This window comes from Bidens hawaiensis, unplaced genomic scaffold (genome assembly GCF_021521415.1).
Source record: "Bidens hawaiensis isolate Kalapana, Puna unplaced genomic scaffold, B.hawaiensis_p1.1 tig00040751_1, whole genome shotgun sequence".
NCBI lineage: Eukaryota > Viridiplantae > Streptophyta > Magnoliopsida > Asterales > Asteraceae > Bidens > Bidens hawaiensis.
This window is the reverse complement of record NW_027497214.1, coordinates 119,335-191,423: the sequence shown is the minus strand read 5'-3', so window position 1 is coordinate 191,423 and position 72,089 is coordinate 119,335.

Here is a 72,089-nt window from a genome sequence, read left to right as displayed (position 1 = left end):
GATTAAGGCCCCGAAACGACACCCGTAAGTGGGCTGACCTGGTTGCTGAAATTCCTTATTTCGTTAATAAACAATTTCGAAAACCACATCATAGGTTTTCAGAAAAATCTATATCAGTTACAAAATATCAATTATGATGTTAGCTAGCTTCTGCCAAACAAACATGTCAAAATAAAATGTTATAAGGCCCCGAAAATACGTCCGTAAACAGGATGCCCTGGTTGGGACAGCAGAAATAATTCACTTTTAAAGGACTATTTTGACCTCTTAGTTAATCCCATTAGATGTGAATACTTTTGTAGGACATATACAATTGTTTAAGGAATGTTGAAACTAAATTTCGTAATAAACGGATACTGTCAAATACCCGAAATAAACCCCGGCCTGTAACCATTCACCGTGGACATCAACAATACCTTTAATGAAATTAATTACAAACTTTACCAAATTTGTCACAACCACACTTGTTTCATTGTAATTACGTGTCATATAATTAGTTAATAGCAAACACTAAGGGTTGTACTACTCACCTTCGCCCGTAGGATAGAACATACGTAGATTCTCTTCCCCGTTCCATCCTTAACTAGTTTTTATCTTCTGGACTGAACGTGTTTAACTAGTTTTTAGAAAGCTGAATCATGCGCAGAACTTTCTGCGCAGCTGTATTCATCGGTCGATTTGACCTACTAAACGGCCATATTTTATATTTTTCTATAATTCTGGAGAAACTAGATACACAGAGCTTTCCAACCATTGAAAATACACCTTTATATGAGCTATGGTTGATTTTATACAAATTTCTGAAAAACAGGAAAGCAACTTATTTTCGGTCAATCGATCAGCATGCTGAATGATTTAGTGCAGCCATGAAATTCGGTTGTTTTGACCCGTTTACAATCTGAATATTCTTCCAGTGTTAATAAATGAAGCGAAGTATAACCAAAGGCCTTTACGATCATATATAATACACCCTAAACAAGGGTGTTATTGATTTTATACAATTTTTCGAAAACAGGTCTGCAACTATGTTTTCATCTTTCTATCAGCTTAATAACTTTTAAGTTCTCAAATTCAAGACTTCGTGTCACGTTCAATGACCACCATTGTGACTTGACCAACTTCTTCTCATCCTATCAGGCACATTAGAACCAAATTATAGACAACTAAAATACTTGTAGCCAATTAACTAAACTAATAACACATGGAGTTTTCATGACATTAATTCATGCAAATCCCTATTTGATTGAGGCATTTTGACAAACACCTTATCTGCATTAATAAAGTTGAACATTCAAATTTACTTTGATGTCTTGTTAATTCGTCACCATCATACAAAGCACGATATATTTGTTTTAATTCATCAACATTTGCATGTTAAAGATGAACTATAACCATTTTAATAGAATCCTCTAATCCAATCATGAACCCTAGATATTTACCATTTACCTAGATCAAAACAAAGCACCAAAATAAAGGATTCTAATCATATATAACATTGCATGCATTGTTTTATAACAACACCAAAACCCAATTTCATGGGTGAGGGTCAACCCACACGCCCTTGCTAAATTTTAAGAATATGGAGATAATTAAGGAAGTGTATACAATTACCAAATGATATGAGGATGCTCTTAATCAGTTTATAAACTTGGATGATGAAGATTTGCATCTCCCTTTGGTTTAGATCTTTTTCACTCTTGCCGAACACACACACACCCATATACGACCATCTGGTTCTTTTTCTTGTTTGACTAAAATTAGTCCAAACATATAACCACCTTTACCCAAAGCCCCTTTAACTTTGGTTTTTTACACCTCACTCTTTATAACCAAGTTTTCGTTTTATAAAACAAAATAAATATCAAATTATTTAAAATTTATCAAAAAGGGTTAGATATGTCATTAGGATACTTATGAATAGAACGGGGCGTTATAATAACTCCTGAAATAATTTTAATATGGATATCCACAATTTGGGATGTTACATTAAACGTCATGAAAAGGTATAAATTATAAGACCCAAGTGTCAAGTGTCATATTAAGTTATGTTATATCAAAACTCTAGCGAATAAGTGTCCTATTACGGTCTATTATAATAACACCACAATGATTAAGCGTCCTATAAAGGTTAAAGTTATAAGATTCAAGTGTCAAGTTTCCTGTTAGGTTATGTTATAACAAAACACTAGCGAATAAGCGTCCTATAAAACAAATGTTTTATGACTCAAATATCAAATGTCCAATTACGGTGTATTATAATAACACCACAATTATTAAGCGTTTTATAAAGGTTAAAGTTATAAGACCATAGTGTAAAATGTCATATTAAGTTATGTTCTTATATGACTTCTACTAGAAAGTTTTCTATAACACCGAACATTTATGACTTAACTACAAAGTGTCCTATTAACTTATGCTATAATAAGACTTCTAGCGATCAAGTGTCCTATTACATTACTATAATGGGACACCAAAAACTTCATTTCTTATAGATAATTTATTAGGATTTACATTTTAAGTGTCTTATTAAGTTATATGATAATACAACACCAAAGAATCATCCATCCTATAAAATAACTTTTTAGGACAACGGTTCTGTAGCGTATATTGTAAAAGGACCCCAAATGTTCATTTGTCCTATTAAATAGATTTTAGGACCCTATTTTACAAGGGTCCCACACAAAAGGTCCTAAAAAGCCCTTTTTGTTGTAGTGAAATGTTAGCGACTATGAATGTGAAATCCAGTATCGTGAAGGCAAATCTAATGTAGTAGCTCGTGCATTAAAAAGAAAATAGCATGAGAAGCCTAAAAGAGTACGAGCTCTAAGGTTAGAACTTCAGATCAATATAGTTGATGAAGTAATGAATGCTCAAAAACAAGCAATGGAACAAAATAGCATTGCTGGTGAGAAAATAAATGGTACCATTGATCTACTTGTCAAAGGAATTGAAAAAAATCCTTCGAATGGGAAACAAAATCTGGGTACCAATCATAGGAGGATTATAAGAAAGGATTCTCAAAAAATCCAATAAAATGCATCCTAAAAGAGATAAAATGTATCAATATTTGAAGAAAATCTATTGGTGGATAGAATGAAAAAGGACATAACTAATTATGTTTCAAAATGCGTAACTTATTTGCTTGTTAAAGCTGAATATCAAAAGCCATCAGGATTACTTCAACAATTAGAAATGCCGGAATAGAAATGGGTATTAATACCAATGGATTTTGTTACTAAATTACCTTCAACAATAAGAGGTAATGACACAATCTGGGTGATTGTGTATAAATTAACAAAGTCAATTCATTTTATACCAATGAAAGAAAATTTTAAAATGGAACAATTAGCTAAAATGTATGTAGACAAAGTCGTCTCACTACATGGAGTTCCAATATCCATCGTGTCTGATCAGGATAACCATTATACTTCACATTTTAGGAAAAGTTTCCAAGTAGTCATGGGAACAAGGTTAAACTTGAGCACATCATACCATCCACAGACTGACGATCAAAGTGAAAGGACTGTTTTTTTTCAAATGAGGATCAATGAACTCGATATTGATCTACAAAACTGAAAACGCATTGTGTTTGTTTCGGTGCGTTTCGGTACTAACCGATGAACTAAAATGACCGAGCACATAGACGATATGTAAATATTAACTTGTTGAAACTCGTATATAAATTTCAGCAGAGTAACAGTACAAGATGGTATCTCGTAAAAAATCAACTATTGTAACTTACTAAAACAATCCTATTTATACTATTATGCTCATTCGTTACATTTGGCATTATCATTTGTTAATTAACACACTATTCCGCTAGTATTGACATGCTCGGAGACTCCTATTTCCACACATTCGTTACATTAGATATGCTCTCATTCTTAAACTCATGCATGCATCATTTGTTTCACTAGCTGGATCATTCATTTTCCATGCATCCCAATCTTTATCCCATGCATGCTCCACTAACGAATGAACCTTGTAACTAGGATATGGACTTGTTGAGATTAGCGAATGACATGATTACTTCCACACACACAATATACTAACAATAAACGACACGTTGGTTTAACTCCTTGTACTTGTCACATTTCATGTACTAACATACTCCCCTTTGACAATTGATGGAGTTAACTAAGCTTTGGTCTTTGTCGCTTTCGGTTGATCTTCATGTGTGTCTTTATACAAGTAATGCCATGTAGAAAATGCACTAACAAACTCCCCCTTTTCATTAACCGCATGTCTCCAATCTTTATACACGATCAACATCTTCACTCCCCTTTAACTCGAATACTCTACCATAACTTAAATTCACCATCTTGAGAAATTCAAGGATTGAATAATCTTCGTTTAATCAAAACTGCAATCGACCAACACATTCGATTAATAAGTAGTAAATTTTATCTTGATTTAGCATTTGAACACAAAATAGTATGAACAGAAATGTGTAATGGTGAAAGCATTTCTGTAACTCGGCAAGACAATTTAAAAATTTGTATCGCTTGTCGGAAGATCAAAAATAAATTGGAAAGAACAAAATCTTTATAGCTTATACAAACTTTATATTAAAACACACCTAAAATATTTTTTATTTTTCAAACTTTATATAAAAACACACCTAAATTCTTTTTTGTATTTTTCTTAAAATAATGAAACGAAAACGAAAGCAGTAAATGTATGGTGTAAGAAGAACTTATATTTTTGTGAGAAAGATCGTGACATGGGATCATATTGACTAATAACGTCCTAGACTCCACTTCAATTTCGACATTATTATGCACATAACCCAACGATGATTACAGATATAATTTACCACTTTAAACTTTCTTCTGATCCTTCAGTAACTTTACGATACGTATTAAGATTCAATTAAGCACAAATATTATATGGACCCCATCTATCAGACACAATTTGTATATCTTATACAATGAATTTCACATGTATACATTTTTCATTTCTTAACATGATTAGTTGTGAACCATGCAAAAATAACAAAAAGAAAGTAAGGCAAAAGGTTTAAATATTCTACACGTGGATAAGGCTCCATTTTAACAAAACAAAAGGATAAAATAAGTGGAAGTTGTACAGAGCTTTAACCTTCAGTTCAAACATGACTTTCACACATTTGTGCTTATAGTATACGCGGAGAAGTTCCAAGGCTTCTACGAAACACCAATAAAATAATGCATAATACTTAGGCCTTAACTCTCAGGTCGGTATTACTACACGCAGAGAGGATCCAAGACTTAAGAAAAAATAAAGTTGAATTTCTTTGCAAAATAAAAGAAAAATAAGCTGAATTTCTTTGCAAAATGAATGCATGTACACACATCAATCTTCAAACTTTTTGATACTTAAAATAGATATTAACTGAGCATCAAAAGGGAATACCACTAGATTTGGCTAGTAATTTTGGTTTATATCTTTTAAACACTTATACGATCTGTTAAGTCAATCATACACATCATGCAATTGATCTTACGACACTTTTTAGTCTAATTTATTCATGTGTTAGGTCTGCTAAGTCAATGTACCATCATTTCCCATATTAGTCGGATCAATTTCTCAAATTTTAATTTTTCATATTTTAATATTTTTCATACAGAAAAACACACTATTTTTGGATATTTTTTTTCTAATTTTCTCCCCATAAAAATATAAACAGTAGAAATAAAATGGACGAAAAATAGCGAAAACCAAAAATCAATCTTCCAACATGGATAAAATCTTTTGAAAATCTTGTTCACCAAAAATAAATCTTGCATTTAAAAATGTGAACGGCGAACAAGTTTGCAGGTTACAAATTTAATGAATTTTAAATCTTTGCAAGTAACAATCAAAACAAACTAAACCAATATGCCGAGATAATCCACTATCAAAAATATGAATTAGCAAGAATCCATATAACGTTGATAGATCTTCTTGGATATCCATGTGCAAAAACTAAATACATTAATGAGAAACTAGAACCCAGACCATAGTCTTAGGTCGAATTAGCAAGAATCCACATAACATGATCAGCAACAGCTGATGGAATCTTTGGTTTTCAAGCTGGTAACGGTTTATCAGCCTGTTGTCTCAAAAATTTAACATATTAAGAACTGTGAGACTTTTCAGTAGATTTTAACAATGTGTTAGGATCGATTTATCACAATCAACCTCGTAACCAACAACCTAATGTTTACAAGATTGTTAAGAATATGCTAATGTGAAAACCCAAAGAATACTAAAGTCGGAAACAATAGTGTTCAGGATGTTTCTCAAAGAACATAAAGATGACAAACATGTAACATCCCGAAATTTCAAAGTGATATTAATTATAATACTTACTAATAGAGGGAAAGTTTACTCGGGTTATCAGGAAATAAATAATAGAGTAGGAGTTGGTATGGGTCGGGCTAGTGTTGGGTAATGGATGTGGGTTATGGACTTGGATTAATGGAGATGGGTTAAATGAGAATAGGCCTTAGGTCCATGGGATTTCATGGATATAAATACCCTAGCACCCCAAAATATCTTCATTTCTATCATTATCCAAACACACTCCAAAAACACACACAACACCACAACTTCGCCGGCGGCCGGAACCGGGCGGATCCGAGGAGAGGAACGGGCAGGTCCGAGAGAGAGATAGAGCGATTAGTTGTGTTAACAAGTTAAACAAGATCCAAACAAGCTCAAAAAGGTATGATTCTTGATCTTTGAAGTTTAAAGATCCAAGCCTTTAGTGTATAAACGACCGAAGATGGTCGGGAAGAGTAGTGGGTGATGTTAAACCATAACAAGGGTGTTAAAATCGCTCAAAATGCTGGACAGAAACCGAACAGCGGCTGACCTGGACAACTTCGCCTGCAACTGGGCAACTTCGCCTTCAAAGCGATGAACTTCGCCTGCAAGCTAAGTTCGCCTGATGAACTTCGCCTGCAAGCTAAGTTCGCCTGATGGCAACTTCGCTGTAAAGTTAAGTTCGCCTAACTGGTAACTTCGCCTGAGGCCAAGTTCGCCTGATGACAACTTCGCCTGAAGCCAAGTTCGCCTGATGGCAACTTCGCTGTAAAGCTAAGTTCGCCTAGCTGGTAACTTCGCCTAAGCCAGCTCGACCCCAGCCAGGGGCTCTGCCCCTTGGACCCTGCTAGAGGCTGCCGCCCCTAGACCCCACTGCCAGGGGCGCTGCCCCCGGACCCCCGTTCGTTGTGGGTAGTAGTTAAGAATGGAAAGATGATATGAGTAGTGACAGTTGTTTTATACGTGTACTTGTTATACAGTCAACCGTGCACAGCTGAAGAAAGGGATTACGATTAACGGTGAACGTAACCGTGTTCAGGTGAGTTTCTAGCCCCATTCCTTGTTATGTTTTCGGGGCTGTGTGCATACTCGATGTGTTGTTAATACATTTATCCTAAGTGATAAGTGTTTGTCATATGTGATATATGTGATAGGTATGAATGATTGCTTGTCGGTACGCGAACGATCTTCGGATATTGCGCGTACTGTCAGGTTATAAATGAAGGTACGAATATTATATATGGAAGATGTACGAATGTTTCAAATGAATACTTGTCGGGGCGTGAACGATCTTCGGATATTGCACGTGTCGACAAGGGGTATGGTTGTTAAATGAATGAGGTAAAGAATGCCAAGAGTGTTCTTATGTTATAATGTAAGTATGTGTATATAGGTACACGAATGGCATGTGAGTTCTACGTTCGACATAGTAAGTTAGGATGGCAAATCCCTCTAGCTTCTGTCTGACATAGACTCGGCTGGTAATGGCGTAGTTAAGGACTGCGAGCCTTATACGTGAAGTAGATGATATATGTAAACGTAGATAAGGACTGCGAACCTTATACGTAATGTAGATAGGCGTCAGCATTGGAAAGGACTGTGAACCTTATACGTGCTGTATTTGTAGCATAGGGGAGGACTGCGAACCTCGTACGTGCTATGAATTAGGTTGCAACATAGGGAAGGACTGCGAACCTTGTACGTGTTGTGGATGTATTACAGCATAGGAAAGGACTGTGAACCTTATACGTGTTGTATTTGTAGCATAGGGGAGGACTGCGAACCTCGTACGTGCTATGAATTAGGTTGCAACATAGGGAAGGACTGCGAACCTTGTACGTGTTGTGGATGTATTACAGCATAGGAAAGGACTGTGAACCTTATACGTGCTGATTTTGTAGCATAGGGGAGGACTGCGAACCTCGTACGTGCTATGAATTAGGTTGCAACATAGGAAAGGACTGCGAACCTTGTACGTGTTGTGGATGTGCTATGGTATAGGGAAGGACCGCGATCCTTGTACGTGTTGTGGATGTGCTATGGTATAGCATGAGGATGGCACATGGCATGGATTGAACGGCTGGCATCTGATGAAAGAAGAAAAGATTTAATGTTTTGTAACAAATGATTGATGTTTTATATTCCGCGAAAAGTTTTAATGAACTCTGATTTGTAAGAACTGTGTTTATGAGTAAATCCGACGCTAAAGTAAGGCTACCGGGTTCGGGGCCTTACAAAACACAGAAGTCACTCAAAAGATTTCCATTGATATTAAATCATAATGCAAAAGAAAAGCTTTAGGGTTTCTAGGTGGAATGTCAGGTGAGGCTACTTTCCATACAAGGATATTCTGTTTGCTAAGAAAGTCTAATCAGCCGTCAATCGCCATATTCTTCACTCTTCATAAATGTGACCTAAACTTTCCTTAAATAGGCAACCCTGACACCTTCTAGAAACCTTACTGATTGTTACATAACATATTCAAATGTATTCAAAATATTACAAGTGTAAACAGGTCTTCGAGTAAGATTTTGTCTTTGTCGAGCAAACCTTGTAATCCATAAGTGTGTTGGAGTAGTTCTCCTTGTAAGCTTTACTTAGAATATTCAAGAAGACTTCAATCTTCATGATAATATCAAATTTTGCTCGATAATATCCCTACAAGCAAACTTGTTCTTCTTGATCTCTTCAACATTTTGTTGATAACTTATTCTAGAAAACTAAGTTTGTTGGTGTCAGTGTGGCTTGCTCGAGGTTTATCCTTGCTCGTTGAAGTCCTTAGTATAATTCCATGAACATCCTACAAGTGTGCTTGAGATCACTATTATTGAAACCTTGCTCTACCCACCGAGTTACTTGGTTTAAGCTTGGTTATGTCAAGTGTTTGCTCTGAGCAAACCTTGCTCGCTGAAGAACAACCTTGCTTGATGAAGTGTAGTTCAAGAAGAATTTTAGAAGTTAACCTTGCTCGATGTAAGATATCATGCTTGAATAAGTATTAGGCTTGCTCGAAGTGCCTAGTTTGCTCGTACACCATACTTTGCCATTTTACGGAGGAGGTTGAGAAGATTCCAATATTCCTTGATCAATTTCTTGATCCCAACATCCCCCCACACCTAGATTGGAACAAACTCATATGCATCAAAACACCTGTAGGTTACATACACTTATCTAAGAATACACATCAAATTCTCAAAAGCAATAAATTACGTTACTTAAAAGAAAAAATATTAAAATTTAGAAATCAGATACAAGGAAATTACAAATCAAAACATACTCAAAAGATAACTAGCTCCTTGAGCTTTTTCTTTCTTCTGTCCTTCTATCAAGTCTGATAGCAGCTGCTTTCTGTTGAAAGATAGATATCTCCCTTTAGAATGGATGCTCAACTGGAATGTTCCATGTCATTATGTCATGTAGGTCATCCATGTGGAGATATTCCAAATCAGAGTCTTGTTCAATTATGCCCAAAGCAACACCCTCAGAGTTTCTCAAGATAAAAGAATTTGTCTTCTTATCAAAATGTATTTGAGATATTCTTCCATTTCTTTATACTTCTGAATTGGGCATGCTCATCTGTCTTCTCATGCTTATACACTCTTTCATGGTGGCATAGGGATTAGCGACCTTCCTGGATTTACCATAAGATAGTTCTATCAGTCTTATGTCACTCATTCTCCTTTGCCTTTTGATCCTTTCTACTTCAGTGTATTAAAGTTTTCTTTTCTTATTCAATAATGGAAATCCTTTTTTGGCTTGTTCTTTCAAGTATTTTAATAAGCCATTTCTTTCTTTCCCAGCAAATCTCTATCTTTGTTGATAGTCAAATAAATGTAGACTTGCTAGTTCTTCCAGCTGCTCTTTGTCGAAGTCCCTGATATCATCTTTGAAGTTGATTATTTTAAGCTCACCACTTTTCATTATTACTTTTAAGGTCTTGGTCCTTGATACAAAGTAAAAATTCTTTGGCAGATCCACATTTGATGGTGTTCTTTGTTCTCTTTGAAGGTTGGACCTAGTAGTTGGAATGGGAGCTTTGTATGCTGAAGCCCTTGATGAGTAATGTCTTTGAGGTTGGGGTCTTCTCACATGTCCCTAGGACTCAAATATTTTGACAATTTCAACTTTATTCATTATAATGCGTGACAGGTAGTTGACACCTTCCATGGACAAAATATTTATCATTTCCATAGTCTCCCTGTCCATTTCTTCTTGAGGTGGAGATATTTGACTTTCAGTAGCCTTTCTCTCCGGACTTGATTGCAGTGACATGATCCTCTTATATTCATCTTCCACTTTATCAAATTATACTTTCTCTTCATCAAACAACTCCTTTAACTATGACTGACCCAAGTAGTCAAATACCCCAGTTGGCATACCCTTCTTTAACATGACTTGCCTTATAATATTAATCTTTTCTTTGTCTTCCCATGGCTTCAGCACAGTCTTCAGTTCAAATTCCACAGGCTCTTTCTTTATTTCAGCAATCAAGAAAGGAGTTGGAGTCGGTTCTTCATTTTTTTATTGGTTTTTCAACTCCTCCTTGTACTTGGTTAGCTATGACTCATACAAATCTTTCTTCTAAGTAGAACTTAGCTTATTCAAATCACCTAGTACACCTCTTGCCTCCATCAATGTTTCAAGCAATTTCTCTTTATCCTTGGATAGGGTGGCATTCTTCTCTTCAGCTATTCTAGCTCTGGCTCTATCAGCCTTTATCTTTCTTTCCCTTTCTTCCTCTTCCTTTTCCTTTTTTCTTATAGTCTTCTCTGCTTCATATCTTTAGCAACAACTTTCTCTTCTTTACGATATTTTGTTGAAATAGCCTTGAAAATGTCCTCCAAATCTTTCTTAGACATTATTTCAGGATGTCAAACTTAATCCCATGTTCTACTAAAAATCCCCCTTTCCCTCCATACTTTCATAAAAAACGATCCTTTCTTTTTAATTCTTCAATAGCTCTATGTTCAAGCCTTTTCTATACTTCTTCATCTTCTTTTGCTCTCAGGGCTTTGCACAGATTTTCTAAGTCTTCAAAACTCATTTTGCTTACTTGTTCATCAGAGTAGTTATATTGTTTCAGATGAGATAAATATTGCTACAGCATTTTTCTTTTGTGTTCTCTCTTCTTCCTGATCTCATCTCTCTTCTTCTCAAATAGATAGTCAAGATCTTTTTCATACAATTCATTTATTTCTTCATACTTAAATCCATGACCCATCAAGCTGATAACTCTTGGATGTTGTCTTTTTAATTCTTCAATTCTTGCCTGAATATTCTCAACATGCACATCAGACAAATGTATGTGAGGATTCATACTGAATTATTCTTGATGATTTCTTTGCCATTTCATACTGAATTATTCTGGCATCGTAGTCAATAACAAGCTGTTGGACACTGTTTTTTCAGTAGAGGATTCAGCAGTTGTTATTGTTTCTTGAGGATCTTCTTGTTGGAATTTGTAATCTACAATGGCTAGTGCTTTCTCACCATCCTCAGCATGTTTCAATTTCAAGAGTCCTTCAATGACCTCTTGCTCCACTTCTCCTTTTTCTTCACTTGGTTTCTTTTTCTGCTCAATTTGTTCCATAATGAACATTTGTTCTTCTATCTCCTTTTCAATGAGCATGTAATGCAGAATGTCCCTTTGAAACCATTTTTTTCAAAATTTGATCATGTAATTTCTTTCCTCTCTCAGGAGATTCATCAATAAATAGAAGATGATCATTTGATTCATCTATTTTCTTTTTAAGTGGTTAAAGCTGACTTTCATCTTCTGCTACATCCTTACCTTTCTCTCTTCTCCTTTTGTCATCTGCATCTAGAAGCCTATATGGTCCAACCTATCTTATTACCAGTAGGTGGCACCTCATCTTCAAGTTCTTCATCAACATCTATCTCTTTCAAAACTTTGGAACTTACTTCATCATCTTCATTATTTGAAGTGTTTAGTTCCTTAGTTTTACTAGATAAGACCACAGTTTTCCCAGAAATGTTTTTAGTCTCATCTTCTATTGTATCTTTAGCTAAAACAATTGTTTCATCTTCATCAACATTAGTCATGGTTTAATCATCATTAACAACATTAGCAGCAACCTCATCATCAACAACCACATCATCAGCAACCTCATCATAACAACCACATTAGCAGCAACCTTCCTTTTTCCTACAACATCATTTATCTCCTTATCATTGTCCACATATATTAGTCCAATCATTTTTAGGGAGTCTTCATCAATATCTATAGGGACATTCTCCCCCTGTTTTGGTGCATATGAGGTATTCTCAACCTCACTTTTCTTTTATCTCAGGGGAAATACGATCGGGAGGGGCTAATTAAAAATCCTCTGGTTAAATAAGAACAACCCCTAAATTCAAAGCCCCTTTTTTACCATTAGCAAGAACTTGTTTTAGTTGCGTATCATAAGGAATTCGAACAGCTGCTTCAAATACAGTATCGGGAAGTACCGCTTGCAGAACCTCAATATCCACCGGAAGGCAGGCTCTTATTGCTAAAACCGGAGTTGTTGTAGAGTTGATAAATCTCATTTGAGGGGATGCCTCTAGCAACAAGCCCCTCAGGGGTGGTAGTCTCCCTCCAAAGGTCGTTGGTTTAACCGACGAACTACGTGGGAAAATGGACCTTCTTTCTTTTCAGAAAGCATTTTTGAAAGTAACAATTGAATTCAGTTCAGTTTCGGAAAACTTTCCGCCCGGGCCTAACATCAAAGGCGCAGGTTGATCTCTCTGGTTGAGGCTGCACGCACAATTTCTTTTCCGTCGATATGTCCTGCAATTTGCACTTGAATTCCTTTTGTATCTGCTTGTTCAGTTAATTCTATAGCCTTTTTCATCGCTTTGCGAAAAGAAACTCGATTTTAATTCGTTTCAAAGAATTTTTGTAGTTGAGTCTCCAATTCATTATTTTTCTCTTTCAGCTCAGTGTTTTCTGTCTTTAAGCCACAATTTTCAATCAAGATATCAAAGTTTCTTTGTAACAATAGCATTCTTGCATTGGGGATGGTGAGTTAATTGGAGAAATTTGAGTAAGTTCTGTTGATTGGGTTGGTTGATTTTGGTGTACTGGGCTTTGAAGGATTTGGGAACTTGTGTGTGGTAAAGGGGTTCTGGTTTAAATCAAAGGTATATGGCTTTGGGTGGGGGGTGATAAGGAATATAAGTTTAGGCAATGTGTATTGAGTATTTTAGGGACTGGTATGGTGTGTCTGGTTGGTTTATTAGGTGGGGTGGAATGAGTTTTGGTATGTAAGGATCTGGTTAAGTTTGGTAGGTTTGGGTTTATGTTTGGGTTTGGGTTGAAGGTGGTGGTGATGGGATGTATGGATCAAATGTTTGTGGTGAGTGAGGTGGTGAAGGGATATATGGCTCATGGATTTGGGAATAAGGAGGTCATTGTGGTGGTGGTGGTGGTGAAACAGGTGGTGTAAGGGTTGAAACATGTTGTATGATGTATATAAAATTATACATATTTTTAGCATCAAATAATCTCTAAAACCTGCAACTTTTATTAAATAACATAGCTCAAAAGGTTACTGATCATATTAAAATATAATTTCAGGTAAACCCAAGCCATAAACGAAGAAACCAGCGAAAAACCAAAGAAACACGAAAGAAAACCCAAAAAAACAATTGAACATGCCCCCGTGAACCCCCCCCCCCCCCCCCCCCCCGTGGACAAGCCCCCATGCGTTTAGATGCAAGAAAAGACAAAATCTGCAAAAAAAGACAAAATACTAGATACAAAAGCACGGGGTCGTGCCTCAGAAGGCATGGGGCCGTGGTCACCTTTCATGAAAAACAAAAAAGAAATATAACAGATCACCAAAAGAGAACACGGGGTCGTGCCTCGAGAAGCACGCCCCCTTGGTGAGTCAGCATGTACGATCTGACAGAACATTAAATGCGAGAGGAAAATTGGACACGGGGGTGCCTCATGAAGCACGGGTCGTGCCTGTCTTTCCAGACTGCTTATCAATAGAGGGGCTTGTTGCATTGATCAAGTTTGCTTGAAGAAAAGTTCTATATGGTTTTCTTTTATAAAACACTCACATTACACTCATATAGAAGATCTTGTGAAGAGATTGAAGGCTTGGAGGTTACCATCATCCATCATCATCATCATCATCATCATCATCATCATAATCATCATCCATCACCATTGAAGAGGGAAGATTCATCCAACATTTGGTTTGATTATTCTAGTTTAATCATGTGTTTGTTATCTTCATCTCTTTTGATGTTCTTAACCATGCTCATTATGAGCTAAACTCGATTTACCATCTAAAATCTATGAAAAAGCTTTGTTTTACTAGATGATTATGTTTAACATATGATTTAGTTTGGTAAAGTACACGGTTATTTTGCAATTATCCTTTGATGAAGAAATGATTTATCACTTTAACTCAATATATCAAGGTTGATGACTAAAAATCATTCATGTTCACTCATGTTCTTGGAAACTAGAAATGGTAAAAAGAATACTTTGATAACTTATTCAAGATAAAACATGGATACTTATATTGTACTTAGAAATGATGAGATATAAGTTATGATCTATTTCTCTAGTTTTGATAATTCTAAAATAACATTGTTAACACGATTGCTTAGGTTATCATGCTAGTTAAAAAAAATCATATGTTAATGGAATGTGTAACTATAACCTAATAAAATCAACCAAGGGGAGGTTGTGTGAGTTAACTACAATCACCCGAAGTTGTTTGGATTGGTATTTGAGAAATCGAAGTCTATCCTAACCGTTCTACTGTACCAAACTACTTGTCTACATAAATTGACATTCTCGTGGTGGCATGATATTAAGCATAGGATGGACTTGAAAATACGCATGCTACTTTATTTTATGTCATAGAATATGTTCACTTGGAAATGAGAGACTATTCTATCATATATTATTAGAACAAGTTTATCACATGTTTATTTAATAATCATCAAGGAAGAATGGAGTGAATTCTTGATCTTAGATGATAACCTTCATATAATTTATTTACTCAATTAGAATTTCTCTTCTGGTCACCTATATTTTATATATATAAGTATTTCTATTTTATAAAAAAGTTTAAAAGTTAGCCCAAAATGATTAAAACTCTACGATTAAACTAAAACGAAGATTCATTATTGGAAACATTTGATTTCATGGATCGATACTTGGTTCTTACCAATACTATTCTACATATATGATAGGTACATTTGCCTATTTTGTGTGTGTTTAGTCTTAGTATAAATCACTTTTATAAATTTAAAACATGATCTTGTGCGAAAGCTAAAACCCCATCCATTATAATTTTACTAGCATGCGCAGTACACATCAGGTTTTTGGCGCTGCTGCCGAGGACACGGTACGTTTCTAAGAACGATCCAAGTTTTAATTTTAATCATTGTTTATAATTTTATAAATTTTTAACTTTTATTTTATTTTCTTTTTACTAACTATTAGATTAAATTTTTTTTAGAAAAGGCTAGCCTAACCTTTACTTTAATTTAATTAAGTTATACTCTAGTTTAATTTTTAAAATAACTTAGCCTAACTTTTAGCTTAACTTTCACTAACATTTAGTTTTAAATAGTTTAAATTTTATTTAATCCCATGTATGTCCTCTACATTCGGACCTGAGCTTGTTTCTCCAACTTCTGAACCGGAATGACTCTTTCGTCGACGAGCACATAAACGGACTGCAGAAACCACCGAAACAATTAAAGACGAGTTAGTAGACGCCACCGCATCAGGAGAAAATCAAACCGAATAAATGATGGAAGCACAAAACAATGAACCAAACATGAGCCAGTATGCCAAGCCAACTCTTGAAGGCTATGGCAATGGAGTGGCTCCACCCGATATCACCGAACATTTCAAAATCAAATCAAGCACTATTCATATGGTGGAAAATTCAGTTCAATTTCATGGTCTCCTCGACGAAGACCCTCTTTCTCATATGTCTCGATTCTTATGAATCTACAGAACTTTTAAAATTTAAAATTGTTCAGAGATCAGATCAAACTCAAAACTCTTTCCTTTCTCTCTAAGGAATCAAGCCTTAGAATGAATAGAATCTCTTCTTTCTGGTTCCATCACCAACATGGACTAGATGGTTGGACAGTTTCTTCTCAACTACTTTCCGCTGGATAAAACTGCCAAATATCGAGCCAGCATTACCGGATTCCGGATCGATGATGATGAGTCATTACACGCAGCATGGGAGAGATACAAATATCTTCTACGACGATGCTATAACATTCATAAATTTACAAAACCGAAAACCCGACCCGTTTTAAATTTTCTGTATTGTTTCTATTTAAATTTATATATTTTTATAATATTATTAATTAATCTCAATTTTCGTTAATGTATTTATGTGATCATTTTTATGCAATTATACTTTTCACTACCCTTGTAGTATTATATACACATATAAAACATTCATAATCAAGATCAAATATTTATGTACATGTCCCATTCAAATAACTAGAATTATTATTTAAATACTACTACTACTACTGCTGCTGCTGCTGCTGCTACTACTACTGCTGCTACTACTACTACTATTATTATTATTATTAACATCATCATCATCTTTTCATATGCTACTTAACTAATAAGTACTAATAACTGTTTTAATTAAATAAAATTTATTATAATAGTTAAACCATTTGAATGCCCCGTTAAGCTATTATTAATTTATGTTATAATTATATTAAACATGATTTAATTTCTTAAATTCTATAAAACATAATCACTCTAAAAATTCTCTATAAAAGGAGGACTAATCCTCCATCTTTTTCACACCTCAATACATTATTTTCTTAAGGTTAAGAGCACTAACAAGTAAGTTTTTACCATTTCATGTTTTTTATAACTTTTGTTTTGATATTTATCTTGAATGTTCATACTTGCACAAGTTTTTCTTCATGATCATGTTACTGTTATCATAAAAATCTTATATTTTGGTTTTAGGAATCATTGATCATGGATATCAAAGATAAATACTTTGATTTTTCTAAATCTTGGATCAAAACTAGTTATTTTTCAAGAACAAGCAGGAATATATATTTATCTAAATATTATGATTTGTTGATCATCATAAACTTATAAACTTTCTTTTAAATAAGAATGGTTTATAAAAATTTCTTTTATTTAAAATATTTTACCATAGATATAACATACTTCATATCTTTAAATTAAGTAAATTAATTATTGTTTATTTTATTTTAACATAAACTAATATTTATAATTTCTTTAAAAGAATTCATGCAAAAAATTTGAGTTAATTAATTAGTAAATTAATTAATTATCTTACTTGGAAAAAAACGTTTAATCATAAATTATTATTAATATTGTTATTTAATCTTATATAATAAGTTATAATTTTTATCTACAAATTGTTTGGATGAAGAAAAGACCAAAGGAAGATTGGAAACTTCTCAACCTCTCTGAAAAACTGCTAAGTATGGAAACCGAGCAAGCTCAAGCTTCCCAGCAAGCTTTTACTTGTCCTAGCAAGGTATTTTACTTTCCGAGCAAGGTTATCTTCTAGAATTCCTCTTAAGTGTTAAACCGAGCAAGGTTCACTTTGTCTAGCAAGGATGTTCTTCTAGTCAAGTAAGGTTTGTTTCCTAGCAAACACTTGGCTAAAACAAAGCTAAAACCAAATCTAGCAAGGTTTATTCTTAATAAAACGGTGTTACTAGCAAGATTGAAGTAGATTGAAGTAAGTTTATCAAGAAACTACTTAAAGACTTTTGTCGAGCAAGGTTCAACTCCTAGCAAAGCTACAGTGTTACCAACACAATTCGATTTGCTTAACAAGTTAATATTAACAAAGGGTTGAAGGGATTACTGAAGAACAAGTTTGTTAGTGGGACTATATCGAGCAAAGTTTGATATGGTCAAAAGCATTGAAGTCTGCTAGGTGAATATTTTCTATGGAAAATATTCTAAGTAAAAATATGCCCGGAGAACTGTTTCCTAGCACACTTCATGGTTACCAAGTCTGCTCAACAAAGATACATGCGGCAAAGCTTGCCCGAATGACTGTTTAACACTTAGCATTTATTGTAACAGGTTTAATTATATTCCAATGATTAGTGTTTCCAAAAGTGGAATGTCAGATGTCAGGGCTAGGCCTATAAAAGGAATATTTTAGAGCACACCTTTGACACACCTTAATACCTGAAATTTTAGCGAATATTGAGATTGACGGCAGAAGAATATGTTGTACGGAAATCTACTGAACATCCTGACATTCCACCTTTTCGTATTATTAAATGGAAATCTTTTGAGTTATTGGTTGTGTTTGTTACTTTTGTGTTCAGTGTGCAACAATTAGTGTGTTAGTGTTTCTTCCATTAACATATCTATTGTTCTTCACAAAATAGTAGTCGTCGTTAACCTTCTTATCAACACCTAGGTGTTTGGTTTCGATATTGATTTATTGAGTAATCCTAGTAATTGAGTGGGTCCGACACAAATCATTCTTCAACTAATAAACATCAAATGATTTATATAAACTTTAATCATTTTTGTTAAACTCATTAAGAATCCCTAAGTCCCCATTTTCCATACGTTAATGAAATAGATATTAAAATAATGAATAATTCTTAAAACTAATATTATTTAACTTTTATAATCCCAATAGTTAGTCTTTTAATTTTCAAATTCCTTTTTAAATATAGTTTGTGAGGTTCGATCGTTTTACACCCCCTTTTTACCCTTTAAATACAGAATTTTGTCTTCAATCTCAAAGGTGAGTTTCTCACACCCCTTTTTTTTTACCATTTTTAACTATTTTGGGGGTAGCATATATATCATATAAACATTACAATTTCGTTTATTCATTATTTACAAACTACAATTTGTAACATGGACTTGTGTGTTTACTTGTTACTTGCTCAAAGATTGTGTGCATGGTTTCCTTAATAAGTATGATCATATGCCCTCCTATGCACCCAGGACCTCGATGTTATGAGTGGAATAGGGACCCTTATTATCTGAGTATGTTGGTGCACAATCCCAACTGGAAAGGACCTTACTTTCTTATTTACACTTGTTCATAGAATTGTATGGTTTTTATGTACTTATTTTATAAATTTGTCTGAACTCACCAACTATTCATTTAGTTGACTTTATTTTTTATATACGCTACAATTACCTTATTTAGAGGATGATGTCGTGACGAAGACATTATTACTTAGGAATTCAACATAAATGGACAAATAGCCTAAATGTGTATTTCTTTGTATTTCTTTTCTAAACTTATGTACTTGTTGCTTGAATCAATTAATGGTAATATTGTCACTTAATAGTGTCACATGTGTTTTGAGCAATCTGTACGTCACACTCGGGCGTATTCCGCTTTAGCCGGGGTGTTACAAATGCCCACATCTTGGAGTGAGCGTATGGTTACAAGTACAAACTTTATTTGACGCACAATCCAGTCAAAACAAAGGGGCCATCAACCAAGTCGCCGGTGGACACCTAGGATCCAAATCACATTACGAAGCATTTCAAATCATGGAGAAGGCAGCAAAGAAGAGTTTTGCTTATAACCCACCAAGGTCTATACCAACACACAAAGGAATTCACCACGCCGATTACAACACTCTTGTCACTGCACAGCTTGAAGCACTTTCTAAAAAATTCGAACACCTTCAAGCCGAACTATCAAAAACCAAAATCACTTGTGACACCAGTGGAGGAACTCATAAGACGAGTGACTGCAAACAAGTCATTATGGCTATGGAATAAGTTGACTTCTTCGCCCATCAAAACAACGCTTTCAGTAACAACTACAATCCAGGTTGGAGAAACCACCCAAATTTCAGTTGGAAAGAGGGAAGTAATACTCAAACCCTACACGGATTCGAAAAAAGGACGATGAATCAATCTTTCCAGCCTAAACCTCGATTTCAAGAACAAAGTTCCAGTAGCCATCAGAATCCAAGCTACTCAAAAATTGAAGAAATGTTGATCCAAATCATCACCAAAACAAACGAAGCAGAAAAGAAGGCCGACTCAAGAGCCGTTGAAATAAGCGGAGTATTGTTAAAACATATAGCTGAGATGAAAAGTCAACAAGCATCGTTGCAGATTCTAGAAACTCCATTTTGAAAGATCGCCCGACAATTGTCTGAAAGACCACCTAACACTTTTCCAAGCAACACAATCACATATCCAAATGCGACTGCTAACGCTATTACATTAAGAAGTGGTACGACCACTGTTGCCTCACCAACTTCAGAACCAGTTATGGAAAAGGAAACCCCTGACAAGACGTAGGAGAGACTGATACATACAACCTAAGGAACTAGTCCGAACTTATGTTCCACCTATTCCATACCCTGGGCGGTTGAAAAAGGAAAGACTGGAAGCTCAGTATGGGAAGTTTTAGAACTTTTCAATCAAATCCACATCAACATCCCTTTCTTCGAAGCCATTGCTCAGATGCCAAAATATGAAAAGTTTCTCAAAGAATTGTTGTCAAACAAAAGGAAGCTGGAGCAGCTCTCTCATGTTACCTTGAGTGAAAAATGTTCAGCATTCCTCCAAAACAAGTTGCCACCAAATATGACCGATCTAGGGAGCTTTACTATGCCTTTTCTCATAGGAAATTTGTATGTTAGCAAGTCCTGGCTGACCTAGGAGCTAGTATTAACTTAATGCATTATGCGGTTTTTGCAAAACTAGGGATAGGAGAACCAATGCACACCCGCTTGAGCATTCAGTTAGCTGGCCGATCCGTTAAATATCCTCGATTGTTGAAACCATGCTTGTCAAAATTAACAAAAAAATTTTCCTAAAAGATTTTGTAATTCTAGACATTGAAGAAGACAAAGTGTACCTCTGATTCTAGGAAGACCCTTTTTAGCCACTGAAAAGGCTATTATTGATGTTTGCACCGGCAAACTCACTCTCAGGGTTAATGACGAGGCTATCACTTTTGACATAGAAAAATCTATGCAACGTCCGCAACATCACGATGACACATTATACTGTGTTGACTTCATCGATTCTATCGTGAGTTTCTATGTGCGAAAATCTTCCATAAATTACACAATAGAAACACAAATCTTAACTGATAATATCACCAAACCCATTCTAGAAAACGGAAATCTCAATGCTAACTATCAGGAAGCATCAAAAGTAGTATGTGAGATCACCGAGTGTAATGAAAAATCACAAACATCAATCGAAGAACAAGCAGCTTTAGAGTTAAAATAACTACCAAACCACCTCGAATATGCCTTTCTGAAAAAAGACTCTCAACTCCCAATAATTATTTCATCTCACCTTTCTAAAGAAGAGAAAGACGAACTACTTAAGGTTCTCAAAAATCATAAGAAGGCTATCGCATGGAAGATAATGGATATCAAGGGCATCAGTCCTTCCTTTTGTACTCACAAGATCCACATGGAGAAATAATACAAACCCGTGGTCCAACATCAAAGACGTCTCAATCCCAACATGCAAGATGTGGTGAAGAATGAAGTAATCAAACTCCTTGATGCCGGATTAATCTACCCAATCTGAGATTCACCTTGGGTTAGTCCAGTTCAAGTAGTACCCAAGAATGGAGGGATGACAGTTGTAATGAACGAGATGGACGAGCTAATACCAATGAGGACCATCACAGGCTGGCAAGTTTGCATTGACTACCGGAAGCTTAATGACGCCACAAGAAAAGATCATTTTCCACTTCCTTTTATCGATCAAATGCTCAAACTTTTATTAGGAAAAATGTTCTACTATTTTCTTGATGGATTTTCCGGATACTTTAAAATTCCCATTGCTCCTGAAGATCAGGAGAAAACCACCTTTAGATGTCCGTACGGCAACTTTGCCTACTGAATAATGCCATTTGGACTATGTAATGCTACGGCCACCTTCAAACGTTGCATGGTGACCATCTTTCATGAAATGATCGAACACTCTATGGAAGTTTTCATGGATGACTTCTCAGTCTTTTGAGACTCCTTCTATCATTGTCTGAAAAAACTAGACAAAATGTTGGCTACATGCGAATAAGTAAATTTAGTACTCAACTGGAAAAATGCTACTATATGGTCAAAGAAAGCATTGTTCTCAGTCATAAAATATCCCAAGCAGGACTAGAAGTTGATAGGGTAAAAATTGAGACCATATCCAAACTTCCGCCACCAACTTCAGTCAAAGCCATTAGAATTTTTTTAGGTCACACGGGATTCTATTGTCGTTTCATAAAAGACTTCTCTAAAATTGCTAGACCTATGACCAAACTACTGGAGAAAGACACACCATTCGTCTTCTCTGCAGAATGTGTAGAATCATTAAACATATTAAAAGGCAAACTTGTCAACACACTAATCATGACTACACCCGATTAGACCCTTCCATTCGAGATCATGTGCGATGCAAGTGACATTGCAGTTGGAGCCGTGCTTGGACAACCCAAAGAAAAGCATTTTCACCCAATTTACTATGCTAGTAAAACTCTTAATGATGCACAAGAAAATTACACCACAACAGAAAAAGAGTTATTAGCAGTAGTTTTTGCATTCGAAAATTTAGATCCTACCTAGTTCTTTCCAAAACCATAGTTTGCACCGACCATGCCGCCATATGATACCTCTTCAACAAGCAAGATGTAAAACCCAGACTTATCCGATGGACTCTACTACTCCAAGAAACTGATATAGAAGTCAAGGACAAGAAAGGAGCAGAGAATGTAGCCGCAAACCATCTTTAACGCTTAAAATGCCTAGCTTCAGAAGAACATCACGAGGAAATTATTGATGATAATTTTCCACATGATGTTCTCATGCGTATCTAAGCAGTCATGCAGGATGAGGATGAAATTCCTTGGTTTGCCGATTTCGCGAACTATTTAGCCTGCAGAATCCAAAGAAAAGGGCTAACTAATCAACAACGGAAGAAAATCTTCTCCGACCTTAAGTTCTATTTTTGGGAAGATCCGTACTTGTTTAGGATAGGTGCCGATCAGGTTGTTCGTAGGTGTGTATCAGGAAAGGAAGCCTTAGATATCCTCAAACACAGTACCGCCACCACGGTCAAGAAAGTGTTTGAAGCAGGATTTTTCTGGCTCACCATATACAAGGAAACACATGCATTGATCCAAGCATGTGAAGCTTGTCAAAGAGCTGGAAACATCTCAGTCAAAAATGATATGGCTCAAAAAGGCATTCAAATATGTTAAGTCTTTGATGTATGGGGAATAGATTTCATGGGCACATTTCTTAACTCATTTGGAAATAAGTACATCCTTGTGGCAGTTGACTATGTATCTAAATGGGTAGAAGCACAAGCTCTTCCCACTATTGATGCTCGAGTAGTTGTAGGTTTTCTGAAAAAGTTATTTTCACGTTTAGGTATTCCGAAAGCCCTAATTAGTGACAGAGGTACTCACTTCTGCAACGCTCTAATGGACAAAGTCTTAGCACGATATGGAGTTCACCACCAATTGGTAACACCATGTCACCCTTAGACTAGTGGGAAAGTAGAAGTCTCGAATCGAGGAATAAAAAGGATCCTCGAAAGAACTATAGGAATGAATTGCAAAAACTGGGCAGAAAAGTTAAATGACTCTTTGTGGGCCCTTAGGACAACCTACAAAACCCCGTAGGAACAACACCTTTTGCCAATGCATTTCTTGCCTAGCATGCCAGGCCAAAAGAACGGGGTCGTGCCTAGCAACTGCTTGGCAATAAATTACACCTCTTGCCAATGCATTTCTTGCACCAAACCATACACAAACACTCTCCCCTGATATTTCAAAATGCCTACCGAGATGATTGAAGAAATTCACGTTCCTCGTCAACCGAGAAACGAAACCCGACACATTTCCAAAACCGAGCTTCTTATAAAACTTCAAGAGCTTGTTAAGGAACTCACCGAAATGAATCTCCTTGCAGAGTCGGTGGAGAGCATGAAAATGGAGCTTCGAGACATCAACGAACAACTCCAGTTTCAAGTACGTCGTTTCACGTACTTTCCTCCACTCGGGCCGTTCGATGGAGAAGAACCTTTTGGTGGAACTTAGAGGCATTAATCTTTATGTTATCATGTGTAATAAAGTGCGATTCGCACAAAGTTTAGGACCTTCAGGCTTACCCCAATAAAAATTCATGTTTTAGGAAAATCGGGCTTATCTCCAAAATTTGTAACTAGGATGTCTAATTAATGAAAATTAATTTTAGGACAATCAAACTACTCAATTAACATCTTAACCATCATTCCAAGAATTCATATTCTCGCGTTTTGCTGATAAATCAAAGAAAAATTCTCGCGTCGTGCTTCATGAAGCACGGGGTCGTGCTTCATGAAGCACGGGGTCGTGGTCACCTTAGAATCTTCAGCATGATACACACTGACTCCGTACAATTCTCTGAATCAGAAACATTTATTCCCCTAGTAGCACGGGGCCATGCTTCACCAGGCACAGGGTCGTGCTCGACGTTCCAGTCTATATATAATGCATGCAAAACTCACTATTCCATTCATACCAAACACAAAAATTACTGAAATGGAAAACAAAAGAATGGAATGGAGACCAGTGAGAAAGGGCAAGAATGGTGATTCTTCTTCACACCTTGAGGAAGAAATCATTAGGCTCCAAAGCATCGTAAGAGACCAAGTCGAGAGTAACATCCAAGCTGAAGCTCGCTTGATAGAGCTGACAAACAAAGTCAAACTGATTAGGTTCGAGAATTTCCACATTGTTGAAGTCACAACAAAGATGTGGATTTCAAGCTTCACTATCTTAACCGAGAAATCACAAAGCTCGAAAAAAAGCTTTCCAAGCTCTTGGAAGCCAAAAGAGCTCCACCACACATTCAAGACTAGTTCGGGAATGGTGGTCGTTAGTAGTTCAATCCTTGTCTTATTAGGATTTACTCTTGCTAGGTTCGTGTTTTAGTGTTCGGGATTGTTGCTTTAATTTTCTTTATGATGTTTGATGAATTTAATGAAATCTATTAGGACTTTTTATTTCTGTTTTAACCTTAATCCTCAATAAATCAGTTAAAAAATGAACCAGCTCGACAAATAAACAATAAACAAAGAAAAACCTGACTGCTACAAGCAGCACAGGGTCGTGCCCCACTCTACAGTGCAGTTACGATTTTTCCAATAAAATAACATTTTCCTCATAACTTAACCCTAAAAAACTTCGTCTACAATCGAAAATCGGCGCCCCTTAACCTATTACTCAATTCTTTGCTTCAAATATTCTATTTCCAAAAAAAGGTATGTTAATTTGGTGATTCTGTTGTTCAAATTCATCATTCTATGTCTAAAATAAACTCCAAATCTTACCAACTGATGATAAATTGGGTCTAAACCCGGGATATAGATGGGTCAATTGTTTAAATCCAGGGTATTGATTTGATAGATCGATAGATTTGCACCTAAGAGAGTTTTGTTGGGAAAAATCTTTCGGGTTTGGGTCTTGGATGATTCATATAACAAACCCGAATGATATTTAAACCGGATTGAATCGCAAGTTCGAGTCTTGACAATTAAAGAATTAGGATTAAAAAAATGGGATGTGCTTTTCAAAACACGCCCCGTGGTCAACCGCAGGTCAACAAAAGTCAAAATCAGACAAACTTGCCAAAAACGGCCAAAAAATTCGCAGCATGGGGCCGTGCCTCTAGAGGCACAGTATCATGCTTTACCTTCTGTTCCACGTTTTCAGAAAATTTTTAGAGAATTGACCTGATCTGGTTGTAAAATTACAAATGGTTCAATACGGTGATGACAAGCATGCTTTCTTAGTCTTTCAAGAGGATACGAAAATAGATGCACGGGCCCGACAAACAATGGGCTACCTTAACAATCGGCTCCCAAAACCGAATTTCTATGCCTGCAAAGAAACTTTAAGGAAAGTAAACCAATGGGGGAGATACAAGGAGCTTGTAAAAGGGTCGTGGATGCGTGTCCCGAATCAAAAGGATAAAGCTGTAACTGAATTAACCAAGAGTTTTTGGCCTCATTCTCTATCAAGACAAGGGTTTGTATATGTGGGACGAATATGCTGTTGAGTTCAGGTGTGGGGGAGAGTGGTACAAGACATCGGCCACCTAGATCGGGATCGATTTAGGTATTTATACGAGTGATGAAAGCGATAGGCCCATTTGGTATGATTCCATGACCACATTTGCAGAAGTTGTAGATGCTGATGAGTCAGTAGAAGTAGGTGACACCAGATTACAAGCATGGGAACAATTGAGTTTTGTGGAAGAAAACAACTATCCAAGCAGCACCAAAAGCACCGCCTTACGCGACCCACTGAAGAGATACATTCATTGACTGCTAACCCACACAGTCACTGCACGTGGTCAGAGTGAGGGGGTCGTGAACTTGAGGGATTTGTGGGCCCTTCATTGCATCAAGAATGACATACCTTGCAACATCACATACTCGTTATGTCAACTATTCAGAACCAATGAAAATGCAAGGAGCCTGAATACCCCGATCTTTGGTGGTGCGTGGATTTTACAAGCTTTATAAAGCTTATTGTGTAGACACAAAAGGAACACGAAGCCCGAACCCACCGCACTTGACCTCAACTTCTGTATCAGCATGCAAATGGTCCAGCAGATTGGTAGGAACCCAGCCAGTGGAGGTTTTAGGATGCTGATGACCCGACTGATATGACTATCCATGACATATCCGAGAGGAGAGGAGGATTACTACCACGATAGACCCGCCTCCGCACTAACTCTCAGCAAGGTCGCCCATCATCATCAGGAGCCGGACCCAGCTCGTCGTACCACAACCAGTACTCTTTTAAGGCGGGAGATTCACACCACCGCCTCTTTTGACAAGTTATCAAGACAGATTGCGGACTCAAACGCACAAAGAGCCGCAGACAATGCAGAGACGAGGCGGGAGATTCATTGGTTGAGTGAGCGTATTGATAGGCAGTGGGGACCCTTTGACCCGGATTACATAGGTAACTAACTAGCAGCGGCAATGGTAGGTCCGGTATGGGCATGGGTAAGGGCGGTAGTACATTATTGACATTATTACTGTGTTTATTGAAACATTTTAAATTTTTTTGTTGGTTTGTTTGGTACGTATTATGGTCGTGGGTGCCAAAACACATTATTAGGAACCGATTCAGCCCGCGTGGGCAGGGTATGAATGATTTCATACCTAATTTTCAGTATTATTATGCTTTCGATGTTTGTGGTTATTTGCAGTTTTTATTATTCAGGTACAATACAGGAAAACGAACGAAAAACAGAGGACTCTCTGTCAAAATTTCGTTAACCTGTAGGGAAGTTCCATTCCATTTTACCCACCATACATCATATGAATCTATTAACATTGAGGAGAATGTGATATTCAAATATGGGGAGGGGAATTACTTGACCAATTTCTTGCTCAAATAATTATTAAGATTCTCTAAATAAACAAAAAATTTTGTAGCAAACAAAGACTATTTCTGTTACAAAACCAAAAGAAAGTCTAAGAAATTATTTTGCAAATAACCAACTAAAAAACTATTATAACCAAAAAAGTGAAAACGTAAAATGAAGTTTTGTAATATTGAAAATAAATTTATGAAAAATATGGCGCTTATACCAAATTCCTCTGTTACTGTGAGATAAAACTCCTGCCATATTAATATTTTTAAGAATCTTTGAGTGAGTCATATGTTTCGTCTGATATAGAACTTGTCGCAAATATTCATTTCAAGACCGCATGAATCGTTGTATAAGGAAGAAGGTAACGTTGTCACCATTCCCTCAAACCATTCTCCAAATCACAAAACCCAAAAACCTTACCACTTTATCCATCTCACCGGTAAAATACAACATTGGTCTTTTACCAGCAGACCCCTCAAATTCCTTTGTTGCATACATTTTGCATAACCCAGGTTACCTCCAGAACGTAGGGAGAGAATCTTTCGCTATAGCAATGAGGTGAGTAAAAATTGGTGCCCAGACGAACAAAGGCCACCATTTTGTGGAGTTTCCAATAGAGCGATGGAAAGAATACCAAAAATATACGAACGATGCTTAGGATGCGGAAATTGGTCCCATGAATGAAGATGTAGAAAAAGTCAAACTCAGTCTCAACATGAATATAACGAACTAATGAGGGTGGGGGCTATTAGGCTCAAAGCTGAACGATCCATTAGAGTTTGGAGTTATGTTCAGAGCAGGATTGAGGAAAAACTCATCCACATCCTCGACGAAACTGGTTTTTACGATCTGATCTTAAAAGAGTCACTAGGTTTGTGATAAAAAAACAATCGGGAGAAAAGAAGCTAACCATTGAAGACATCTTAAGATTCTCGACAATAAGCAGAAGTCGTATTTACCATCCTCATTAACTTAAACCCTTGAACCGACAATTAACAATCCCTATTTATATTAAACCAGCCCATATTACCTTCTGATCTATGCAACCCATCTCAAAGGTGGAGATTTGAACTTGTTACAAGCTTATTTATCATAGGTTACATCTTGGCTAAGAGTGTTCACATACATACATCACAGGTATGATCATATATAAAACCGAGTGTGAGTGAACATTGAGTGAACGTGACGTTTTGCATAAACTGGAGCTCATAAAAAAATCATCTTTTTATATATCACTACATACATTCTCATGATTTAAAGTTGGTTAAGTTTGTTCCCATTATCTTATAAAACTTTTGGGGATGTTAAGCTATTGTTCTAACTTGCAATTTTTGAGAGAATATTTATACATAGCTTATTTGAGGACAAGCAGTTCAAGTGTACGGATGTTTAATGTATATAAAATTATACATCTTTTTAGCATCAAATAATCTCTAAAATCTGCAACTTATATAAAATAATATAGCTCAAAAGGCTACTGATCACATTAAAATATATTTTCAGGTAAACACAAGCCTTAAACGAAGAAACAAGCGAAAAGCCAAAGAAAAACGAAAGAAAACCCAAGAAAACACTTGAACACGCCACCATGCCTTTAGATGCAAGAAAAGACAAAATACTGGATATAGAAGCACGGGGCTGTGCCTCATAAGGCATGGGACCGTGCTCACCTTTCATAAAAGACAAAAGAAATATAACATATCACCAAAAAAACACGGGGCTGTGGCTCTGGAAGCACGCCCTCGTGGTGAGTCAGCATGTACAATTTGACAAAACATTAAATGTGAGAGGACAGTTGTACACAGGGGCGTGCCTCATGAAGCACGGGATCGTGCCTGTCTCTCCAGAATGGCTATATATAGTGGATCATGTCGCATTGATCAAGTGTACTTGAAGAAAAGTTCCATACGGGTTTCGCTTATAAAAGCACTCACACTACACTAATATAGAAGATCTTATGAAGAGTTTGAAGGCTTGTAGATTACCATCATCCATCATCATCACATCCATCCCCATTGAAGAGGGAAGATTCATCCAACATTTGGTTAGATTATTACAGTTTGATCACGTGTGTGTCATATTCATCACTTTTGTTGTTCTTAACCATGCTCATTATGAGCTAAACTCCATTTACCATCTAAAATCTATGAAAATGCTTTGTTTTACTTAATGATTATGCTTAACATGTGATTTAGTTTCGTAAACCACATGGTTATTTTGCTATTATCCTTTGAAGAAGAATTCTTTATTACTTAACTGTTAGTGCACGGTTTTGGTGTCTGTAGCGATCGAATAAGTTATAGGCTGTCTAGTCTTTGTATTTCATATATATTTATTGCGAATTGGGCTTTGTCCTATAAATAGGTAGATTGTGTTCATAATTAAGAGAGAGCTAATGTACATATTGAGAGATGTAGATCTAAGTTATTATTCTCTCCATAAGTTATTTCTCACCATAATGTATTCATATTCATATTTATCAATAAAGTATCTATTTAAAGTATTAATCTTTATTGTGTTAATAGATGTATCGACGCGGCTAGATCCTTGGAAGATTCAACAATTGGTATCAGAGCAGACGGCTGCTCTCGGTGCATCGATTAAGGTATTAAATCTGAGTTTATTCCTGTTCTTCGTGTTCATCGGTTTTTGGTCAGATTTGGATTAATTTAGTGTGTTATTGTTGGATTTGTTGGTGAATTCGTGTTTATTGATGGAAGATGATGCTTCCTGTGTAATTTGGTGATAAGTTATGGTGTATTGAAGGATCTACCATGGAAGAGCATGGTCATGGTTTCCTTCAGGTTATGATAATTAAGTGATTGTAAGTTATTTGGATAATAGATTCAAAATCAGCATGAAAATCTGAGTTTTCGTGTTGATTTTCATGGATAATTATGGTTGTTTGATGAATCTGCCATGGATGATGCTTGGTTTTTCCAGAATCCGGCCAGATCTGTTTTTTCCGGCCACTGTAACTGAATTTTCCGGAGAAAAACGTTTTTCCGGCGAACAGTTCAGATCCAACAACCTAATTCGTTATGTTACTGTAGCTGATTCGTTATGTGACTGTAGCTGATTCGTTATGGAAGTTTAACGAATCTACTGTAGTAATTCGTTATGGAAATTTTAACGAATTATGGTAATTCGTTAAGTTAATTCGTTAAGTTAATGATAACGAAATAAGGAGATTCGTCAAGGTAGTTCGTTAAGTTAAAGATAACGAATTAAGGTACTTCATTAAGTTATTTCGTCACGGTGATTCGTTAAGTTAAAGGTAACGAATTAAGGCAATTCGTTAAGTTACTTCGTTAAGTTAATGGTAACGAATTAAGCTAATTCGTTAATGTGGATGACGAAGTGGAAATTTTAACGAATGGGAGGCCATTCGTGTAACTGTTATAACGAATTAGAATGGTAATTTATAACGAATTGATCAGATTCGTTAAGCGTGTGACGAATGGTGATTATGTTAACGAAGGGAGAGCACGAACTAACTTAACGAATGGAGTGAATATTTATAACGAATTGGGAGGAAATTCGTTAAAAAAAATTATTTGGCGGGAAAAATTTTTTTGCGCGAATTTTTTCCTGAATACTCCTCGTAAGTGAGATATCATTCTTGAAAATTTTCGCGATAATATTTATTTTTCGAAAATTTTCGGTGAATTTTTTTCGGGAAAAATTTTCTTAATCGAAATTTTTCTGGGATATTCCTAATGTATTGGGTAATCTTCTCTCAAATTTTGGTAACATATTTTCCGGCCCACTTTTTATGCGTTTCAATTGGCCGAGGGGAGCCCGCGTGTAATTTAAAGAGGAGTTTGTTTGTGAACTTTAAAGATTATTCAAGACCTTGCCGAATTTGTCAAGAAAATGGGGAGATAAAAATTTCATTTGAGTTTATTTAGCATGTATCTTCCTACGTTTGCAAGATTTCTTGAAAAATGACTGCAATTCGAGTGGTAATTCATGCTTGCAAAGCTACGTTTGACTGAGTTCAAGACTGAAATTGTTCTTTGATTGGTGATTGATTTGTTCGATGTTGAAACCTGACTATGTGGGATACGGGTGTCTGTCTGTTTACTTCTTTTTGAGGGACTTTGAACATGACTATGTTGGCTACGAGTAAATGGTGGATTACTTATGTTGAAGGAGACGATTCTCGAACGAGTTGATCTTATTGAAGAATATACGAGTCTTGTCATTGGATTGAAGAATTTGATCATTTGGGGTTTATTAATGGAGGTTGGAACTCTGAATCATATGCCCAAACTCTAGTGCATCTTTGCAAATGAGATGTGGAAAAGCTTCAAACAGTATATTTGGTATACACGTTATCAAGAGGGGGAAAACCAAAGTGAAAGATGTTGAATGATCGGGTATTTCATGAAGATGTGTGATGAGGTTAAACGTAAAGATATGTTTTTCTATACCGGTGCTGACGGATAGCTGATGACTTGTTGCTAATTGTTGAAAGACTGAACCATATCATACACCAATGGATAATCGTGATGATCTCCAAGAGTTGCTCACTTTGAGGGGGTGATCTGATATGAGAGGCTACAAGTTGTTGGTTTGCTGAAAAGATTTAAAGATTGTCTGTCTGCACAAGCCCGAAAATCATCAGTCAATGGGGTATCTGTTAGTGCACGATTTGTCTGATGATTTGTAGTTAAAGTATTTAAGATTAAAGTATTCGATAGCTACGGAAAAGGGGGTGACTGTTAGTGCACGGTTTTGGTGTCCTTAGCGATCGAATAAGTTATAGGCTGTCTAGTCTTTGTATTTAATATATATTTATTGTGAATTGGTCTTTGGCCTATAAATAGGTAGATTATGTTCATAATTAAGAGAGAGCTAATGTACATGTTAAGAGATGTATATCTAAGTTATTATTCTCTTCATAAGTTATTTCTCACCATAATGTATTCATACTCATATTTATCAATAGAGTATCTATTTAAAGTATTAATCGTTATTTTGTTAATCGATGTATCGACGCGGCTAGATCCATGGAAGATTCAACATTAACTCAATATATAAAGATTGATGACTAAAAATCATTCATGTTCACTCATGTAATTGGAAAATAGAAATGGTAAAAAGAATACCTTGATAACTTATTCAAGATAAAACAGGGATCCTTGTGTTGTACTTAGAAATGATGAGATATAAGTTATGATCTATTTCTCTAATTTTGATAATTCTAAAAATAACATTGTTAACACGATTGCTTAGGTTATCATGCTAGTTAAAGAAATCATATGTTAATGAAATGTGTAACTATAACCTAACAAATCAACCAAGGGGGCCACCCGAAGTTGTTAGGATTGGTATTTGAGAAATTGAAGTCAATCCTAATCATTCTACTTTACCAAACTACTTGTCAACTTAAATTGACATTCTTGTGGTAGCATGATATTAAGCATAGGATGGACTTGAAAATACGCATGCTACATTCTTTTATGTCATAAAATATGTTCACTTAGAAATGAGGGACTATTCTATCATATATTATTAGGACAAGTTTATCACTTCTTTTTTTAATAATCATCAAGGAAGAATGGAGTGGATTCTTGATCTTATATGGTAACCTTCATATAATTGAATTACACATTTAGAATTTCTCTTCTTGTCACCTATTATATATATATATCCATATAAGTATTTCTATTTTATACAAAGTTTAAAAATAACCCAAAAGGATTAAAACTCTCCGATTAAACTAAAACAAAGATTCATTATTGGAAACATTTGTGTCCGCGGATCGATACTTGGTTCTAACCAATACTATTTTACATTTACGATAGGTACACTTGCCTATTTTGTGTGTGTTTAGTCTTAGTAGAAATCACGTTTATAAATTTAAATCATTATCTTGTGAGAAAGCTAAAACCCCATCCATTATAATTTTACTAGCACGCGTAACACACATCATTGTACAATATTGGAAACAACTTCATCATGGGATGCCTCCCCCTCAACATGCGCTATATCATCAGCCACATTTTCAACAACATAATCATCTCCTTCATCAGCATGATCATCATCACTATCATCCGACTCACTCTCATCATCATCTTCATCATCATCTTCACCACAGTTGAAGCAGGAACCTCCATAATCTCAACATCATTTTGCACCAACCAAGGAAGTATATCAAACTCCACTTCCTAATTAAATTGACTTGATGGACCTAACTTGTTGATTATCCTGTAAACATTCGGATCTTGTAACACATGATTAGCTCCAGCGGTTGGCAAGTTAGGACGTATCCTGTTGAAGATTATCTGCAGGAATCTAGGCTACATAAGAAGTTTGTCATCCTCTCTCTTTCTTGTGTTTGTTACCATTCCTTCAAAAATCATTCTTGAAAAATTGAATGGTTGGTCATATAATACAGCAACAGTTGTAATAGCAATTTCCCTACTCATTAGAGTCCACGTTCCTCTTCTCGGAGTCATGCTCTGATTTATGTGATGAATTAGGAACCGATAGATCAATGGAAACATCCCCTTTTGAAACTGAACTTCATTAAATTTCCTTGATATCCCAAAGTTTCTTGAAATATTCTCAACAGCCTCTGCTAGGAGTAGGATAATTGAACTTCAAAGTCATCGTTAAATTGGATGCTTGCACATATGAGTTGTTCAGTGATTTCGACCTCCCTGCGAAGTATAGTTTCTTCTATTCTCCTTCCATTAATATCGTCAATGTATTGCGCAGATCTCCAGAATTCCAAATGATGATTTCTATAGATGACGGGATTTTCTGTCAAGGCAAATTGTAAGTTGGAGAGTATTAGCCAATCAATCATCAACTCCAATGGGCGATTCTCCTCTATGATTTGGAGAAACGCGCACATGTTGTTCTTTTGCTCAAATTTGTATGCCATATCTGCACACACACAAACACATTCAAAGCATAAGTTAGTCAATTTGAACATTAAATGAACATGCATGTATATATAATGGAAGAAGAAACTATAAAAGGATAATCTTTATGAACCTGTTCTTCGACAATATAATAGCCTACACATTAAACAGAGATGTTAGTGAAAATGAAAATTGAAACCCTAGACCCATATAACGAGTGTCGGAATCATTTAATCAAAGCTAACCAGGTCGGAATTATGATGGATGATAATATTTAGAGAGAATTAGTAACGGTTAGGTAACTTAGGTCGCTAGCAAGTTTGGTATAATTGAAGAGAGAGAGGGAGAGAGAGAGAGAGATAAGATGAATGAAAAATTTTCCAAGTCCCTCTTTTATAGTATACCCTGTTGTGTTTGAAAGTGGGTTTTAAATGATTTTGTCATTTAGTGTCAGAATACTGCCAAAACCCATTTTTCAAATTTTCAATCACAAAACTTTCTCGATGAATTAATTTTCCAAGTCTTGCTCGTATCTAGAGTTTACTCATTTTAAAGTTATTAGAAATTTTTCAAGTGAGAAAAATGAAAGAAGTTTGCTTGAATATACTAGATTGCTCGAGACATTAATCACAAGTCACATAATCAAGTTTATATGTTAAAATATACAAATTTGCTCGAAATCACTTAAGATCTTAATATAATAACTTAGAATAATTTCTAAATGTCAAACTTTGTCAAACCCTACTCGAATAATTCTATCAAACAGAAGTATACTTGAAATAACTTAATCAAGCAAAGAGTTAAATTTGTCTAATAATATACTATCAAGTATGCTCGTGGAACAACGTTTACTCGAAATTACATAAAAAACATAAAGTATGCTTGAGAACACTTATAATGTTAAATATTAACATAGAAGTGTGCTCTAAGTATAAAGTGTACACGAGAAACAAAGTTTGCTCGAAAACACTCGAAATTTGCAAGTATGCTTGAATACATAAGAAATTTTTAATATACCAGTGTGCTTGAAGCATAAAGTTTGCTTGATGAACAAAGTGTACTTGAAAACACTTGTATTTCAGAGACAAAATATTCAGACATAATCAAAACATATTTATATCAACAAATCATCAAGTTTACTCGAAATATTCCAAGTTTGCTCGAAAGAATTAAATATTAGATGAATGCTTAAGTATACTTGAGAACACATATTCATATATATTCAGTGTAAAGATGCAACGCTTTTGACTTAAACCTTTCTTCAAAAGTTTTCCTTTTGGATCAAAAGTTTAAGAAAATGGTGCATTTAGAGATCAAATTTCGGTTTTATCATTTCAAATCATTTTCTTTTATCAAAGATCACAACATGGGATCATATTGATTAAGTCACCTTTCAATACTTCATTCTCATCATTATTATGACACATTAGGCAGGTTAATAGCAAGATGGATCACATACCACATCCAGAAGAGATATTAAAAGATTTATTACGTGTCATCCATAGTTGTAATAAAAATACACCAATTTCGTATGAGTCTATTATGGAGGATTTCCGTCTAGTCTTAATGAGTCAAATACAAATTAATGAGCCGACGATCGAGTTTAAGTATGCTGGGTTGCAGGATAAGACAGAGGAGTGTATTCCCTCATGGGAGGACGAGTTTAGGGCAGAATTTGGTTATGATTTGGTTAACTTAGCCGATATAGATAAGAGAGATTTTAACCTCGAGAGAGATATTGAGGAGCTTGAAGTATTGTTATTCGGGGAGCCGGTTAAGAAACTAAATGTTAAAGAGGAATCACAAGAGATATATGAAGAATTGAAGAAGAAAGACTTGCATCTCATTCTGAAACATCATCCGTGTCTGCGCGGTGTAGCTGAACGGTTTTTAGAAATAGTTGTTTGTGGATCGCCAGGTAAATCAAGAGCCCCAAGAAGGAGGGTATATGGACACAGGAAACCAAGTGTGCCAAATTTGTCATATCCTCAGAATTTCAAGAAGTGGCGGTACGAGCTGAATCCATATTTTTGGGCATACATGTGTTTGAAAATTAGTTTCTTCCCAACTAATTGTAAGAGGAGAGTGATGGAAAGAGGATCAAGGAGAAGCCTCTTAATTAAGGTTTTGGGAAAGTCTGCCTGAAGACTTTTCTGTAAACTTAGCGCTTCCCGGGTGGCAACCCGGTACTATGTTTTCATTTTATTTTGGTTTTATTTTTTGATCTGCCGGGTGTTTCTTCTCTTACTTGCAGGTTGTTCCAGGGTTGCTTATTATATAATTGATGGGATATGGTTTTAAACAAGTGTGGGAATGCACTTGTTTCAGTATTACCGCTTTTGTTCATGAAATATGACGTTATTTGAAGATAGTATGATGATCACGTTTGATTTGGAGAGCATGGAATACGACCCACGAGGCATATCGTTAATTTACCAGGGGAGTCTGTTCCAATTCGTTAGTTTACTTTTATTTGTAATTTCCTTTTTCTCACATTGAGGACAATGTGAAATTTAAGTGTGGGGATGGCAAATTAATGTTTTTTTTTCGGCAAAAATAAAAAATAAAAAAATTTGTAAAAAAAAGGATAAAAAAATTGAAAAAAAAAGTATTGAAAATAAATTTGAAAAAAAAATGCCCCTTTAATTATAAATTTAATTTTTGCAAAAAAATGGAAGATAGTAGAAAAATTGGAAATTGTTTTTTCAAGCTACTAATATATATGAGATAGTATTAAAGAAAGAGTACTAAGATGGGGATGTGTCGGTAGACCCAACTAGTCCAATAATATTTAGAGTATGATCGAACGACCTCACTTGACCTATTATCCACGAATTCCATCTAAGTGTATTTTCTTCTTACCATTAAGGTGTTCTCATCTTACGGTGATATGTTGAACCATTCTGCTTCAACCCGGTTTTTAATTATCTTTATTATGCTTGAGATGGGGAAAGTGGATCTTAACTCTAAAGGTGTGAGACCAATAGGGTTCTGATATCATATGAACTTAAATGCTAAATGTGCTTGGCGCTTGATAGACTTGTTACTGGGTTTAAGTGGACAACAATATTGGCAATTGTGGTTTTTTTGTTTATCTGAGCTTTAAAATAACCTATATGTTTTTAAGACCATATTTTCCGATTATTATTCCATTGCAAATAAATTTTTCAAGGGCAAAAAAGTTCAAGTGTGGGGATATTTGATATGGTCTAAATTATACATATTATTATATATATGTTTCCTGCACTTTTAAATACTTTTGAGCTAGATTTTTAATGAATATTATTCATAGTTGGCTTATATGTGGGTTTTAAGTATATAAGAGAATGAGCTAAAATTTGGTATCTTTTACTAAATTTGAGATCAATGAATAAACTTTAAATAAATTTGATATTTATTGATTTTCTTAAAAAATAATTGTATAGAGAATCTGATTTTCTATATGATATAATTACATAAATGAAAAAAAGAAACCAATGAATTAAATGAATTGCATTCTTTTAATGTGAATTATGAATTCTTAGTTTGGAGTTTTTTTTATTTTGAGTTAGGTCCATGAAAGTTAAAGCTCATAATTTGACCCGCAACCGAACTAATTTTAGTAGCCCAAGAGAATTCTAAAGCACGCACAAGGACATTTGTTTTTGGGCTTCGGGTGGTGAATGCTGACTAAAGTTTATTAAGTATTGGAAGTTATCATATTTATGGGATAAGTTATTGTGTCGGCAATCATTGGGTTATTTTATTTTATGACGGCCGCAAGTCAGGAAGGAGTCGGCATATTTATTTGGTTTGGGACGCAAGAAAAGGAGTTTGACCAGGCATCGCAAAAGAAAGCTAAAAACGAGATGGAGCTGTTGGTTCAAGCAACTAGAGCGTTTGGGTTCAACACCTACTCTACCAAACATTATTATTATTCAGTTTGATTTTATTTTTTTCTTTATGAATCCAGTTTTTGAACCTTACTTGTTCTTGAGTATGGTTTTTGTCTAAACCCTTAGACCGCCGAGGCTTATGATGAACTTTTGTTGATTTTGGATCTTGGTTTGGATTTTGTTTTCGTTTATGGATTTATGATTAAGTAAAAGGTTTCTTGAATTTCATTCGATGCATATGTACGCTTAGGATTGTTTGATGAGTTTTATTGTTTCACAGTTTCCTTGGTGATTATTTCATATGATAGGATTCTGTTAGCTCATCTACTGTGTGTTTTTGACTAGTTTGTAGTTGATTTGTAATAAAAATAGGAACAATATTAATAAATCAAGTAGACCTAAGTGTTTTGCTAATCTATATAGCAATAACGTGATAGATTATGTGATAGGTCTTGGTTGATGAATTGCGAGATTTAGTTCTCTGTAAGGAGTCCGTCTAGGTTTAGTTTTTTTGCCTTGTCTGTCTATTCAAGTGAATTCTTTAAACTACATTTGATTTTCGCGTTGTAAGGTAGGATTTCTTATAGAGGTATTTGTCATAAAATAAATTAGCGACGGTAAGCGAGTCTAATTAAACTTGTAATTTTAATTGCTTATTAGGATTCCATAGGTGTTTTCTTGAGAATGGTCAAGGGTCATGTTTGGTTTCCCATTAAGTGAATAGTTTAGTATTCCAATTCCATATTATAACATGTTCCAACCATTTGATGATTGATGCATTAGGTATTCTAGCCTAGTTGTTTGTTCGTCATCATTTTAATTAAGTCCATTTTTAAGTCGAGTCCTCTTTAGTTTTACTAATTAGTTTTAATTTTTTTTTTAGTAAACCCCCCCCCCCTTGATAAATAATGATTAATAGTTATGTCAATCAATCGAGTCTAATTAGTTCATTTACATAATTTAAAGAGTCTCATGAGTTCGATATCCATACTTACTTAGCTTTACTAGAGTCGATCGGTACACTTGCTGGTTAGTAGTTTACGTCATTAAAAGAGTCTCGTGGGTTTGATATCTGGACTTACTTACCTGTACTGGAATCGACCAGTTCACTTGCCGGTTAGTAGTTTTAGTTAAGTTAAGAGTCTAGAATTATTACTTAGTGTCTAGATTAGCTTATTTTTAGTTAATAAATATCAAACTAATTTTAGCACATCAATACTCTAAAGGTGAATATGGTTTTATTTGTTGAAGAAAAGGGGATTGTGAACAGTGTGGTAAATGCGGATGAGATTAAAGAAGGTGAGTTTGTTGACCATTCGTTGACAAAAGAACAAATGGCTTTGCTTCTTAATTTAATTAAGGGGATGTGGATGAGTTAGAACAATAGGAAGATATGTAGGTTTAGGACACGAAAGAAGTCAGATTTGATAAAAGCGATCCATCTAGGAATACTGACTTCGATGATGTGGAGATCGAAGATGTGACTAATAAGGAATACCCGGATATGTACACATAGTTTAATTCTGATGATGGGATTCTGTTTTTCACGACTGAACATTTTAAAGCAGTCGAAGAGCGTCTGAGAAAGGAGAAGGAGAAAGAGAAAGAGAAAGGAAAGGAGAAGGTGACAGAACTTCTGACACAAGCTTTCGATGGTATTTTTAATTATAATGCCGAGAAGATGAATAAGATGATCAAGTCCTTGTGCTATGATGAAAAGGAAAATTATTTACAATCAAAGGCTCGTTCAAATGCATACTAGATGACGAATTTTGTAGCTGTTAAGTCGGTTAAAGGTAATGTATCGAGAAGTGGTTAAACGGTATACAATACTTTCAACGTATTATCAATGTTCTTAACATGCCACGAAGGGATGTCTGTATGTTCGCAAACAAACCATTCATGAATCGAGGTGACAATCAGTTAGCGGATTGGTTTTATCGTTATCTATTACATTAATTAAGGTATGGGTTCAAGTTCTTCAAACAAAAAGTGGCAACTCGGAAGTACGTTGATGAGATTGATCCATGCACTGGTTGGAGGAAGCTTTTTGTTAAAGTAAAGTCATCACGCACGTTTAAGAAAGTCCCTTTAAAGACTTCCCCCCAAAGTCTTTATAAGAGATTCAATCGGTGGTATTATGACAATAAGACAGGTTAAGCTGTAATTTTATCAGGGTCGGGTTTGAAGACTGAGTTTATGAGAGTTATTGATTCGATGTGGCTAGTCAACTTGTCTGAATCCGTTAACGAAGTGTTGTATGATAATTGGATCAGATGGGCGCAAGTTAAAGATAATGAGCAAGCTATGCAGTTCCAAAGAGTTGTTCGGGTTTGTCAAGCATTCAGTATTCATAGTTATGCAGATTGGAAGACTAGCGAATTCAAGATTTGAAGACTACAAAGAGCTCGAGACGAGTTGAAGTTTGTTAATGCATCGTTTTGCATCCCAGTCTTTGTTTTAATGTATTTTGGGAATAGTTAATGTGTAGAGGTAGTTTTGGTATTTTATGTAAAGTCTCATTCGTTATAGGATGTTAACGAATGAGTCTGTGTCTTTTGTATCTCATTCGTTAGAGATATTAACGAATGAGAGTAACTTGTGTAGTGTAATTCGTTAAGGAGTGTTTAACAAACGAGTTAATATATAGGATACAAATGAGAGGCTCATTCGTTAGGTGTGTCTAACTAATGAGACATGAATGTCTCATCTCCTATATATACTCATGTATTTATTCTAATTAAATAACAGTTTTGATTTTAACGTAATTGCCTTGTTACGCTGCCCAAATTCTCTCTCAACACACAGTACACACACTTAAAGTAATCCTACCTAAAAGTAATCATATCAATGACTAGATCGTATATAATGAATCATATAGTGGATTCGCACTTAACAATCTTGGAATATTGTCAGTTGAAATTTCTTGGTCCATGTCCATTTGTTGTATATTTTTGAAAATTTTAACAAAAAATTAGGAAATATATTTGTGATTTTTTATGTTAATTTTGAAAACTAAAAAATTAACCTATAATTACTAAAAACTTAGAAATATTATGAAAACTTGTAGATCTTAAAGGAAATATTCATATCTAGGACAAATAGTGATAGAAAATGGAATTTGACCAAGATCTAAACCAAAGGGTAATCAAACAAGCATAGATCTAGGATTAGAATATATTTAAACCTCTTATATTAATAGATCTGACACAAAAAATGAAGAAATCAGCACAGGTGACGTCAGACTACAATGAAACAGTGTTTGGTTGACGTCATCGTCTTCAACCTTCAACAATTCAGCTCAAATCCAGTAAATCTTCAAATAAAACACCTAAACATCAACAAATTGGTCTTCAACATGCTCACTTAGTTCTAATACCATTTATGAAACACTTGTTGCAGCAATCAAATCTACATTTTGCTTTTACTAAAAGCCCCATCATTTACAGAAATCATTTACAAGATTTTTGGGAATCCGCTGAGTATGTGATTGATGTTAATGTATAAAACAATTGAAGCAACTATCCAAAGGCGAGAGATTGAGATTACAGAGCAGCTGATACGAACAAGACTTCATCTCAATGATAAATTTAATAAGAAATTATTATATTCTCATAGGAGATTACTGAGAATTATTCAAGAGATCGTGGGCTACCAAAGAAATATCAATGAGGGACAATTTCAAAAGGGAATGTTTCCCTTGATTTAAAAAATTTAATTCATCATATAATCTAGAGATATCTCTAAGGAGGGAGGCTTGGACACTTCTATGTAGAGAGCTTGCATCTGCTACTATAGCTGCTATATATAGATAACCATTTAACTTCTCAAGAATGATATTTCAAGGGATGCTTGCTAATGCTCAGAGAAATTAAAGGGATAATTTCTTGATGTATCCAAGGTTCTTGCAAATTATCATCAATGAAGAACTTCAATATCTTGCAAGAATTAGTGCCACTCTTGTCCTGCAAATCCAAATTTTATGAATCTAGTGAGAATGATGATATGACCAATGTTGTAGGTTTGAACTTATTTGGAGAAACCTATGGAATATCTAAAGAAGATGAAGAAGTAGTTGATGACGGATTAAAGACTGTTGTGTCGGAAAATGTAGAAGTCGGGTTGAATGCTGAATTACAAGATCTATTTGATGAGATTGATAAAATGCCACCAACAGTTGTAAATGAAATTGGAACTTCTTAAGATCATAATGAAGAAAGTGCTGAAGATCAAGATAAGAGGAGAAACAAGGGCAAAGTTGTGGTTGAAAATGAAAAACAATTGCAACCCTTAAACATTCCTGAACCAACTTGTGGAGACCAGTTTCTGAATATAAATGAATCTGCTATAAGGGCCAAAGTTGAGTTTGAACAAGTATTGAAGGAGATACTGAAGAGAGAGTTCATTAATCATATACTTACTAAGAAGAAGATAGATGATCAGAGAATTCTCTTAGAACAAATTGAGATTGAGAAGAAACTAAGAGATGAGGCTGATAATGATAATGAGGAAGAGATTCCAAATCTTGGAAACTTTTCTTGTTCTGAAGGAAGCAGATGATAAAAAAGAATATTGATGATAATGCTGATCTTAAACAAACTGCAAAACAAAATCTTGATGAAATCATAGCAAGGGTAATCAAGACTATCAAAGAATGGCAGAGAATGTGGTCCAATATGAAAGAAAAACAAAAAGCTCTACTAAATCTGAGCCTATTTATGATGAAACTTAGAATGAAGACACTCCATTAAATGAAGAACCCATTGAGGTTGTACCTCTAAGGCTATTTATGTCTGAAAATGAGCATAGTGGTCATCACATGAAAAAGTTATGAAGATTAATCCGTTGATGAACCCTTGAACCCTACACCTATAAGGCATTTTAGGTCTGGGGATGAGTTTGTGTGTGTGCACATTGTGCTTGACAATTTAAATAAAGAGATTGAGGGTGTTCAGCATGATAAACCTCAAATTTGTGCCCATGATGATCTGTCTGATGAATTGAATGATGATGACTTGGAAAATGAGCCTGAGATTGAAACAACAAGACCATTATCTCCTCAAATCAGATTTAATGAAGACCATATAAGAAATATTACAAGAAGAATGGAGGTGATCGAAAGAGGAGATTCTAGAATTCAAACTCTTTTGAATCGTGGAATGACATTTGAAGAAATCAAGGATCTGAATAATGAAGATCTTAATTATCATGTGAAGAAGAAGAAGGAGTTTAATGAGAAAAAGAAAGGAAGAAAGAATTAAAGCTTCAAAATTAAGACTCCTTGAAAGACAAAACGATGTCCTAAGAAACTACAACTATGATCATATTGAAACTACGCCTACTGATGAAATTGAAAAACATTGTGAAGAACTACATCAAATAGAGAAAGAAGATACATAAATGAAAGACAAATTGAAAGAAGATGAGATTAAAGTTGTGTAAATGTATGGAGTGGATTAGGGATACCTTGTTGATCAAGGTTGTCCTTATGAAACTATTGAACTGATGTCTAGAAAGGAGTTTGAGATTTCATTTCAAAATATTACACAGAGAGTATTAAATGAAGAAAAAGTCACCTCCCAAAAATAGAAAGGAACTCAAAGGAGAGTGTCACCTATTAAAGCTTCATCATCAAAATCTCCTAAGACAAAAAGAAGAAACTTGATAAGAAAAAGGATGTGGAAGGGCCTGTATTAACAGATAATCAGGTTAATATTTTAAGAAAATTATTAAGTAGTAGAGGAGTTGAAAATGCTGAAATTGACAAATTGTCCATGAATTAAATGAAAAAGATTTATGACATAAAACTGAAGAAGTACAGAGAGGAACTGTGAAATATTGAACTAAATCCTCCTCAAGAGTCTAAACCTTCATCTTCCAAATCAACCAAAGATAAAAAAAAGAATGAGGGAAGATGTGATGGAATCTGTTGAGGTCAAACCTGAAGAAGAAGAAGAAGAAGAAGAAGAGTTTCCTGATGATCATGGATTTAATGATGAAACTATGAAAATGATAACTCATTTAGTGGGAAGAGCAAGACAGTATAATGATATTTTCAAACTTTCAAAAGAAGAATATAAGAGATTGTACAATAAAGATCTTGAATTACAGAAGGAATCTATGAGGTTAAAGGGTGATACATATAGAACCCCTGAAGAAACCAGAGAATACCAAAGTTGGTTATGTACCAAAGTTATGAGGTTAAAGGGTGATACATTAGAAAGGCAAATAAAAAATCTGGTTATGTACCAAAGTTGCAAGGATCTTCATCTTCTAGAAGACAATAATCCATAAGACATGCTATTTCACTAACTTGATATGCTATTAGGAGAGATCAACATCCAGAAACAAATGAAGATATGCCAAAAGATATGTTCTATGCTCCTAAGACTGGTTCTTTAAAGGTTATTAAGAAGAGTGGAAGAGCTAGATATGTTGTTTTTAAAGATGATTTCAGATATTTCTCAGTGGAACAGCTCTCTAAACTTGCTCAAATGAAATTGTTTGACAATCAGCAGAGGAGTAGATTTGCGAGGGCTCAACACAATAAACTCTCCAAATACTTGAGAGAACAATTTAGAACTAGTTTCCCTATATTCAACAAGAAAATAATATTGGAACCAACTGAAGCAAAATAGAAAAGAAGACAGAAGAAAAGGCTTGAGTTAATTGCTTCAAAGCTTCCTCCAAGCAGGCCAACGTGGAACATGAAAGAGTGCATAAGTATGAAAAGACAAATGATAGAACCAAATGTGAAAGTTCCGAAAGATGGAAGACTTACAGAGATAAAGTATGATGAAAATACAAAACGTTTTCATCTATTAAGTTCTACTGGTGATCTCTTGCCTGCTATTCAATATGATTATGAGCTGCAATACTTGCATATTACTGACCTGGTGCACGTTAGAGAGTGGGACCTGCCTGAAGACCATCCATTTTATCAAGAACTTTCTATGCTTCAACAAAGGGCATCAGTAGTCAGAAATTACAAGATCAATATGATGAACAAAGAAAATCAAGAAGAAATGCAGGAAACCAACCTTGAAGATTATCCCTAGGTTCTTGTATTTATCTATTATTTTTGTTGATGTGTTATGCCCACATGGCGGAATTTTAAATTGTAATCATTTCCTTTTATGCAATGTAATTTACTTTTTAAAGGATTTGATGTGTATTTTTAAACAAGTGTATGTAATCCAAGTGTTTTGGTGCATCTAAGTTATTTCCATTCTAGGTGAAGATTGTTGGTCCTGAAGGACAAAAAAGGAAATATTGGAATATTCTCAACCTCCCCATAAAATTCTAATTATAGAACTCGAGCAAGTTCAAGCACTCTGAGCAAGGTTTTTACTTCCTCGAGTAAGATATCATATCCGCGCAGGATTATCTTCTTGAATATTTCTAAGTGTTAGTTTCGAGCAAGTTGCATTTCATCAAGCAAGGTTAGTTCTTCTATCAAGTAATGTTTCTACCGAGCAAACTCTTGATATTACTAAGCTTAACCCAAGTTCACGAGTAACATGGAGGGTCGACCAATTATAAAATAATAGTAGATCTCAAGTATGCTTGTAGAGAGTTAATGGAAATTATTCTAAGCGTTACTCTGAGCAACGTTCAATCTCGAGCAAGCTACAGTACCCGAGTATACTTAGTTTGTTCAAATAAGACTAAGTCAAAGATTGAAGATATTCGAGCAAAAACTTTTTTGCTCGTTAAATTGTTCCGAGCAAAGTTTGGAATAATCATGAAGATTGAAGTCTGCGAAATATTCCAAATAAAAGTCTACTCGAGCTAATGTTCTGAGCACACTCGTGGATTACAAAGTCTTAAGGAGCTCTACTCGACTAGGGAATATGTCTGCTCGAAGACTTTTTGACACTTGTATATATTTTAAGAATGTTTTGTAATAATTAGGGTTTCTAGAAAGAATGTCAAGTGCCTATAAATAGAATGATACATCTCATTAATGGGACAACACCTCCGATTATTCTCTGACCTAACATTGAGAGCCGCACCCGACCGCTTTCCACCTGAAACCCTAAGTTTTTCTTTGTATCTTTTAGATTATCATTATACTATAAATCTTTTAAGTATCCCGTGTGCTTGTTCTTCATAGACTTTCTATAATTAGCAACTTTATATTTGTGGTTAATTCCTCCAGCCACATTTAGAGGTCTTCACATATTTGTGTTTCGTGAGTGTTCTTGTATGATCACTTGTAATTGTGTCATGAAACCCGGTCCTGACATATATTATGAAAAATTCACTGATATTCTCTCCATGCCTCAGTGGCACGTACGTACACCTTCTAGTCAACCGTTTATGAATCGTAGAAATAATGAATTCGATGACTGGTTTTTCCAGCATTTGGTTCATGAAGTGAATCGTGGTTTCAATTTTTTCCAGACTCAAGTTCCTAAATGTCAAAGAATTAATGAGATTGATCCTAGAATAGGGTGGAGAAAACCGGTGTTGAAAGTGAAGCCGCCACGCACATTAAAGGATGTACCTTTGAAAGTAATGCCATAAGACTTGTGTAAGGATTTTTTCGGTGGTACTATGATGACAAGACATGTGAAGCTGTGATTGTGCTGGTTGCAGGAGATAAAGTGAAGTTTATACGAGTTTTTGATCCAATGTAGCTCGTTAACATGTATGAGGCTGATATTCACGTACTATTCAAGAATCAAATCAATTGGGCGTGCAACAATGACAATGATCTTGCTTTGCAATTTCAACGGGTTATACGGACTTGTTTTTGCTTTTGAGATACATCGCAGATCATAATGGAAAAACCAAGCACTTTTAGAAGTGATAAAGACAAAGGTCGAGATGAGGGGAGTTTGTTTATGCATATTTACTCGTCTCCGTCTTTTTTTAACTAGTTTTGGTCATATGTTTAAGTCTACGTACTTACCTTGTAATTATGTAATGTTCATTCGCTAGACTTTGTCTAGCGAATGGAGTTTTGGTTTATTAGGTTATACGCTAAGCATGTTTAGCATATGAGTTATATTATATAGGTCATTTGTTGAGCTTGTTTAGTGAATGGCATGGCGCAAAGAACCATTCGCTAAGCCAGTTTAGCGAATGGGACTGGGTCTATATTTATCTTGTAATCTATTCTGTTAATTAATGAATTCTGTATTTTATGACCTTAGGTGTCGTTACTCTATCCATATTCACACAGTTACACATAGTTAACCTAATTATCATATAATCAACTATAATCATAAGACTATATCCAATTAATGCATGATTAGGATGAATCAAGCAATCTAAAAGTTCTAGTGAAGCATCATGCTTGATACTTTAAGAATCAAGACGGTTACGTTTGCTAATTAAGCTAGAGTAATTCAGAGTCAAGTGAATTGTAAGGCCTCGATCCCGGTGCCCTACATTAGCGTCGAATTTACTCATAAACACAATTCTACAAATCAGTGTTAATTAAAACTTTCGCGGAATATAAAACCTAAATAAACATATCATATCATTTCAACAACTTGTCTTAAACAAACATCTTTTGCCTTTCATAATTAAACTTCATTCATAAACATTTCCTAAATCTTTGGATGCCAACTTCTTATTCACTTTCCATGTGTCCTCCTCAAGCTAACTGCCTCATCCTACTCACCTACGTGCATACTAAAATTCAGCTACGCTGAGTGAGTTCTAGTTAATTAAGCAACATACATTTCATTCACATACTTACATAATTATATATCCGAAGATACATAACTTCATCTTTACTTACATACATTCATACATTCTTTCTTTATTTCATTCTTACATACATACACACATTATTTCATTCATTCATATATATTTAAAAGAGCATTCCACCCTTTAACCTTCGCAGATATTATTAGGGTTTGTTCCCTACATTCGCAGATATTATAAATGTATGTTCCCTACATTTGTATATATTGTTAGGGTTTGTTCCCTCTAATAGTACCATACCTTTCTTTACATAATCCTACCTTTGTACATACTCATTTTATTACATACCTTCAGACATACACATATCTCATACTAGGCATTCTATACATTACTTTCCCTGTCATTACATGCAATATCCGAAGATCGTTCACGCACTGACAAGCATTCATACATACTATTACATCAATCATCATACAATACACTTACCATTCAAGGTAAGGGTATTAACATTCACATTGAGTATGCACACAGCCCAGAAAACATAACAAGGAAATGGGGCTAAAAACTCACATGTCTCCTGTTTCTCTCTGAGTTAATAGTGATTCATTTCTTTAACTAGGCTCAGCTAACTGTATATCAATTATATGTGTTAATTACCTAACCCTAAACTCATTATTTAAGTTTTGACAGAAATGGTTAAGTCTGGTATATTATAATGGCATTGTAAGGCATTGTATTTGAATGGGAATGTGTTAGAATACAATTTGTATTCAAATACCCATGTATTCGAATGGGTATGTGTCAGAATACAACTTGTATTCGAATACCCATGTATTCTAATGGGCATGTCTTAGAATAAAACTTGTTTTCGAATACCCATGTATTCGAATGGGCATGTGTTAAAATACAACTTGTATTCGAATACCCATGTATTAGAATGGGCATGTGTTAGAATACAATTTGTATTCGAACACCCATGTATTCGAATTGAGGTTTGTATGCAAAGAGAATCTGTGTTAGATTACAACAGGTATTCGAATGGGCATGTATTCGAATACAACATGTATTCGTATGGACATTTATTCGAATACAACATGTATTCGAATGGTTCATCTCATTTGAACACTCTTGTATACGAACACCACTACATTCGAATACCCATTGTATTCGAATAGAACTTGATTGAAACTTGTATTCGAATTGTCCTCATTTACACATCCTTATATTCGAATACTCTTGTATTCGAATAGAAGGGACTTGTGTCTTTTTTTCTGTCTTTCTATTCGAATCATGTATTCGACTACACTCACTGTTGGTTATTATCATCCTTTATTTTCATTTTCTCATCATATACCAACATTCATTCACGTAGTTTAGTGGTATATAACCTCCTAAACGGTTTTCTTAACCCTTGGACCAAAATCTATCCTTCTTAACAACAAAATTTAGACCTTTATGGTTTTCAAACCCGTTTTAGGCTAGATCTAGGGTTTTCACATGGACCGTACATACTAACGAGTTTGTTAAGTCCATTTTTAGCATCATGTTTACATTTCTATGGTACATCAATTCCCGATGTAGTCTAGGGTTAAGTTTTAGGGGAAACTGTTCTTAGAGACATAATCTTTATGTGTAAAGAACATACCTTTATCCGTTGTTAAGCTACGGTTAGCTTCTATGTGCAAAAATAGGCTTGTATCTTGCTTGTATAGTCAAGATCAATCAAATTCCAAACTCGGTTCTTGGTCTTGGATCTTGGCTGAAATATTAGAGAGTGTTTGTGTGTGTTTTAGAGTGTGTGGGGAGGCTAGGAGATAAGAATGAGGGTTTTAGGGTTTTAGGGAGGTTTAAGGGGTATTTATACTCTCTTAAGCCCATGGTCCTAAGGCCCATCACCATCCCTTATTCCATCTTTCATTAACCAAGTCTATACCCTTCTATTTTATTTAACTTATTTAAATATTAACACACTTTTAAACAACCGCATTTCTTTTATTTATTATTATCAAAATTAGGATGTTACAAGTCTTCCCTCCTTAAAGAGGTTTCGTCCCCGAAACCTAACTATCACTTAAACTAGTCTGGGTAAAACTTGCGCATCTATTCCTCAACTTCCCAAGTGGCATCTGATCCCTTGCGATGCTTCCATATCACTTTAACCAACGGGATAACTTTATGACGAAGTTGCTTTTCCTTGCGGTAAACAATCTCTATAGGTTGCTCAATGTAGTTCAGCTGTTCATCAATATCGATATCTACCAATGGCACATGAGACGTGTCATCAGCTAGACATTTCCTTAGGTGAGAAACATGAAAGGTTGACTGAATTACTTCCAACTCTTCGGGTAAATTTAGCTTGTAGGCCACTTCGCCCACACGATCCACAATCTTAAACGGTCCAATGTATCTCAGACTCACCCTTCCCTTATTTCTAAAACGGATAATTCTCTTCCAAGGCGAGACCTTGAGCCTCACATTTTCTCCAACGTTAAACTCGATTGGTCCTCGCCACTTATCAGCATATGACTTCTGTCTGTCTTGAGCAGCTTTCATTCTTGCCTTGATCTGATCAAACTTTGAAGAGGTTTCTTGCACAACTTCTAGACTTCCAATCTCCTTCTAACCAATTTCTCCCCAACATACAGAAGTTCTACATCATCTTCCATACAACATCTTGAACGGTGGCATACCAATACTTGAATGGTAGCTGTTGTTATATGAGAACTCTGCCAGATGCAGATGATCATCCCAACTTCCTCCAAAGTCTATATTATAAGCACGTAGCATATCCTCAAGGGTTTGGATCATCCTTTCAGACTACCCATCGGTTTGAGGATGATACGCCGTACTAATGTTCAATCTTGTTCCCACAGCTTCAAGGAACTTCTTCCAAAATCTTGAAGTGAAACAGGTATCTCTACCAGACACGATCGACAATGGCACTCCATGCTTAGTCACAACTTCTTTTATGAACAAAATTGCTAATGTTTCTGAAGAGATGGCTTCTCGTATACGCATAACGTGAGCACTTTTCGTTAAACGGTCCACAATCACCCAAATGGTATCATGATGTTTAGCTGTACGTGGCAGCTTAGTGATGAAATCCATGGTGATGTATTCCCATTTCCATTCTGGTATTTCTAACGGCTGCATCTTCCCATAAGGCTTCTGATGCTCTTCTTTGACTTGTAAGCAAGTGAAGCACTAATTGACGTAATCTACCACATCGTTCTTCATTCCCTGCCACCAATAGTCTCTCTTCAAATCTTGATACATCTAAGTGGATTCTGGATGAATCGAGTATCTCGACTTGGGAGCTTCATCTAAGAGTCGACCTCAGAGATTCCCATGGCGTGGAATCCACATACGGTCAAACCTAATCTTAACACCATGAGTGTTTTCCATCAGCTCATCTTGCTGTCCGACAATTCTTTCTTTCTTCATTAGCCCTTCATCTGCAAGCACCTCAGACTGCGCCTTGATGATTTCTTCGAAAATATTGAGTTAACAATAAAGTTATATGACTTCACTGTTGCAATGACTTCTTCACTCTTACGGCTTAGCGCGTCAGCGACCACGTTGGCCGTACTAGGATGGTATTTGATATCACAATCATAGCCGTTTATCAACTCAAACCAGATTCTCTGTCTCATGTTCAGCTCCTTCTGCTCGAAGAAGTATTTCAAATTTTTATGATCGGTGTAGATAGTACACTAGGTACCATATAAGTATCATGCGTCGGATAACTACTTTCATGAACCTTCAACTATCTAGACGCGTAAGCTATAAACTTTCCTCATTGCATTAACACGCAACCTAACCCGCCATGCGAGGCATAAGTACAAACGACCAAATCCTCATCACCATTGGGTAGAGCAAGGATTGGAGCTTGTGTGAGTTTTCTCTTTAATTCCTCAAAAGCCTCCTCTTGAAACTTACCCCAGCTGAATACTACTGTAGTTCGGGTCATTCCGGTCAATGGTGCAGCTATCTTGGAGAAACCTTTAATGAATCTCCTATAATAGCCAGCCAACCCTAAGAAGCTCTGTATGTCATTCGGGTTCTGCATTGTTTTCCAATTCGTTATGGCCTCAATCTTAGCTGGGTCCACGGTAATCCCTTTAGGATTAAACACGTGTCCTAAAAACTGTACTTCACGCAACCAGAATGCGCATTTTGAAAACATAGCATACAGCTTCTCTTTCTTCAAAATCTCCAATACTTATCTTATATGGTCTGCATGGTCAGACTCGCTCTGTGAGTAAATAAATATATCATCGATGAAATCGATAACCGACTTATCTAACATCGGCCAACATACCCTATTCATTATGTCCATAAATGCTGCAGGAGCAATCGTTTAACCGATTGACATAACGAGGAAGCCTAGTGTCCATATCGCGTCCGAAACACTGTTTTAGGGATGTATGCATCCTTCACCTTCAGTTGATGATAGCCTGATCTAAGGTCTATACGCAATAACTAGCTCGAACCTTGTAGTTGATCAAACAAATCATCAATACGTGGCAACGGATACCTGTTCTTCACCGTAAGCTTTTTGAACTCTCGGTAGTCTATACACATTCTCATGTTTCCATCCTTCTTCTTAACAAACAGCACCGGTGCGCCCCACGGGGAAACACTCGGTCTTATAAAACTTTTGTCAAAGAGTTCTTGCAGTTGGGACATCAATTATTTCATCTCGGACTGCGCCAGACGGTAAGGTGCTTTCGCAACGGGTTGGGCTCCTGCTATTAAATCTATCTAGAATTCTATCTCATGCTCTTGTGACAACCCCGGAAGATCCTCAGGGAACACTTCTGGATAGTCACACGCGACAGGAACATTCTTCACTTCTTTCGTCTCGGCCGTAGCTTTGACAACATACGCCAGGTAGGCACCGTACCCTCGTCGTAACAAACCTTCAGCTTTTATTATCAAAATGACATTAAGCCCTGAACTTTCTTTATCACCATAGACCGTCACTATACTACCATCCAAGGACTTTAACCTTATCAACCTACTCATACACACTATCTAATCCTCAAACTCCAATAGCCAATCCATTCCCAACACCACATTGAACCCTCCTAAGGTCATAACGTACAGGGTCACAGGGAACTAACGTCCCTCTAACTCTATCTTACAATCCTTAACCATTCTCATTATCCTAATCGAGTTTTCACTAGCGGTTTCTACTATAAAAGTTTCAGGCACACGACAACATTTCAATTTTGCTAACGTACTAAATGTCGTAGCTACAATACTTCTGTTCGCACCTGAATCAAATAATACAGAAGCAGATATACTGTTTACCAGAAACGTACATGTCTCAACATCAGGAATCTGTCTAGTTTGTTCTTGAGTCAACATGTAAGCTCTGGTCTTAGGCCTAGCTTGCTCTGCATCCTTTTTCTCCTTTCCTTCAGCTCCATCACCAATACAAGCCCTCGCTAAGTGACCTATCTGACCGTACCTATAACACGTGGGCTTTGCCTGGCAATCTGGATCAAAGTGCCCCATCTTGCCACATTTATAACAAGCATTAGACCCTAACCTGCATTCCCCACCATGGGACTTCAACACTTATGGTACATGTCAGAACCAGTGCCCCACTTGCACTCCCCAGCGTGCATCTTCACGCAAGTCTTACGCGACTTCTTCTCCCACTCCCTCTGTCACTTATCTCTAGGGTTCCATGCTTGGGTACCGGGTCGCTTGGTAGGAACAGCCCACTTCTTCTCCTTCTTCTCTTCCACCATCCCGACATCATCCGCAGTCAGATCATCATAAACCATCTCTGCGAGTTCCACAGCAGAGTCGAATGTAGCTAGTTTATTAGCACTGACTAACATGCGGACAATCTGGGGCAATCCCCCTATGTAGCACTTGATTCTTTTGGCTTCGGTATTCACCATGTCAGGAACCAACCTAGACATGAGGTTGAATTCGGTAGTATATTCGCGGTGTGTCATATTACCCTCCTTCAAGTTCAGAAACTTCATCTCAGCCCTTTCCACCTCAGCATCAGCATAGAAACGCTTCATGACCATCTCCTTCAAGTCATCCCATCTTATAGCCTTAATCTCATCTTAACTCTTCCTCTGCTCTACCGACTCCCACCAGTACATGGCCTCGTCACCGAACGATTGGTTAGCATAATCCACAGCTTGATTAGGGCGGCGCTCTCTAATTCGGATAACCTTATCCATGGCGGTTATCCAATTAAGAGTAGCGATTGCGTCCCCCAAACCGATTAGCTTCAGTGGGTCGCAACCTTTGAACGACTTGTAGTTACACCCACCGCGGCCCCTATTTCTCTCATCAACATTTACCGATCAAACTTCACTTGAATCACCTTCCCCATCATGGCTTCCAACTGACCTTTCAGGTTTCAAATTCTTCACTACAGTTGCTACGGCTTGAGCAATGGCAGCTTGAACAGCAGGGTCAAGTTGATACCCTTCATTGTTGCTCGGATTTCATTCAGCTGCACTTCCTTCTTCCCTTGTTAGTGGCTGATTCTATAGAAGCTTCTAGGATAATGTGTGGCCTGCCAAGACATCCAGTTCGACCTCCTTGTCCCGCAACTTTCCTAGCTCCTGTCTTTCGTATTCTATAAGCAAACACAAACGTCATCACTTAAGGAACCATTTAGTACAAGGATAGTAAGGCTAACAGGTAATAACAATGGTCAGTTGTGATTAGTTGATCACGTTACTCTCTGTGTCCTATACACTTCCCTTTGTGACTTCACTTATGCTAAGTTCTACTTCCAAACAGTTAATCAATCAAACAATCAGTTAACCCTATCTCTAAGGGGGAGAGGATGGTTCCATTTCCATCACCCACCACACCCAATGGTGGTGTGACACCTCACCCCACCACATTCCATCACTAGTGATGGAATTTAGTGGAGTGGTGGTAGTATGATGGGTTAATATAAATACATATATATAGGTTTTTGTGTGAGTGTGATGGATTTTAATATACGTACATATATACATACATACATACATACATACATACATACATACATACATACATATATAGGTAATTGTGATTCAGTCGTATATCTGGCTTGATGGCTATCACGCTGGATCCCCCATCAAGCGTGATGGGGGCACCGGTGGCGGTGTTGATGGGTACATCTAGCGTGATGGTTGGGTATCTAGCTCAACCCCGTCCCCCCTAATACACCCATATTCTTTCTTTAGCATTCAAGCTAACATCATTACATATTAATTAATCATATACTTCACCTTTACTTAGCTTGCTTGAGTGATACATGGCTATCTTGAACTGGCATCTTCTTTCTTTTCTTACTTAAATCCCATTCTCTGTTCGATTCTAAGCATGTAGGATGCTTAATTCTCCCGAACTTATGCTCTGATACCAACTTGTAAGGCCCCGATACTAGTTCCCTACATTAGCATCGGATTTACTCATAAACACAGTTCTACAAATCAGAATTAATTAAAACCTTCACGGAATATAAAACTTCAATAAACATTTCATATCATTTCAACAACTTGTCTTAAATAAACATCTTTTGTCTTTCATCATTCATAAATATTTCATATATCTTCGGATGTCAGCTTCTTATTCACTTACCATTTGTCCTCCTCAAGCTAGCTGCCTCATTGCGTGCATACTAAAATTCAGCTACGCTGAGTGAGTTCTGGTTAATTAATCAACTTACATTTCATTCACATACTTACATAACTACATATCCGAAGATACATAACTTCATCTTTACTTCATACTTACATACATACATACATTCTTTTTTTCATTCTTACATACATACATGCATTCTTTCATTCACTCATACATGTTATGAAGAGCATTCCGCCCTATAACCTTCACAGATATTATTAGGGTCTGTTCCCTACATTCTCAGATATTATTAGGGTATATTCCCTACATTCGCAGATATTATTAGGGTCTGTTCCATATATTCACAGATATTAATAGGGTCTGTTCCCTACATTCGCAGATATTGTTAGGGTCTGTTCCCTCTCAACCGTACCATACCCTTCTTTACATAATCGTACCTTCGTACATACTCATTTTATTACATACCTTCAGACATATACATATCTCATACTAGGCATTCTATACATTACTTTCCTGTCATTACGTGCAATATCTGAAGATCGTTCACGCACTGACAAGCATTCATTCATAACATTCATACATACTATTACATCAATCATCATAGCATACACTTACCATTCGAGGTAAGGGTATTAACATTCACATTGAGTATGCACACAGCCCTGAAAACATAACAAGGAAATGGGACTAGAAACTCACCTGTCTCCTGTTTCTTTCTGAGGTAAAAGTGATTCCTTTATTTAACTGGGCTCGGCTAATTGTATATCAATTATATGTGTTAATTAACTAACCCTAAACTCATTAGTTAAGTATCGGCAGAAATGGTTAAGTCTGGTCTTTTATAATGGCATTGTAAGGCATTGTATTCGAATGGGCATGTGTTAGAATACAATTTGTATTCTAATACACATGTATTCGAGTAGGCATGTGTTAGAATACAACTTGTATCCGAATATCCATGTATTCGAACGGGCATGTGTTAGAATACAACTTGTATTAGAATACCCATGTATTCGAATGGGCATGTGTTAGAATACATTTTGTATTCGAACACCCATGTATTCGAATAGGGTTGCATTCAAGGGACCAAGGGGATTGTATTCGAATTGAGGTTTGTATGTGAATAGAGTTTGTGTTAGATTACAAAAGGTATTTGAATGGGCATGTATTCGAATACAACACGTATTTGAATGGACCTTTATTAGAATACAACATGTATTCGAATGGTTCATCTCATTTGAACACTCTTGTATACGAACACCACTATATTCGAATACCCCTTGTATTCAAATAGAACTTGATTGGAACTTGTATTCGAATTGTCCTCATTTGCACACCCTTGTATTCGAATGCTCTTGTATATTCGAATAGAAGGGACTTGTGTCTTTCTTTCTATCTTTCTATTCGAATCATGTATTCGACTACACTCATTGTTGGTTATTATCATCCTTTATTTTCATTTTCTCAACATATACCAACATCCATTCACGTAGTTTAGTGGTATATAACCTCCTAAATGGTTTTACTTTCCCTTGGACCAAAAGCTATCTTTCTTAGAAATAAAGTTTAGACCTTTATCATTTTCAAACACGTTTTAGGCTAGATATAGGGTTTTCACATGGACCGTATATACTAACGAGTTTGTTAAGTCCATTTTTAGCATCAAGTTTACATTTTTATGGTACATCAATACCCGATTTACTCTAGGGTTAAGTCTTAGGGCAAACCGTTCTTAGAAACTTAAACTTTATGTGTAAAAAATATACCTTTATACATTATTAAGCTACGGTTAGCTTCGGTGTGCAACAGTAGGCTTGTATCTTACTTGTATAGTCAAGATCTATCAAATTCCAAGCTTGGTCTTGGGTCTTGGATCTTGGCTGATATACTAGAGAGTGTTTGTGTGTGTTTTAGAGTGTGTAGGGAGGCTTGGAGATAAGGATGAGGGTTTTAGGAATGTTTAAGGAGTATTTATACTCTCTTAAGCCCATCACCATCCCTTATTCCATATTTCATTAACCAAGTCCATACTCTTCTATTATATTTAACTTAATTAAATATTAACACACTTTTAAACAAGCGTATATCTTTTATTTATTATTATCAAAAGTAGGATGTTACATGAATGTTGATGAAATTAAGGAAGGGGAATTTGTTAGCCATTGTTTATCAAAAGAACAAATTGGTATGTTATTTGACATGTGTTTTGGACAAAAATCTACTAAGGATAATGTATCCAAATCCGTAATTGTGAGGTATAGAGCTATGATGACAATAATGATTGTGTAAACGAAACAAGGTTGAACACCGTGATTTGTTGCAAGGAAAAACCCTTTAATCTTATTCGGATTAAGGAAATAAAACCTCGGGTGATGACAACTTGTATATCACCAATTTATTAATATCATAAAGGGTTACAATGGGTGGAGTATATGATCAATGAATACAAAAATAACTATGTGTGTGTGAATACAGAGAACTATGAGCTAGAGTATGCGGCTGTAAGCTAATGAGTGCGTATGTGTCTACTTAGCATTGATCATAACTCGATATATAAAGAAAATTTAACTAACAACTAATCCCTATTAATCCGCCATTCTCCACTCTCTTCCTTCGTGCCTTTGACCACGTGCTATAGAAGTTCAGTAACGGATTAGGCGATGGACTGAGTCTTCGGGAGCCTTTATACCTGGTTAACACATCACCATTCAAATGCAATTATTAGTAAATGTATATTACCGAGGATCCATGATCCTTCATAACCTGGAATATATCTCAAGAATAATTTATCCATAAGATAGGCAAGAATAATGGATCCTCAGCGTAAAATTTATGCCCTAACAATTGCCCCCAAAATGGCGGGTGATTGTGAAACACAGCTGTCATTTTGAATTTTAAATCCCTGCAAAAAGTAGATGATTAGATGTGTGTCAGGCAGTTATTATTGATAAAATCATAATTATTAGCCTCCTATATATGCGATTATCATAACCATCTTATAACCACAATATCCAGCCGTCATTCAGTATCTTTCTTTCTTTTCTTTTCTTTTTCTCAATCATGTCTATTACTTTTGCATCTTCCTCCTCGACCGTACCGATCCCGATGAACTCTGTTCGCAAGGTATACTTGTAGCCCCATCTTCCGAGATTTGTAAGTTCACATATCCAGAAATTGATGACATTCGGTCACTTTTTCCGGATAACACCGTTTTCCGACATTTCAATTCCACAACCCGCAGCGATTGAATATCAAAGAACTGGATTTGTTTTCCAGCCCAACCATTCTTGATAGGCTTCAAATACCCTTTCCCTGATTTCACCCAAAGTTTCTTCACTTTGACCAGAATCAGCTACATCCAGACCATGCCTATGTTATGGAGGGTCCTTCATGCTATAGAGAGGATTATAGAGGAAGAAGGCGTCGAGTTTGGTTTGTCAGAGTTATGGTATTTGTACACCCTGGTCACCCATGGTTCCAAATGTTTTGTTTTTAAATCAAAACCTTGTCAAATGATTCCTATCTCCAAGGTTACCCAGAGCGATACACTTTGGAAGAATCAATTTTTCTTCGTAAAAAGAGATTCCATTACGGGTGGACCCGATCTTCCCAAAAGGTGGATCCAGAAGGGTAGGATATAGGATCCTTAGGTCACAAATGTAGGATACCTGATTCTTTTATTAATACTTTTTCTTTCCTTGTTGTAGTGGAAAACTTTGCTTTGATGTCTGAGCTTCATGGAGTTGAAGAGAGAGTCAATAAATTCTTGGCACTGGATCCTACAATCAGAACCTTTCAAGCTAAGTTTGTCAAAGCTTTCCAGGAGTCAAACTCAGAGTCAAAAATGTCAAGTAAGTGTTTCTATAATTAAGTTTAATATTGATAAAAATAAAAGAAGAGTTTGTAAACTTATATGTGAATCCTTGTTTTGCAGGTGCTCAGAAGTCAAGGAAATCCGCATCCAAGTTTTCTCTTGAGGATATTGATTGCATGTTTGTGAAGAAGGAGACCTTGAAGTCCATCCCGATCTCCGAGCCTTGTCCGGTCAAAACCCGAGCCAAGTCAGGAGCAAAGAGGAAAAAAAGCTCCAAACCCGAGAATCCCTATGAAACTGAGAAACAACTGCTCGAGATGTTGACTACCGTAAGGATCCTTTATTCTCTTAACCCTTGCTGATGGATTAAGAATTCTTCTGATCTTGTATTATTTTCTTTTACTGGCTATCAACTCTGTCCGTGGCCATCATGAGAAGATTGTTGGAGAATATGAGGAGACCCTTGCTGGGATGAGGTCCATGGCCGCTGCAAAGGACAAAGCACATTCCAAGATGGCCAAAGAGAAGAAACAGGCTGAGGATCATGCATCCACACTCGCAGTCCAAACGAAGGAGGAGATCAACCGGGCTACCAATGAAGCGAAGATTTGGGCAGCCAAATCAGTTTTGCAGGCCAGGATCAAGCTGGTAACTGAAGCCAATGATCCATCCTTTGACAAATCTTCATGGGACATAGTGTGGTGGAAGCAATCCTTTGCTGATCTGGGCGGTGGTGAGGACTAAGAGGAAGGCGACATGGTCGATGCGAGTGGAGTGAAGAAGACAGAAGCAGCCACTGAAGGGGATGCTTTAGAGACGGGCAATGAGGGATGATAAAGACAAGGCCTGAGCCCGTCCTGTTTTTCTTTTGTTGATGTTTTTATGAACAATTTGGTTGTGTACTTTAAGACAATAGTAACTTAGGGTAAAGGATCTAGGATCCTTAAGATAGTTAATAGGGGTAGCAAGGGTGGAGGGATCCTCTGTTTGTGGGGATGAAGCCTTTGTTGCCCCTGACTTTTAATTTCCTGCACTTAACTAAATGGTTAGTAGCAACTTACTTTAACCCGGATGGATAGTCCATCTTTTCGAATGGTGAAGTCCGAGTTAACTTTTGGTAATGTTACGTAAGTTTTCTAATAAATATCATCTTTTTATTTTTCGCTTATTTATCTGTTGTACGAAATTTTGTTTGATATAACTTTAGTCTAATTGAAAGTTTTAAGAAATAATCTGGAGTAAAAATTTTAGGATAGAGTATCCTTATGAAGAATAATTATAAAAATTTTAGGATAGAATATCCTAGTAGAAATAATTCAAAGATTTTACATCCTTAAACAAAAAGGTTTATAAGGATCTCAGCTAAACAATTATAAATTGACAAGTAAAAACCATACCAGAAGGTCTAATTAGACCCAAGTTAGCATAAGTAGTAGCTTTTCCGTGATCCTTGTAAAAATAAATTAAGGATTTTGAATCCATGAATCTTGATTCTCACAATTGAACTTAGAATATGCGTTGCAAAGAACTTGTAAAATTAATCGGGTTTAAACCCGTCAAACTGGGGACAAGCCCATAAAATAAATTGGGGATAAGCCCGTGAACTGGGGACAAGTCCAAAAACTGGGGACAAGCCCAAAAACTGGGGACTGGCCCAACATACGGATGTTAACTGGGAACTCGCCCAAACCGGGATTTAGCCCAAATGTAAGATAACAATAAAATGTTATAAACCGGTTGTATGGTACGTCTACCATAAATCGCAGGATCCTCCATATAGCCGAAGACAACGAAATTGTCAGCCACTAAGCGTGTACTAATCCCGCTACCCCGGACTATATTTTGGATAGCGTGCGCTCCAGGCGAGGGTGTAGAAACTTTAAGTTATAAAAAAAGGTGAAAACCTTTAAACCTTAGAAGATATAACCATCGGGGTTCATACCTTAATCGTGGGCTAGGCCAAGGGAAATAGAAAAGTACCTTAGAGGTGAAGGAGAGGTGGCTAACCTCCTTAGAAATTTGAACATCTTACCAATATCCTGCATTGTTATTTATAACATGGAAATAAAAATGTTGAGAATATGTTAGAGCATTCCCAACCAATTCTCCAAATTATGTGAGAAGGTTCTCTATTTTTTAGAGATTGTTAAAAGTGGTTGTGAGAGGAGGAGAGAGAAAATGTTACTTTTCAAGGTTAAATTTGAAGAAACACACTGTTCATCTCTATAACTTTTTAATATTTTTGAAAGTGGTTGTGAGTGAAGGAGAGTGAAAATATAATGATAAAGTTATAAAAAAAGTATTATTTAATTGAAAATAAGAGAGAAAAGATGATGTTTTTTAGTGTAATTACAGAGATGGAGAATAGAGAATGGAATGAGAATGCTCTTATCCTTAAAATAAAAAAAAATCTTAAATGAATAAGTGATCAGATAGATATTACCGATTTTAGGATCCTCGATCCTTTAAGGATCCTTGATCCTGATCAGAAGAAGTATTTCTTGAGGTGAATAGCATTCCAAGCTCTTGGTAACCTATTGCCTTCCATAGTGAGCAAATGATATGCCCCCTTTCCTGCTTCCGATTCTATCAGATAAGGGCCTTCCCACTTGGGTGCTAGCTTCCCATCTGTTGGATTGGTTGTATTTCGTAAGGCTTTCCTTAAGACCAAATCTCCTTCTTGAAATCTTCTGATCCTTATACTTTTGTTGTATGCCCCAGCTACCCTTTGTTGATATGCCGCCATCCTGATCTTGGCTAGGTCTCTAAGTTCTTCCACAGTATCCAAGTCTTCGAGAAGGATTTCTTTATTAGCTTCAGAATCACAGATGCTTGTTTTGGCTGTAGGAACCACCAACTCTGTAAAGATTACTGCTTCTGATCCAAACACCAACGAGAATGGTGTTTGGCCTGTTGCATTCTTGGGTGTTGTCCTGTCAGCCCAAAGAACATAAGGTAGCTCTTCGGCCCACTTGCCATTCTTGGATCCTAACTTCTTCTTCAAATTGTTGATGATGATTTTGTTGCTTGATTCTGCTTCGCCATTAGCTTAAGGATGAACCGGTGTGGAAGTAATCATCTTGATGCCCCAACTGTCACAAAAGTTAGTAGTTCTTTTAAACTGGGATCCATTATCACAAACAATGTCAGATGGGATATCAAATATAGTTATAATATTTCTTTTTATGAAGGATATAACTTCCCTTTCTCGGACTTGTACGAATGCTTCTGCTTCAATCCATTTAGAGAAGTAGTCTGTCATAGCAAGCATAAAGACCTTTCCGCCCGGTGCCTTTGGTAGCTTGCCAACAATATCCATTCCCCATTTCATGAAAGGCAATGAAGAGGATATAGGATACATTGGTTATGCTAGCTGATGAAGGATGTTTGCATGCCTTTGACAAGCATCACACTTCTTTGAGTATTTCCATCGCATCCTTCTTCATCATCGGCCAGAAGTACCCAGTCCTAAATATCCATAATAATGCTCTTCCCCCTGTGTGGTTGCCACAATCACCCTCGTGGAAGTCTTGAAGTACCTCTTGTATTTCAGGATCCTCAATGCATCTCAAATAGGGACCTGCAAAAGTTTTTTTATACAGAATATCATGTAATAAAATATATTGTGATACCTTTAGTTTGAAGGATTTAGGATTCTCAGTGGCTGGAATTTCTCCACTTTGAATGAATTTTTTTATTGGGAGGATCCAGGATCCTTGGTTGTTTGAGGATGATGGATCCCAAAGTACAATTTGTTTGTCAGTTGTTATCTCCCCCACTTCTTGTTCTCCTATTGTTGGCGAGAGTATATGGATGATTAGGATCTTTGTGTCTTCTAGAATCTTCAAAGATGAGGCTAAATTCGCCAAAGCATCTGCCCCAGCGTTCTCTTCCCTTGGTACCTGATCAATACTAAACAATTCGAAGGATTTTCCTAATTCCTTCACAACATCTAGATATTTGATTAGTTTTTCACCTTTAACAGCATATGAGCCATTAAAGTGGTTAGTTATTAATAATGAATCTATATATACTTGAAGATACATGATCCTCATGTGTTTGGCTAATTGCAAACCTGTTATCAGAGCTTCATATTCTGCCTCATTATTTGTCGCTTGGAACTCACAAACTATAGACTGGGGTAATATGTCCCCCTGTAGTAATTTCAGTAGGATACCTAATCCCGTCCCTCTTACATTGGACGCTCCATCTATGAAGAGGATCCAAGGATCCTTGGTTTCTTCTAGTTGCTGGACCTCCAAGTCAGCTTCCTTTTGCATATCACTGCTGAAAGTAGCCACAAAGTCTTCTAGTGCTTGCGATTTAATGGTTGTTCTGGGCTGATACCGAAAATCATATACACTCAGCTTCACAGCTCACTTGGCCATCCTTCCTGACAATTCAGGTTTTCTAAACACATTCTTAACAGAATAATTAGTTCTCAAAATAACAGTATATGTTTCAAAGTATTGTCTCAATTTCGTAGAAGCCATAATAAGTGCAAGAATTAGCTTTTCTAAATGAGAATACTTGGCTTCCGCATCTAAAAGACTTTTACTTACATAATAAACGGGATGTTGTTCACCTTCATGATCCTTAACGAGGATGGCACTTACTGCATTTCCTAAAACAACTAATATTTGGTAATAAGTTAACCCTTCGATGTATATTGGGAGTTTGATGTCCCCCAATGTTTTCTTGGTTTCGCCACTGAAACCGACCAGCATCGATGTCCTTGGGATGATCTCCAGGTCTGGTATATTCATCTTTTGAAGCACATCGTGATGGATGATGTTGACCGAGCTTCCACCATCGACTAGGATCCTGCGTACATAATGGTTAGCAATAAACAAAGTAATAATCAAACCATCATGATGGGGATCCTGGATGCTTGATTTATCTTCTTCATCAAAGAAGATCCTTTTGTCTGTTGTCAAGGTGGTGGATATAACCAGTCGTTCCCCGTTATCCAACTTGGTCTCCTTGGCTAGCCTCTTAGCTGCGGAGAAGGAAGTTCCACATATGTCTGAGCCACCGGAAACGAAGTTGATCACTTGAGCATCTGGTGGGGCAGAGTTTCTTTTTGAGGAACCTCTTCAGGATCTTGGATCCTGGACTTTTTTCTTCCCAACAGTTCCTTAAAATGGCCCTTACTCAGGAGGCATCAAATTTCTCTCCTTAGACCGATGCGATCGTCCGTCATGTGGCCAAAATCCTCATGGAAAGCACACCATTTGGATTTTTCTCTGAAGGTGGTTGACTTCTCGTTCTTTCGGGGCCACCTTGCCTTTTCTCCTAGATCCTTCATGGCACAAATCAAGCCATGGGTATCTACGGAGAAGCAATATTCTGAGATGCTAGGGTAAACTTCATCATCATCTCCTTCTTCAACTGCTCGAACGTTTTGATTGTTGAATTTGGAGTATGGCTTCAAATTGTTGTTTCTGTATGAGGATCCCTTATTCTTGTCAGGAGATTCTTGTGTCGTCTAAGCCCCCAATCTTTCTTGGATCCTTTTGTCATCCTCCATTCATATGAACCTTAGTGCTATGTTCCTTACTTCATCCAAAGACCTGCAAAGAGTCATCACAAGATCATCATAAAAAGGGGAGCCCTTATGAATTCCCATCTTGAATGCTTCAACAGCAGTAGCCATGTCAAGGTTGGGGATTTCTAGGGCTTCCCTGCCAAACCTTGTAACAAAATCCTTAAGTGATTTATCACTAGGTTGGATAACTCGGTATAAATCACTAGTTAACTTCTCAAATTTCCTACTACCAGAAAATTGACTGTTGAACAAGTTAACTAAGTGTGAGAAAGAAGTAACAGAAAAGGGAGGAAGACTTAGCAGCTATTTCAAAGTGGATCCTGATAGCGTGGCTCCAAAGCCTTTGCACAGACAAGCCTCCTTGAGGCTCTCAGGAATCAAGTTGATTTCCATCCTTTCTCTGTATTGAGCTACGTGTTCTTCAGGATCAGTGGTCCCGTCATACACTTTCATATTGGGGGTTTGAAAATTTTTCAGGATTTCCGCATCACATATTGGTGGAGCAAATCTGGACAATTTGTGGCTTCCCTCCGGTATCTCAGATTTGTGGCTTCCCTCCGGTATCACCCCTGGTACACTGGATATCATATCCTTAAGTTTCAGCAGTTCCTTAGCCATTGCTTGGTTGATACTTGCATCCTGCATGGAACCACGGTTAGCATTTAAAAAATATAGGATCATACATGTTACCTATTTGTTGTGTAAAGGTCGGCATTCCAGAAGAGTGGCTGAGATAAGAAGTGTCGGCTACAGGAATTGGTCCCCCCGGAAGCTATGGTCTGCATGGGGATTATATCTCCTTCATAGACCTCGGAGGATTTTTGATGTTCAATCCCTGAGGATCATTGATCCTGGAAGAAGGATCCTTGACTATGGGTGAAGGATCCTAGTGGTTGAGAGTTGAAGAATCCTTGAAGATACAATCCGGAGGATCCTGGTTGAAGGACCAATGGTCCTTGTTGAAAGGTTAAGGATCCTTGAGTTGGTTGACCCATGGACCCCTGGTGAAGGATAAATGATCCTTGCTGGAAACTTGAGGATCCTTGAACCGGTTGACCCATGGACCCCAGGTTATGGATAGATGATCCCTGCTGGAAAGTTGAGGGTCCGTGAGTCTGTAGATTCATGGCTCCCGGTTGAAGGATGGATGATCCTTGAGTAGGTTGAGCTAAGGGTGCTGGAGTGTTAAAATCCAGCATCCTAGGCATCAGAGGAGTTTGATCCTCCACCGGCTTCTTATTCTTTTTCAAGTCTTCTATGTCTCGAAGGATCCTTTAGTTAGTTTTGCTCTGTTGTTCCATGTATGCTTTGACCTGTGAAAACATAAAAGAAACATCATTATTAGTATTGACCACCGAAGTGGCAGCAGAGGTTTTCGTGCTCTGGAAGACTAGTAGTTGAGTCTTGATTCCAGCCGCGGTTGTTCTTAGAGCTGCTAACAGAGGAGGCATCGGTGTCAAGGTCATTGAAGAGTGAGAAACGGAAGATGGCATGGTAGAAGAAGCATAGGTTGATTGAGAGTCCATTGAAAGTGGTATTGACGGAAAAGGTTGAATACTTATTGGGTATTTTCTGGATTGAATACAAAAATAACTATGTGTGTGTGAATACAGAGAACTATGAGCTAGAGTATGCGGCTGTAAGCTAATGAGTGCGTATGTGTCTACTTAGCATTGATCATAACTCGATATATAAAGAAAATTTAACTAACAACTAATCCCAATTAATCCGCCATTTCTCCACTCTCTTCCTTCGTACCTTTGACCACGTGCTATAGAAGTCCAGTAATGGATTAGGCGGTGGACTGAGTCTTTGGGAGCCGTTATACCTGGTTAACACATCACCATTCAAATGCAATTATTAGTAAACATATATTACCGAGGATATCTGATCCTTCATAACCTGGAACATATCTCAAGGATAATTTATCCATAAGATAGTCATGAATAATGGATCCTCGGCGTAAAATTTATGCCCTAACAACATGAATGAAAAAGAGATTTAGAGGATGGTAAGGGAAGAAGATGTGGATGTTGAGGATTTTTTTGATGAAGGTATTGGTCAGGAGATTCCTACTAATAACAATTATATTGATGAGGTTGGGATTGAAGATGTGACTGCGAAAGAGTATCCTTAAATGTACACTAACAATATCAACGGTGAAGGAATATCATTCTTTACTAGTGAGATTGTTAGAGAAGATGAAAAGAAAATTGAGAAAGAAAAAGCTGAGAAAGATTGTGTACCGCCTTCTAACAAGCCATGTGTTTCAACAGTTAATGATATGTTTAACTATGACTCGAAGAAGTTTAACAAATTGTTTGAAGCGATAAGAAAAGCTCAAAAACAATATTAAGTGCAAGCCAAGGCCAAGATGTCAGACAAACAGAAATCAAAGTATTTGAATGTGAAAACAATGAAAGGTGATATTATGAACCGGATGTATGAATCGGAGCTTAAAGTTTGCATTGTGAAGTGGGAGAATGGTATCCAATACTTTTAGAGGTTTACCGATATTTTGACGATGCCAAGATGGGATGTGAAAACTTTGGCGTTTTGACCTTTCATTAACCGAAACAACATTGAGATGCTAAAATGGTTTCATAGCCATTTGGTTCATAAGGATGAACAAGGGATTCGATTTTTCCAGCCACAGGTTCCTACCAGACATACTAATTTGAAAGAAACTGATTCGAGCACCGTATTTTTGAAAGTCTTTCTAAAAGTTAAACCATCTCGAGTGATGAAAAAAGTTCCTTTGAAACTCATCCCTCAAAATTTTTATAAGACTTTAATAGGTGGTACTATAATGAGAAAACCGGTGAAGCAGTTACTGTTTTGGGATCGGGTATAAAAGTCAAATTTTTCCGTGTGCTTGATCCGATGCGGTTGATTTGTCAAAGGACGATATTCATGTTCTATACAAGAATCAAAGTCGGTGGTCGCACAATAGATATAATGAGTTGGTGTTGTTGTTTCAACGAGTTATCAGAGTTTGTTTTACTTTTGATCTATGCAGTCGATATCGCTGATATATCACCGATATATCACTGATATATCGGTTATCGGTCCCTTGGCGATATATAAATCAAAATATCGGTTCAGAATATCGGTACCGGAAATATCAACGATATTGACCGATATTTGATCGATATTGGACTAATATTTGACCGATATATCACAGATATTCCCGATATCAGTGTTTTAAGTCTTAATTATCAACTTTTAGTGTTCAATTTTAGTGTTTCAAGTCTTAATCAATTCTTACTTGCTACGATTGTTAGTGTTTTGCAATTTGTAAAAGGTTAATATGTTAATGGTAGAAGACTATACTGAATTATTATTGTTAAACTGTTATATATATGAATTTTACTTGATATTAAAATTACCGATATCCCACCGATATCTCACTGCGATAACCGATATCTCAGATATCGGTTGTTGACCGATATCCGATATTTTTCTGCATTAACTACTTAGCTTTTGATATACATGCTAGTAACTGGTGGAACATGGGAGATCAAATTGAAGTAAAATACAAAGGCAAAGCTCAAGACGAGGGGGACTTTGTTAATGCATATGTGCATCATCTTGTTACTTGTAATCGTTGATTTGTCTTGTAATAGGTTGTAGGGTATTATAGTAACTTTTACTTTGCTTGGTTTGAAGGCGAATGGACTTCGTTTTGATTCCATGCGCTAAATTTGTAAGCATATGTAGTTTGGTTTGGCCGTATTCCTGGAGGGTAAGTGTATGGGAGTTGGTTTTGGTTAGGGCATATGCCTGAGATGTCGACGTATGGGTAGGAAAATGGGAGGTCATTCGCTGGGGAATGTCAGCAAATGACCTTTCCCCTATAATTACCCGCCGTAAATTATTCTAAGAAAATGGATTGATAAGTTATTATTGAATGCCCTATTACTATGTCCAATTTACTCCATAAAACACTCACACGCGCGGGGTTAATCACCTAATCATAATCAATACTCAGTCAGCGATGTCACAAACTAGATCCTATGTTAATATGAATCCATTCGCTCATTAACTTGAGTCGGAAAGTTACATTTGGGTTTACTGTGTTCACACCTTATAGTTTCTAATAGTTTCTGAAATTGGTTGTGGGTAGAGGAGAGATAGAAGACAATGATAAAGATATAAAAAATATTATTGAACTGAAAAATGGATAAGAAAATAGTGATTTTTATATAATTATATGAATGTGGATAAAAAATGAGTTGAGGATGTTTTACGATGAAAAACATATTGCTAAAATAGTAAATACTAAATGGAAAAAAGGTAAAACACTTTCAAATTCATCTTCTTTTGCTAGTTAACATATTGACATTTTTAAGTGAATTCTCAAAATGATCCAAAAGATGAGAGAGAATCATAAAATAACGATCTCTTTTAAAGATCCCATAAAAGTTCCTACAAATTTGTCGGCTCTGACGAATTTTGAATGAAAATCGTTTGGACGACTTTTATGAAACTCTTCGTTTTTGAAATTCAAGTTTTTGAAACCCGTCATTTTGACCAACTTTTGCAAAACTCAGGTTTTTTACCAACTTTTATGAAACATGTCGTTTTTTTCTAGTTTTTAAAACCTTTCGTTTTTTAGCAAGTTTTGAAATTTTTTTTTTATATTTAGTTATTAAAATTATATTTATATTTAATTATTAAAATTATATTTTATACTTAATTAATTATATTTTATATATAGTTATTATAATTAATATTATTTATATATTTTTTTCTTTTATAACTTTTAAAATATAAAGTTATATAAAATTTCAAATATCCTGTTGAGATGAGCTTATTTTATCTACGTGCCGATATAAATTTTACTTAAACCGAGTTAGGTCAACTTTATGTACGTATGTAAATAAAAAGAAACTTGTCTCAACGGTATATTCGAAATTTTATACAACTTTATGTTTCAAAAGTTATACAAGAAAAATAAATATAAATGAAATTAATGATAATAATTAAATATTAAAAAAACAAAATTTAAAAATTTGGTAAAAAAACGACGGGTTTCAAAAAATCGAATTTTAAAATGACGGATTTCGTAAAAGTTGATAAAAACGCAGGGTTTTGTAAAAGTTTGATAAAAAATGACGGGTTTCAAAAACCCTTTTGTTAGTGTAAGATGTCAGTAGTTCAGTATCTAGTGTTTTGTTTTGTGTCTGTAATCGTGTTAGTTTGATTTGTTTTGTTTTGGATAGGTTGTCTCACAAGTTCGCCTGTTATAAGCGAACTTGTGGACAAGCGAAGTTAATGACAACTTCGCCTAGTCTGTTAGGCGAAGTTGTCGTAGCATATATATTCATGTGTTACGGCTTTTTTAGGAAGGGGTTGACCAGAACGTGTAATTGTGATTGATTGTCACGTGTTAAAGTGTTGCAATACAACGTGTCTTTTGAGTATTGTAACGTGTGTTCGTGTTCGGTGTTAACGTAGTTTACATCTTACGCTCGTATCGTCTTACGTAGGGATTCCGCACCTACGTAGTACGAGATACTTCCGTGTAGATCCGGCTGGGAACCTACATTTGGTATCAGAGCTTTTGCTCATGATTGTGTGGTTCGGGATTATCACACGAGTGAAGAAATCGTTCCGTTCGACTATTCGCGGAATGAGTTTACGTTGAAATATCGAGTTTTTGTGTCCTACCCATCTCCCACCATCAAAAATAACCCATTACACCTTCGCATACCTCGCAATACGTCAAATTAAAACCTGCAAAAACCTTGTGTTCATCAGGCGAAGTTGTCGTCACTGTTCGTAGGGTTTAAGCGAAGTTATAAGGTTAAGCGAAGTTATCAATCAAGCGAAGTTATCAATTAAGGGAAGTTATCAATTAAGCGAAGTTATCAATTAAGCGAAGTTAAGGTCAAGCGAAGTTGAGTAAGCGAAGTTATAGGTCAAGCGAAGTTGAGTAAGCGAAGTTGTGGAAAACAAGCGAAGTTAAGCTTAAGCGAAGTTAAGCATAACTTCGCCTACTGGTCACTGTTCAAAATAAAAAAATAAAAAAAAAACAAATTTTTTTTTCCCTTTGTGTTTTCAAGTTGTGTTTCTTTCAACGATGACTTCAATAAACATTACGGAACTGGTGAAAATGGAGGTTGAAGCCGGTTCAGCAACTAAAGCTCCAAAAATGCTTAAGGGTACCGATTTCGTTGCTTGGAAAGATCGGTTTGAACAGTATGTTAAATATCAAGATGCTAAGATGTGGGTGTGCATTCAAGATGGATACATTCCACCAACGGCCTTGTTTGAGGGTCGTGAACAGATTAAGAAGTACAATAAGATGGAAGATGAAGAAAAGAAGATGTATGAGGCAGAAAGTAAAGCTCATGCTGCAATAACAATGGCTTTTCCACAAGAAATTCTTCATACATTCAAGAAGTACAAAACTGCTAGAGAGCTATGGGAAGCACTTGAAAATCGATATGAGGGTAATGTGGGAATACGTGCTTCCAAAACAAAGCTACTAAAAACCCAATTCTCTGTGTTCAAGTATCTGAAAAATGAATCACTTGACGATATCATCACCAGATATTATCACTTGATGACCGAACTCAGCAATTACTCCATTGTATACAAAGAAGAGGACATAGAAGAGAAACTTCTTGATGCTCTTCCACCGAAATGAAAAATGTATACGGTTTTAATGAGAAAGGATAAAGAATTTGCCAATATTGATCTTGAAACAGCAGTCAATAAGTTACGAAATTTTGAGCTCAACATGGTTCGAAAGGAGACACCAACTGATCAGGTTCAGGATCCGGGAATGTATGGTGTGAAAGTCTCTCCAAGTTCAAGTTCAAAATCAGAATCGTCTGCCTACTACTCAAAGGGAGAATCAAACTCCAACTCAACTCGAGATGGTCATGTGATTCTCAATATGGACGGCGACGTATGTTTCGTAGCTGGAGGTAGTAGTTCTTCAAAACCTCAAGCAACAACTGGTAATGTATCCTCAAACGTTCTGAGCTACAATTACT